Source organism: Cicer arietinum, chromosome 6 (genome assembly GCF_000331145.2).
Source record: "Cicer arietinum cultivar CDC Frontier isolate Library 1 chromosome 6, Cicar.CDCFrontier_v2.0, whole genome shotgun sequence".
NCBI lineage: Eukaryota > Viridiplantae > Streptophyta > Magnoliopsida > Fabales > Fabaceae > Cicer > Cicer arietinum.
In genome coordinates this window covers 2,555,857-2,625,691 of record NC_021165.2, presented here as the reverse complement: position 1 = coordinate 2,625,691, position 69,835 = coordinate 2,555,857, and the positions used below count along the sequence as shown (strand labels likewise).

General features: G+C 28.5%; 11 protein-coding genes and 1 long non-coding RNA gene across 16 annotated transcripts in view; 5 read left to right on the top strand and 7 right to left on the bottom strand.

Annotated features, from left to right (window-relative positions):
• The first annotated feature begins 3,413 nt into the window (after positions 1 to 3,413).
• LOC101502572 (pectinesterase) lies at positions 3,414 to 6,177 on the top strand. Its single transcript, XM_004503324.4, has 2 exons — positions 3,414 to 4,362; positions 5,218 to 6,177. Exons 1-2 carry the CDS (start codon positions 3,414 to 3,416, stop codon positions 5,907 to 5,909), a joined length of 1,641 nt encoding a protein of 546 aa, XP_004503381.1. The 3' UTR covers positions 5,910 to 6,177.
• Positions 6,178 to 12,248: 6,071 nt separating this feature from the next.
• Positions 12,249 to 12,786, bottom strand: LOC140920909 (uncharacterized). The gene is made up of 2 exons (XR_012163566.1): positions 12,647 to 12,786; positions 12,249 to 12,561 (listed from the first exon to the last, which is right to left on the bottom strand). It is a non-coding gene; the product is annotated as an uncharacterized lncRNA (long non-coding RNA).
• A 190-nt stretch (positions 12,787 to 12,976) lies between these two features.
• Positions 12,977 to 19,691, bottom strand: LOC101501824 (phosphoglucomutase, cytoplasmic). The gene is made up of 19 exons (XM_004503322.4): positions 19,555 to 19,691; positions 19,309 to 19,395; positions 18,760 to 18,841; positions 18,487 to 18,542; positions 17,819 to 17,932; positions 17,589 to 17,651; positions 16,624 to 16,743; positions 16,410 to 16,510; positions 16,089 to 16,148; positions 15,883 to 15,982; positions 15,625 to 15,782; positions 15,449 to 15,544; positions 15,117 to 15,180; positions 14,952 to 15,033; positions 14,682 to 14,854; positions 14,523 to 14,599; positions 13,721 to 13,853; positions 13,334 to 13,450; positions 12,977 to 13,248 (listed from the first exon to the last, which is right to left on the bottom strand). The coding sequence occupies exons 2-19, from the start codon at positions 19,387 to 19,389 to the stop codon at positions 13,177 to 13,179; spliced, it is 1,749 nt and encodes a 582-aa protein (XP_004503379.1). The 5' UTR covers positions 19,390 to 19,395; positions 19,555 to 19,691; the 3' UTR covers positions 12,977 to 13,176.
• Positions 19,692 to 24,715: 5,024 nt separating this feature from the next.
• Positions 24,716 to 29,451, bottom strand: LOC101501508 (LEAF RUST 10 DISEASE-RESISTANCE LOCUS RECEPTOR-LIKE PROTEIN KINASE-like 2.3). Its single transcript, XM_004503321.4, has 3 exons — positions 28,590 to 29,451; positions 26,240 to 26,275; positions 24,716 to 26,072 (listed from the first exon to the last, which is right to left on the bottom strand). The coding sequence occupies exons 1-3, from the start codon at positions 29,374 to 29,376 to the stop codon at positions 24,913 to 24,915; spliced, it is 1,983 nt and encodes a 660-aa protein (XP_004503378.1). The 5' UTR covers positions 29,377 to 29,451; the 3' UTR covers positions 24,716 to 24,912.
• A 3,855-nt stretch (positions 29,452 to 33,306) lies between these two features.
• Positions 33,307 to 36,043, bottom strand: LOC101500982 (protein SAR DEFICIENT 1-like). Of its 2 annotated transcripts, none has more exons than XM_004503319.4 (7): positions 35,852 to 36,043; positions 35,549 to 35,624; positions 34,830 to 35,388; positions 34,487 to 34,647; positions 34,220 to 34,408; positions 34,016 to 34,118; positions 33,307 to 33,935 (listed from the first exon to the last, which is right to left on the bottom strand). In XM_004503319.4, exons 1-7 carry the CDS (start codon positions 35,947 to 35,949, stop codon positions 33,652 to 33,654), a joined length of 1,470 nt encoding a protein of 489 aa, XP_004503376.1. In that variant the 5' UTR covers positions 35,950 to 36,043; the 3' UTR covers positions 33,307 to 33,651. The 2 variants fall into 2 exon arrangements, with proteins under 2 accessions (XP_004503376.1, XP_004503377.1); XM_004503320.4 differs by having other exon boundaries at positions 34,016 to 34,115; positions 35,852 to 36,040.
• An 8,795-nt stretch (positions 36,044 to 44,838) lies between these two features.
• On the top strand, positions 44,839 to 45,904 carry LOC101500667 (protein PLANT CADMIUM RESISTANCE 2-like). Its single transcript, XM_004503318.3, has 4 exons — positions 44,839 to 45,133; positions 45,200 to 45,271; positions 45,353 to 45,565; positions 45,643 to 45,904. Exons 1-4 carry the CDS (start codon positions 44,854 to 44,856, stop codon positions 45,726 to 45,728), a joined length of 651 nt encoding a protein of 216 aa, XP_004503375.1. The 5' UTR covers positions 44,839 to 44,853; the 3' UTR covers positions 45,729 to 45,904.
• Positions 45,905 to 50,349: 4,445 nt separating this feature from the next.
• LOC101500354 (protein PLANT CADMIUM RESISTANCE 11-like) lies at positions 50,350 to 51,515 on the top strand. The gene is made up of 4 exons (XM_004503317.4): positions 50,350 to 50,561; positions 50,671 to 50,742; positions 50,835 to 51,047; positions 51,180 to 51,515. Exons 1-4 carry the CDS (start codon positions 50,393 to 50,395, stop codon positions 51,260 to 51,262), a joined length of 537 nt encoding a protein of 178 aa, XP_004503374.1. The 5' UTR covers positions 50,350 to 50,392; the 3' UTR covers positions 51,263 to 51,515.
• Positions 51,516 to 51,938: 423 nt separating this feature from the next.
• Positions 51,939 to 53,428, top strand: LOC101500013 (uncharacterized). Its single transcript, XM_004503316.4, has 2 exons — positions 51,939 to 53,008; positions 53,172 to 53,428. Exons 1-2 carry the CDS (start codon positions 52,778 to 52,780, stop codon positions 53,325 to 53,327), a joined length of 387 nt encoding a protein of 128 aa, XP_004503373.1. The 5' UTR covers positions 51,939 to 52,777; the 3' UTR covers positions 53,328 to 53,428.
• A 625-nt stretch (positions 53,429 to 54,053) lies between these two features.
• Positions 54,054 to 55,365, top strand: LOC101499399 (F-box protein SKIP28). The gene is made up of 2 exons (XM_004503314.4): positions 54,054 to 54,483; positions 54,602 to 55,365. The coding sequence occupies exons 1-2, from the start codon at positions 54,148 to 54,150 to the stop codon at positions 55,190 to 55,192; spliced, it is 927 nt and encodes a 308-aa protein (XP_004503371.1). The 5' UTR covers positions 54,054 to 54,147; the 3' UTR covers positions 55,193 to 55,365.
• A 120-nt stretch (positions 55,366 to 55,485) lies between these two features.
• LOC101499703 (glucan endo-1,3-beta-glucosidase 3) lies at positions 55,486 to 58,712 on the bottom strand. The gene is made up of 4 exons (XM_004503315.4): positions 58,448 to 58,712; positions 56,431 to 57,684; positions 56,082 to 56,109; positions 55,486 to 55,919 (listed from the first exon to the last, which is right to left on the bottom strand). The coding sequence occupies exons 1-4, from the start codon at positions 58,515 to 58,517 to the stop codon at positions 55,766 to 55,768; spliced, it is 1,506 nt and encodes a 501-aa protein (XP_004503372.1). The 5' UTR covers positions 58,518 to 58,712; the 3' UTR covers positions 55,486 to 55,765.
• A 617-nt stretch (positions 58,713 to 59,329) lies between these two features.
• On the bottom strand, positions 59,330 to 62,779 carry LOC101498633 (protein TIFY 6B-like). 4 transcript variants are annotated; one of them, XM_004503313.4, is made up of 7 exons: positions 62,545 to 62,779; positions 61,842 to 62,044; positions 61,037 to 61,263; positions 60,849 to 60,936; positions 60,579 to 60,759; positions 60,201 to 60,258; positions 59,330 to 59,692 (listed from the first exon to the last, which is right to left on the bottom strand). In XM_004503313.4, exons 1-7 carry the CDS (start codon positions 62,630 to 62,632, stop codon positions 59,632 to 59,634), a joined length of 906 nt encoding a protein of 301 aa, XP_004503370.1. In that variant the 5' UTR covers positions 62,633 to 62,779; the 3' UTR covers positions 59,330 to 59,631. The 4 variants fall into 4 exon arrangements, with proteins under 4 accessions (XP_004503370.1, XP_012572065.1, XP_004503369.1 ...); XM_012716611.3 differs by having other exon boundaries at positions 60,447 to 60,759; positions 61,037 to 61,188; positions 62,545 to 62,778; XM_004503312.4 differs by having other exon boundaries at positions 60,447 to 60,759; positions 61,037 to 61,146; positions 62,545 to 62,777.
• Positions 62,780 to 67,390: 4,611 nt separating this feature from the next.
• Positions 67,391 to 69,835, bottom strand: part of LOC101498295 (plant UBX domain-containing protein 2) — a 3,602-nt gene continuing 1,157 nt past the window's right edge. The window contains exons 2-3 of the mRNA XM_004503310.4: positions 68,165 to 68,443; positions 67,391 to 67,773 (exon numbers count right to left, since the gene is read on the bottom strand). Coding sequence (XP_004503367.1) covers positions 67,534 to 67,773; positions 68,165 to 68,443 — 519 coding nt within the window. The 3' untranslated portion in view covers positions 67,391 to 67,533. The remainder of the gene's footprint in view (positions 67,774 to 68,164; positions 68,444 to 69,835) is intronic.

Here is a 69,835-nt window from a genome sequence, read left to right as displayed (position 1 = left end):
CCACTTTAATTGGATTACAACTTCTCATTATACCTTTTCCCACGGTAGTTGGAATAGTCTGTGTCTTATGACATAGACTATATCAACATTTTAATTTTAATTATAGCCATAATAATGGACTACACCAAGCGATTGACTCATAAGCAAAACTAAATTTATATATTTATTTTTCGAGTCAAAAATAAGTGAAATTATTTTCTTTCATCTTATAACTACTTATAACTGATAATTTATAATTTTTAGTTGATAATTATTAAACTAATTAAATATTTAGTAAAATTAGTAGTTTAATTAATTTAAAAATATAAATCACATAAAAAGATATTTCTAATTAAAAATAAATTTTGTTAATTAATATTTAAAATATTTTAAAAGTAGTAATTAGAATTTATCATTTAGACATTTTTTTATCTAATTTATTTACCTTAAAATAAAATAAATTATTTAATTTAAATTAAAATTATAATAAATAAATTAATTTAAATTTAAAATTATAATAAATAAATTATTTATTAATTTGATATATTTTGTATTTATTTAGCTTGTGTGTTTTGTTTAAATTATTAAATAAATTATTTACTTTAAATTATTATTTATCAAATTATTTTAAATTTTTTAAATTTATTAATTTTAATTAAATAAATAAATAATAAAAGGTAAAAAGGATATTAATTACAATAATAAATATATTGAAAGAGAAAAATAAGAAATTACTGTAATTAGCCTATAAAATTACACTATATAAATTATAAATTCATAAATAATACTATCAAACAGAAATTATGGTTTATAGATTTATTTCGTTTCTTAACCTTATAAAACAAAACTTATTTATCAACTACTTTTTTAATATTGTATCATGCGTAATGTAATATAATTCGCTTAGAAGGAATTATTTCGTTAGTTTTAGGAGATATGATCAGTAGAAATTGTGGCGATTATATAGGTTGACACGTGTGGAATATAATTTTATAGAAAAGGTTGACATATAGTTGATAAGAACAAACCCTTGGAGGGCCACGTGGTGTGATATAGATTATAGAATACAACTATACATGAACATGATGAAGCCTCACCAACCCATAATTGCCTTATTGAGGTGAGGAGAGTGTACGTGTGTGTAGCGTGTAGTATGTTCATGATCATGTACTTCTTTGATACCTAATATATATATATACACTTATTTGTTCAGGTTTTGATTTTTGATGAAAATAGCAAAATGCTACAACTATCACAATCAAGATCCCAATGCTTCACGAGCTATATCGTGTATACAAATGGAAGCTAGATATGATGCAGCTACTTAATATTAATGCATCAATACTTTTTTAAAAAAAAAATTGTTCGGTGGAATAGTCTCTTATTTACAATTGTATACTCTACCGTTTATTTTAAGGCTTATCTAAGATGGTCCTAACATTAACTACGTATTTAAGGGCTGGTCTTTGTTTTTTTTTTTTAAAACTTTTCTATTTTTCATTTTCAAGGTTGAAAGTAGTATTCATGGTTGTTTTGTAAAAAATTTCCATGTTATATCCAAATTTATGTTTTGTATCTTAAAATCACAATTAAAAAAGAAATAGAGATAATATTTTTTTTATAAACAAATATTAAAATTTTAGTAGTTATGTTAATTTTTCTGTTTGAATCCTAGAAATCTTTAACACTTTTGTGTTGTCTTATAAATCACCAATCCAGCTATCTACTAAAAATATTACTGTTGGATACGACATGACTAGATTTTCCAAGGATCATAACATGAATTAACTACGTGTATATATTTATATATATAAGGAACTGAGTGGAGTTAGTTATTCTCTTTTTTTTTTTTTTGGACGAATAGTGTGTAGAGTTGGTTAATTTACCAGAAATAATCAAGGTTTAGGGAATGGAAGTGGATATACAGCTCGAATATGAAGAAAAAAAAATACAACAAGGTCATCATAGCTTCATTTGAAAGAAATTAAATTTGTCTATTTTGTGTGAGAGAATCAAAATCAACTAGTGGGAGACAACGGTGCGGTGATAATATTATGCCATAATTTGTTTTTGAAAAATAATTTCATTAATCAACTAAATATTTCTATTCAATTATCGATATTATTAATGTAGTTGATTAATGTCTTTCAAAGTGGTATTGTTAAATAGTCTCCGTGTCCCACATTCATTGAGCGACAAATTTGACAATTTTATACTTAATTAGAAAATAAATTAAATAAATTATATTTTTATTATTAGATTACATTTATTAATTATCGATATATTTACTATTACTATTAAAAAAGTGAAAAAAATGTAAATTAAGAGTATATATATAATAATTATTTTTAGTCAAACAATAATGTAATGGTTAGACTCACAATTTTAAATATATATATAAAAAATTAAATTCAAATTCTATAACTTGTATATTAATCTCTCTACAGTTAATATATATAATATTAATTAAGGTATAATTGAAAAAATTTGATTACTATAATACCAAAAACTAAAAAATTAGTAACAATCATGTGGGACACATACATGGATATAAAGAATTAAAAGAACCATGCATGGACCCTTATTAGTAAATGTTTTTATTGCATGTGTCACTACTCCTACCTTAAGAAACATTATTAATTTTAATTTTTTACGAAAATCCTCTTAAACCTTAAGCGGCACGAAATTCTCAAAAAGGAAAAAAAAAGGAGGAATTTCACGTGGCAGAAAAACAATATGTACTAGATATTTTTTTATATAAATAAAAATTAAAAGTCAGAGTATAATACCTATATAAATTAGAGAAGACTTTTAAATTCATTTGATAATTATATATTTCTCTCTTTCAAATATACGAGTCTAATATATATCTTTTTAATTAAGTTTTTCTAGAAAATAACACGCACTAAGTTGTACTATAAATTAGTGGCTTAGCTTGACCGCTGCTTCAACTATATAAATTCTAGAAAACTATATATCGTTTTAATTTCAAAAAGGAATATAAAGTTTTCAGTTGACTATAATAAGAATATAAATTAGAAGGTTATTTTTCTTATTGTCTTTCATTTAAATTTTTATTTTTAAGAAGTCTCATATTTAATTTAAATTGACGAATATTTGAAAATGCTTAAATTGTATTTCACGTGAACTTTGTGCATGACTTACCAAATAACACGACCAAGAACTTTCGGAAATGTAATTAAAACCTTGCATAATATGTGTTTTCTCATCCTAAGCTTAATACCCACAAATTAGTATACCTTTATGGCCTACCAAGACAAATCTCTTGACCTATATATAGCACCATTCCTTTGCACTTAATTTCATCCAAAACCAAATATATTTCTAAGAAATCAATCCTCTATACTCATTCCTTAAGATAGCTAGCTCTTCCCATATTAAAAAAAAAAAAAATAGAAAAATATTTTAATACCATGAACAATATACCATTTTCTCATATGGACAAACTCTCAATCAACTTTTGCATTGCATACTTTCTTATTTTTTCTCTCTTGTTTGTGCATGGCAAAGAATTATCATGCAATCAAACACCATACCCTCATGTGTGTAACCATTACATTGGAACCACAACAACCAACACTTTATCAACCCTAGATTCTTCTTCTTTCCATGATATGGCCCTTAAGGTCACCATGGAGCAAGCCATTGAGGCCCACAAACTTGTGTCAACCATGGAATTAAATAATAATTTCAAAGACAAGAGAGCCAAGTCAGCATGGGAGGATTGTTTAGAGCTTTATGAGGATACAATTTATCAACTCAAACGCTCAATAAACTCAAACAATATAAATGACAAATTAACTTGGCAAAGTGCTTCCATTACCAACCATCAAACTTGCCAAAATGGTTTCATTGATTTTAACCTTCCCTCTCAACTAAACTACTTTCCATCCATGTTAAGTAACTTCTCTAAATTGCTTAGCAATTCCTTGTCCATTACTAACACCATAGCTTCCTCGTCCCACTCTTTGTCCTCGACCTCGACCTCGTCCTCGTCATCGTCATCGTCATCGACCAATAAACAAAATGGAGGGAGAAGGTTATTATCAGATGGATTTCCCAATTGGGTTTCATTTTCAGATAGAAAGCTTCTTCAAGAAACAATTGAAGCTGATATTGTTGTGGCACAAGATGGAAGTGGAAACTACAAAACAATATCGGAGGGTGTTGCTGCAGCTGCAAAACTAAGAGGAAAAGGAAGAGTTGTTGTTTATGTGAAAAGAGGTGTTTATAAAGAGAATGTTGATGTTAAAAAAACAGTGAAGAATTTAATGATTGTTGGAGATGGAATGGATTCAACAATTATTACTAGTAATCACAATGCTCAACATGGCTATACTACTTTTCGTTCAGCTACTTTTGGTAAGTTCTTCAATTTCATAATTACTCATACATAAAATTATTATAGTTCTTTTTTATTTGCATGGGAGAAATAATATGATCAATGCATGGAATGGTAATTGTAAAGTAATATAAAAACAAAGTTTGAATTAAATAAACATTATAAATATCACTTTGACTCCATTGGAGACAGGGACAGGCATAGTACTTATTTCTGTATACGGACCATATATCAGCGTACATCACAAACTTCTTTTCTCATATTCTTAATTTTCAACAATGAAATAATGATAAAAATAACTTTTGCACTCGATTAAATTCATTTTGCATATATATAAAAATATCTCAAAACATATCATTTTTTCAAATTAATAACTTTTTTCTTTTGGTCCCTAACAAAATAAAGTCTTTTTGGTCCCTATTTTTTAATAAAAATAATATATTTTTAATAATTAGTTTCCACTTTCATAATAAAGACTTTTTTGTTCAACTTTTTATATATTTGTAAGACCATTTCAAACAAAAAAATAAAAACACCACTAGATATTATAACAATTATTATAAAACTATAAATCATATATATAACCATCACATTTTTAACATCATTCTAGCTCACAAAACATAATGGCCGGCTGATATATTTTTACTTTATATTAAAATGAGTATCCATCCCTTCTCATCTTTCATATATATCTGTATTTAATTTGTCTGTAAAAGATATATATAATTTTATTTTTTTATATTTTTTTAAATAAAAACATCAAATTTTATATCTTCTATTATTGAAAAAGAATAATATAAATCAACAAATTATTGTCTAATTGAATAATAATTTTATATAATTTGAAAAATTCTAACCGAGAATAATAATTGTAGGTATTATGGGTGATGGTTTCATAGCAAAGGACATGACTTTTGAAAACACAGCCGGACCACAAAATCATCAAGCAGTGGCTCTACGTTCTGGCGCCGATTACTCTGTATTTTATCGTTGCGCCTTCAAAGGTTATCAAGACACATTATATGTCTACGCTCAACGTCAATTCTACCGTGATTGTAACATCTACGGAACCGTTGATTTCATCTTTGGTAACGCCGTTACAGTCCTTCAAAACTGCAACATCTTTGTTAGAAAACCAATGGGGAACCAACAGAACACTGTAACGGCACAAGCAAGAACAGATCCAAATGAAAATACCGGTATTATTATTCATAACTGTCGAATAACTGCTTCAAATGATTTAAAACCGGTTCAGAATTCAGTGAAAACATTTCTTGGAAGACCGTGGCAAAAATATTCAAGAACTGTTGTTATGAAAAGTAATCTTGATGGTTTGATTAATCCTAAAGGTTGGTCTGTATGGAATGGTGGTTTTGCTTTGAGTACACTTTATTATGGTGAGTATATGAATATTGGTGCCGGTGCTAATACCGGTGGACGAGTTCAATGGCCAGGGTTTCATCTTATTACTCAGTCTTCTGAGGCTGCAAAATTTTCTGTTTCTAATTTTTTGGCTGGTGGATCTTGGATTTCTAGTACTGGTGTGCCGTTTGATGCAGGTTTGTGAAAACTCAAGTAAATATTTTGTTGCATAAGATGCTTATAGTTTGTGTGTTCATTTCCGTGTATGTCAAAAGGGAGGGTAGAGAAAAAAACAAAATGTTATCTATATACATAGATAGATGAAGATAGATATATAAGCATATATATTGTTATTACTTTTAGTTTCGATAAGGTTGTATAATTAAATAGTGTTAAGTGTTTTTCTTTTGATTACTTAATTGTACTTTATATTTTCTTTTAGCAATAATATACTTATTCAACACTTTCTTTTATTTATATATCTCTTTTTTATCGATCGTCATTTTATTGCATTTGTTTACTAACTTTTTATATATATTTGGTTGCTTTTATAATTGCACAACTAATTCGACATTAGGTCCACTAATAAATGTTGTTCGTGAAAAATATCTAGCACCGGCAAGAAAAATGAAATTGATAACAACATATAATGAAATATATCAAAGTATATACCTTTATGAGCTAAATTCAAGTCTTCAAGTACTCTTATACATGAAAACATATTTAAAAAAGGAAGAACACTAGCTAAAAGGATACTACTTTTAGCTAGAGTCAAGTTTCTTGTATAAAGAGATAATTGCCATTATTTAGTGGGCTTAAGATAATTGACATTAATTTATATACTAAAAATCAATTTTCTAGATACATGAAAACAAGTTCAAAAGATAAGATATACAAGATGAAGCTCGTATAACTATGGTCGATTTAGATTCTTGTGAAGTATATTATAGTAGTAATTGATAAGATGAATTGATTGATCTAATGAAAATAACTGAAGAAGGGTTTAAATAATGTTTCATCCTAATATATATGCAGTTTCAAAATATTTAGAAAAGAGAGTTATCACATGAAAAATATGTTTGTGCATATATATAATCCTCTCTCCTCTTTAAATTATTATGTTAAAAATATAATTTAATTACTTTGAAAATAATCGGTTATTAGCTTTGGACTCGACACTAAAGATCATTAAAAATGTAAATGGGATGAAATAGTTTCTAACAGTTCATAAAGCAAATAAGAATATTTCTAGAAGTCAATTGAATAGGAAATCAAGAAATAAATTTTTTGCGGTTCTCAAGACGCTAAGGCTTTATCTTTCTTATTTTAATTACAAGGATTAGAGTAAAACAAAAATATGAAAATAAAGTATGATGGAAAAAAAAAAAAACAGCCGACAGTCTATACACATTTTCTTTACAATAGAATAATTGATATTGAATTAACTGAGATAACAAAATCATTTTCTTCACATTCTTTTACAATGTGGCGAATAACAGTGAGAATTTCAGTTGAGATAAATCCTTACACGTAGTTTCTCAAACATAAGTAACATGTGGAATTTGCACCCCAAACAAAAAAGAACTCGTGAAAAACAAAATCATGGATAAATACATGGTGGACTATAATCAGAAACTTGTATAAAAATAATAATTTTGATATTTAATAATTTAAAATTATTTATTACAAATTTTTTTAAAAAAAACAGAAATTGATTCATGTTTTCTACTGGAATAAAATTCACATTTTTACAACAAAAAATATCAATTATAAAATAATTTTTTTTCTCATTTTAAGTAGTTTTTATATATTTTTTAAATTATAACAATTAAATGAAAACAAAAAATAATTAAATATATATTATTTTTAAAAATAATTTATAAGAAACAGACTCTAAGTGGTCGCTTGTTAACCCTCTTTTTACTCATTTAAATTACTTAAGAAGCATCTGATAATTAAGTCTAAAATATTGAGAGAAAAACTAATTGAAGTGGACCGCTTATGATAATAAAAGCCAAAAATATTTTACAATTTTAATATTTATATATATATATATATATATATTTTATTTTTATACAATTATTTAACACTTTATTTTCTCTTCCACCAACCTCTTACATATTAGACATATAAAATAAGTTATAAGTTACTTACTTTAGATAGAAATTAGTTGATATATTTTTGTGTGAGGGGCTCATCGGTCCAATGTTTTGTTAATTGATATATTTTTTTTGAAAATTTTTTTATATTTATTTTTCTCAAAAAAATATCAGAATTTTTTTTAAAGAAAATCTAAAATATTTTTTTCTCAAAAAAGTTTATAGGTAAAATAAATAAAAAATTATTTTTCATGAAAAAATCAATTTTTTTTTTCAAATCAAAAAAATTTTAAGAAAAAAAAATTGTAAATATTTGTTTATTGAAAACGTGAGTGCATAGATCCACCTAAACCCATAAAATTTTAGAGACTTTTTAGTATTAGGGACTTCCTTTTTTTGGGTCTTTTAAACTATGAAGTTTTTTGTCATTCCAATATGTCGGTTGGGACTAATAATTAATAAATTTGTAAAATTGACAGTTTTATATCTACTATATTGTATCATTTTTGTGTGTGTGTAATTTGATATAAAAGTTATCTCCTATTTTTTACCTCTTATGTAATTTGATATAATTTTTTTTTATATTCTATTACCATCAATATATTTAACTATATCTATCTCAAAGTGTAGAATTAGTGTATAGATGTATACCAAATATTTTTTAATATTTTATGAATAAAAAAATCACTAATTATTAACTTGAATAATTATATGATTAAGATTTAAAATCATCAACTATGCTGGATTCCGTATTAGTAATTTTTTTTTTCAAGAATGGTCAAAACACGTTTAATTTGATCTTAAATGGAAGATGCGTGGATGTTTTTTCTTGTTGTTGTTCCGTAAGACATGGATTGATGTAAAATAAGTTGAATTGCATGGAATAATGATTATATCGATATAATTCAGCACCTCACATGTAAGATTAAAGGAGATGTAAAGGTAGAATAAACATGTCATTATCTAGTTGACAGGTAATTAATTAACAAGAATATTGATTAGTATGGAAATTAACTACTAACATGGTTTGGCTATACATATAAACACAATTAGATATTTGTCTTTTAGTTGATGTTAACATTTTAATTGTAATTTGTGATAGTTGCATGGAACCGATAAACACAATAGCGATTGATGTGAAACTACAGCTAGCTCAAGCTAAGTCAAGTGTGGAGATTTTTATTTATTTTTTTGTTGATAATTAAGCTAGCATCTCTTTTGTGATAATAGTAATATTTAATTTAGTTAATGGATTTAGTTAGTACGATAACTACGGTTATGAAAAACAAAGGAAAATGAAGGGTAGTAATCAGTGATAAGGAACAACCATGGCCCATTGGCCCCACCTTTTATCATTTCTGAGATATAGCTGTTTTTTAGTTGCTCTACCTAGCTAGCTAGTAATAAACCTTTTTTTTTAAACAGTGAAAGTTAGTAATTTATAATAACAAAAGTCCTATTTTACACCTTTTTGTAGAACCACTTTAGACAACTTTTGCAACCAATTTTTAAGTGGTTGATCCAATTTAAATAGTTAAACCTTGATTTGATACACTGGATGCTTGATGTTTCTATAACTACTTTGAGCATTATTTATGCTTGAGTAGTGCTATTAATCAATAAATTTATTATTTTAGTCTTTTATAAAAAAAAAACAAATTTTAAATAATTGAAAAAATTAATTTTTCATATATAATTAATATGGTTAACACAATTTTATGTGTTCAATTACATATAAATATAAATTTGAATATCTGACATATATGATTAATGGAATCTAAATTCATAGTTAATGAAGTTACGTCGACATCAATGATCAATAAATTTGACACATATTGTAATCATTAATCATCCACTAAATTTAATTAACTATATACTGCTTCTGATTTTTAATATAAACAAAAAAATTAGACTGTCTAAAATATAAATAATTTTCAACAATCTTTACTATATTAAATTTTTTTTTATAATACTCTTAATTTAATTTAAATTTTTCCACTCCTATTTGTGATGCCATAATTAATGCATTTATGTTTTCAAAGTATTCTAAGGATAATTTTAAAATTTTATTTATTTATTTTCCAAACCTAATAAAAATTGGTTGATTCCTTAGATCCTCTTTGAAACAGTTTTAATTTTTTAGTTATTGAAATTATTTTATAAATCAAATTTAAAAATTCATTTCAAGAAATAAAAACAAAGAGTATATGTTTGATAATGTTATTTTTAAAAATTGTTTTAGAGATGGAAAAATGATCAAATTTGTTTGGTACATGTTATATTTTAAAATATTATTAGAAAGTGAAAAATAAAAAATTGTTTCATACATATTTCCTTTTTCAATATCATTCTCTTTTAATATCTTATATCTTAGATTAAATAAAATTTGAAATGTTTTAAAATATAAAATTCATTATATTAAATAAAAATGTAAATCAATTAAGTGAAAAAAAATCTGAATTATTGTGACTTGAGCTAATGAGTTAAATCAAGTTGTTTGTGAGTTTAGATTGAGTTGATTTCAAGCTATAAAATAGTTTTCATATCCAACTTTAGTTGAGTTTCAAACTAAATCAATTTTTATTGAGTCGAGCTGAGTTAAACTCAACTCAATTCAACTTATTTTAAATCTTAATTGTATGGGTATGAATTATAAAAAAGACAATAGTAATATTTTATCCAATAGAATAAATATCAGATGACATATTATTCATGAGTTTATAAATACTAATTTACATCTCTACACATCAGGTATGTTTTATTATATTTATAATCACCAAAAAAAATTATCAAAAGAAATTACAATAATTTTTTTACATTATTTATGAATATTGAACAAAATAATAATACGAGTTTTTTATATTCTCAAGTTGTACAATATTACAGAATTATTATTAATGAAAATTTATCAATTTTTCGTGTTTTTAGTCAGCAAAACTAAAATTTAAAATAAAAAAATAAAACCTCGCTCATCTATTTTACTTTGTTAGTTTTAGAAACCAATAGATACAAAATAATTTTAAAAAACACTTCTGTAAAAATTGATTAGCAATGTTTTTTAATTTTAATTTTTAAAAATTAAAAAACAATTTTTGTTAAAGGAATCAAGCATACCCTTAATATGTGTTTCTTTTTCTTAAATATTGTAATCAACCATTTAAAAAATTGACACAAAAGTTACTCTTCAAATAAACTGTATTTTTATTTTAACTCGCTTTTTATATCATATAATCTTATATTACATGTATGTTTCACTCTTTTCCTACTCTTTTTATCTCTGCCAAAGAGAATACATTGTATGCCACTAAAAAGGTACAAAAAATATTATTTGGAAAAGTCTTTAGATAAATTAAGATAAAAAATATTAAAATTTTATAAAATGTATTTTAGGATAAATTTTGAAAATATAAAAACTATTTAAAACTTGGTTGATTGCATCCAAGAGTCATGGAGTCTTTTTGTATTTCTTGTTAATTTTATATGTTCGCATGTACAAACTATATGTCAAATAATGACATATTAACAAAGCTAATTCCATAAAAAAAAATACAAAATTTAAAAAAGAAATAAAGAGGAAAAAGTAATACTATTCTAACTATAAAAGTTATTTGCTACATTGTAAATGTTTTGAGCTTTTGTGGATATCTAGGATAGACGGTTATCGTATTGATACATTTTGTCTGTCAATTATTATCGATGTATATACCTCCATCCCGAAATATGACACATTGTCAAAATTACGAGTTAAGAAAGTCAGTAATAGTATAAATTTTTTAATGATTAATACTATTTGTCTAAGTTTACTCTTCATAATATTTATTCCTTACTTATTGATTAAAAAAATAGAACTATTTTTTATTATAAAATAATTAATACACTAAAATTTTCGATAAAAATCCTATAAAAAAGGACAAGATTTGTCTTTATAAAATTTTTATATTGAATGACGGATAATAAAAAGTTGAAGAAAAAGGCCCTATACACCTTATACAACTCTAAATTGACCAACCCAAACACCTATTGGAGATTTTTGTAAACATTGAGGGTGAGAGAAAAAGTTAAAAAAGTTAGCTTTATCAATTTAAGACATTCTTTCCACTGTTAGGGGGGTAACACGTTTTCATTCATTACCATAGACGAATACTATAAGTGAATTTTTAAGCTCTACCTCCTTTTTAGAAGTGATGTTGATAATTAGTCTTTTTTTTCCAAAGTTCATGATACAGTGGTAGCACAGCACCTAATGATAGATCATGGTAGCGCCTTCGAAAATGAATTTATATTTGAGACGACTGATATATCCAAAAATAAAGTACATTATGTGCAAGGAAACAGCCGGTCCTAGCCTTCATTTCTTTTTTAGCTGGTGGAAAATCCATCTTCCTCCAAAACATGGCAGAAAAGTCAAACCATGGAGGAGAGAAAATGAAAGAATTTAGAAAAGATTAGCCAACAAATGAGGAAATATTTATGTTAAGAACAAGTATAATCAGCACACGGCAGTTTCAAATTATTTAGCATAACAAAATTTAGTTAAAGTAACACAAATTCCACTCAAGTGCCCATACTACTAGAAAAGGGCTGAAAACAACCAACAGTACAGGTTGGCTACTCATAAAAGTAACATTGGAATGGAAATGTTGACAGACAATAAGAAATGACTGCTTGGTGCAATGAGGTATGCATTTATGTGATGACCGTTGGAGCAGATCGACCGGTGAATTCCTCCATCTTTGAAAGTTTCAAAGCAACCTCCACCTATAATTAAGATATATTTCAACCAGTCAGGATGACTACAAGCTTGGCAGTGAAATTTATATTTAAACTATTGTAAGCATCTTACAAGAGGAGCAAGTGCTTCATGTGAAAGTCTCCCAATCTTTGATGGATCTTTCTCATATTGCTCAATGTATAGTCGAATAGTAGCACCTTCTGATCCAGTTCCAGAGAGACGGAAGATCTAGGGAAGTAAAGTGAAGGTGAGAAAATAAAATAGTTAGCAGATCTTGTAATAAGAATGAGGTATGGAGGAAAAAGTGAATGTATCAATGGAAAGAAAAGTCCGCATTAAATCCACTTGAAAAAGGTGAACTGATATTAACAATTATTTCAAGACAATGCTAAATTCAAATCTTTACAACAAATGAGGAAATATTTATGTTAAGAACAAGTATAATCAGCACACGGCAGTTTCAAATTATTTAGCATAACAAAATTTAGTTAAAGTAACACAAATTCCACTCAAGTGCCCATACTACTAGAAAAGGGCTGAAAACAACCAACAGTACAGGTTGGCTACTCATAAAAGTAACATTGGAATGGAAATGTTGACAGACAATAAGAAATGACTGCTTGGTGCAATGAGGTATGCATTTATGTGATGACCGTTGGAGCAGATCGACCGGTGAATTCCTCCATCTTTGAAAGTTTCAAAGCAACCTCCACCTATAATTAAGATATATTTCAACCAGTCAGGATGACTACAAGCTTGGCAGTGAAATTTATATTTAAACTATTGTAAGCATCTTACAAGAGGAGCAAGTGCTTCATGTGAAAGTCTCCCAATCTTTGATGGATCTTTCTCATATTGCTCAATGTATAGTCGAATAGTAGCACCTTCTGATCCAGTTCCAGAGAGACGGAAGATCTAGGGAAGTAAAGTGAAGGTGAGAAAATAAAATAGTTAGCAGATCTTGTAATAAGAATGAGGTATGGAGGAAAAAGTGAATGTATCAATGGAAAGAAAAGTCCGCATTAAATCCACTTGAAAAAGGTGAACTGATATTAACAATTATTTCAAGACAATGCTAAATTCAAATCTTTAAGTCCACCTGCATTTTCCATCCCAACAAGCTAGTAACAAGTAGTCAGTAAGCTTTTCATCAATAAAAATAATAATAATAATCAGTAAACTTACCAATCGTGATCCATCCTCAAACAAATATCGGATCCCTTGATGTGATGAAATGGAACCATCCACAGGATCATTGTATTCAAACTCATCAGCATTGACAACATTTGAAACATCTGACCTTACCCCCTTAATAATCCTACAAAGACAGCAAATAAAATTTATTAAATTCATGAGGAAACCATATATACTCTCCTATTTATTCCTAGGACGCATACTCATATATTAACTCATACAGATTTGTCATACCAAGTCCATCAACTAATTAATTTTGGATGTAGTTCTAAATAATTACCAATGTCTATTTTCAAACTGGCCCCACAATGACAAACAAACCATCGTCAAAAGCAGCTGATATGGCCACCTGGGCGCTTAGGTTAGACAGAAAAGAGGCTCGACACTGGAGGTAATCTGAAGCACGATGACACATTAAAAGTGCAGGTGCAGCAACAAAGCTCAAAAAGACTTCTGGAATTGTCCATCAAGGACATCGCCATTGGTATGTTTATTCAGGAAGTGCTAGTTACCTAGGTTATTTGGATAATGAGTTCCATGTTTCCTTATAGGTAAACACTCCTGGAGCAGTCTGCTTGTATGTTGCCAAGGATTTTATTCTATGATTGCTTGCGTTTTTAGTTCATGGGTTAGAAGTTTTTTTTTCTGTGTAAAGCTCTTATTTAATGCCTTATATTTAAAGGTTACAAGCTAGTCTAGGTCAGACTCGAAAAGCTTTTACTTCATCAGAAGGAAATGTATATTGCAAGCAATCTCAAAATTAAAATAGGCTTAAGTAATAATATTAACATACTGATTAGCTTCTGATAGTGAGGACTGCAGTTTGACCAAATATGCCATTAGTTCCTTTGCTGCACCTGCATCGACATTCTTCAAGGGGGGAACGTGATCAGGTTAACTGGTTTTCAGAAGATATTGTACTAAAGTAGGATAAAATGTAATTCTATCATACTTCATAGTCATATCGAGTATAATAGTGGCGCCCATAAGTAGCCCAGTGCTGGCGAACAATGTCTTCAACTGTTACAAGCTTGTCTTCAAGTTTATCTTTATTTTTATATGCAAGTATAGATAGCCAAGCCAAAACTGCCCAGATTCCATCCTTCTCACGAATGTGGTCGGATCCTATCCACAAACACAATAACAATCACAAGATAATAAGAAGTCTGAGTAAGGTTAAAAGTTGTAGTTTGCTCTTCCCAATGCAGTAGCAAACACATACCAGTCCCAAAACTTTCTTCACCGCAAACTGAACACATTCCAGCATCCATTAAATTACCAAAGAACTTCCAACCCGTGGGGACCTGGCTTTTATTAATAAATTAAATAACTGTCTAAAAGCAATTAGTGGCCATTTTCACACTTCAAGACATTAGAAATAGTATACCTCAAAAAATTTCAAATTCAAATGCTTGGCTACAACATCCAGGGCAGCAGAGGTCGGCATGCTCCTACAAAAATTTACAGCTAAAGTTGGTATATACTTGTAAAAAAAGTGCCAACAGGTCAAGTTTCAAAAGATCAAATTGCTAGGAAATAAGCTCAAGAACCAATAACACATAAATAACTCTGGGCCAGTGGGACAATATATACCAATAGTTATAACTATGTCTTTGTATTAAAAATTCAATGGAATTCCTTTTTATTTCATTGTCCTACTAAAAACACATAATTACCCCTTTTGCATCAACTATCTAAATAATTACAGTTGATTGTTACCTGGCAACTCCCTTTAAGCCAGCAGAAAAGTACGGTATTGCTTCAACAGCATTTGCAGCAATAATGGCCACAGAATCTGAAGGAGTGACAAAAAACCTAACAAACAAGAGGTAAGTATAAATCAAAGCAAAAAATAGAAAATATTTACACTTATCACAAGTTAAGGGCTTCACTACCTTTTACCAAGTATCATGTTACGATCTGCATCACCATCAGCAGCAGCACCAAACTCTGGGGGATCGTTTTGTGATTCTGATTTTCCCAATCCCATACGAGCAACCAACTCTTTTGCATATGTCAAATTGGGGTCTGGGTGTCCCCCTCCAAAGTCTTCCTGTATCCAAGAAAGTGATCCACAAATCAAAAGTTGGCATTGCTATATAACTCAGACTACTTAAAGCTTATTGTTGGCATAATCCATAAGAATATAAGACCTTTGGTATACAGTTCAGCAAAGAGCTTTCTTGTGCTCCAAGCTCATCCACAAAAATACGCTTTGCATAAGCTCCAGCAACTCCATGTAAGGCATCATAACTTCAATAAAGTTGCAAAAATATACCATTATGTTTTGGGAAGAAGAATAGAGCAAAAAATAAGAATATTCTATATCACAATTTAAAACAGCATTCACAAAAGATACCAGAATGTGAATTTCGGAGATGTCAGCAGTTTCCTGATAGATTCAAAGTCAAAAATTGACCTGCAAAATTTCAAACAGAGGGAGAATTGAGTCGGTAGAAGCACATGTGTAGATAGAACGTTTGACTATCTTATGAAAAAAAATCATAACTTCAAGAGAAACTGCTTCAAAAGTGACTCCAAACTGAATACTCGAATGAAAAAGGCGATAATATTTATTAAAACAAACTTTTGCAGCATGACCAATTTAAGAATATCTCCAAAAAGCTCTTTTGTATAAATGAAGAATGGAAGACAATGTCAATTCTATAAAATATCTCACTTCATCAACTTTATATAATCGCTTGCTGAATCAAAAACCTCAACGTCAAATGGTCCTTCAGGCCCTGTAAAGTTTGTGACACCTACTGAGGTGATATCCACCTGGAAAAACAAATTGATGATTGGGAAAAAGGTTTAGGTAGATGAATTACAGAGCAATTTTAATTAGATAAATAAAGATAACGGAAAATCTGTAGCCAGATTTTGAGCAGTACATTGGGAAGATCTGGAGTAATGAAGTACTCCTTGATCGTTGTTGTATATTCATATATTTTGTTAGTAATTCCCTCTGGTGCAGGTCCACCATTTTCCATGTTGTATTTAATCCCAAAATCCTGCATAATGGAAACCAATCGACAGTAACAATCGTTTAGAGTTGGTTTTCTATGCAACAAGGTCTCACTATAATATCATACAAGAAAATTGCATCTGAGTCAAGTAATTGATTCTATTTATTTAACCTAGCCTAACATCCATCTACTCAACACAATCACCTTTGAAAATTTTCATCTTATTATGTTATGCGAAGCAGAGCCTCAACACAAAGATTGAAGTTGGAGCCAAATGATTTAGAGGTCATGACTTTGAGACATGGAGTTAGCCTCTCTTGCAAATGCAAAAGTAAGGCTACTTACATTAGATCCACAATGAGTCCGATCATTTCCTAAATCCATCATGGCTGGAGCTCTATAACACTAAATGCACCTTTCATTAACTTTATGTTATGTCTTATTGATATACAAGAAACTGCTATTTCCTATGTTCAGCTTCAGCATCGTTTTATTATCCAAAACTGAAATGTGATTCACCACAGCATAAAGAACACAGATCATACTAAACAAACAGTTATCTTCTAAGACCCCCCCACTAGCTACCTTAAGACATTTTGAAAGTTTATGGGGAATTTGAAAAGAGTAAATAGGTCTTATCACTTGTCATCACATCATCCAAGATAAAAACGAAGGAAGAATACAAATGTTTTATCATGTAATTCCACGATCCATGTGAAGTACATTCAAGAAATGTAAGCCAATCTCATATATTTGAAGTGGCTAAGCTACAGGCTAAATGTCAGGCAACTCGGTTCAAACTTTAGAAATAGAATGTAAGAGATTCACCCACTAAATCCCTATACCAGTTATCACCATAATAATCATTAATAAGGTATGGAAGTACTCACCTCATTAGGACCACCAGGGTTGTGACTTGCTGTCAGTATAAATGCTCCTGTTGCCTTGGATCCCTGTAAATAACATTTTTTATCACTATCTTTCTCTAATTCAGGAGAAAAATTGTTATCTTCCCTTGTAAGGCTAAACCATGGACTATCTTGGACAAAAAAAAAAAAAAACTCTATTCAAAGAGAGAAGGAAGAATGAGGATTAGTAAATTACATAAGACATGACTTACGTCAACCCCAACTCTTTCACGTATAACAGCAGATACTGCAGGAGTTGAAAGCAACCCGTTTTGACCAATCCAAATACGTCTTACTCCATTTGCTGCTGCCATTTTAGTTATAATCTACAGATTCATAAAATCATTAACGATCTACTAAATTTACACATGAGATGTACAGCAAGATACATATATCCCCTCATAGAAAAAAGTCACAAGTAAAGAGATGCATAAATTAATGGTGTAGTAAGCTAAAGAAACAAGTTTCTTTTTCAGGAGCACAAAACTTTGATGCTGGAAAGTAGAATTTTGGTTTCCATCTTTGTATTATTATAATCTTTAATTAGTACTTTTTCGTTTAATTGAACATTATAGTCATTTTCAAGAACCAAAATTTATATCCAAAAGACCACAAGAGGTGCAATCAGATTAGTCAAAATGCCTGCCTGGTTAATGAATTGGAAAGTATTAATCAAGTTAAATCCAAGAAGCTCGATTTCAAAGCGACAACATCAAACAAATCTACCTAGGCATGCATCAAAGCAATGCAAATGAGAAGTTTTGCACATAGAAGATGGTATCGATTTACAAGGATTGAATAGCATAATTGAGAAATCAGATACTTTAGACGCCAAGAAGACTACATTAAAAAGCTAGAACAGCATATAAGCTAAAAGTACCTGAATAGCTTGTTCCGAATAATAACGGCCATCGCCGGAAACCACTAGTGTTGCACCTACAAAGATGAAAGGTACAGTTCTCAAAACCCCACAAATGCAGAATGGCAGTATAATTGAAACAAAAAAAGGAAGTTGGTTTCCAAAAAAACATTTTGGATTTATCTTGACAAACAAGATATGGTGAATGCTGATATTTTTCTGTTAGGACAAAAAAGGTGTATTCATTTCATTGTTATGACTTTGAGGCAGAACAAAACATGAATGAACACCAACCTCTAACTTTTTCCTCAGTTAGTGCATTGAATGATGCCTGAACAAAGTTTTCAAGGTAATGAGGTTGCACAAATACTTTCACCTGAAAAGATCCATCCAATCCATTATTAGATTCTACAAGAAATAAGAAATGACAGAGAAGCAACAACCCAATCCTATCGATACTGATTTTGCAACATGCATTCGATTTAGATTCAAATTCAAATTACAATGTGGTTCCAAATGAAAATCATAAAGCAAATCGGTGATCAATTAGTCATTCATTTCTCAAAAATGAATATGAAATTTGATGTGAACATGAGAACTCTGCACATATACATATACTCTAGCTTAGTTCTGATCTAATCACAACTCAATGAAATCATCATAAAAAGCATAAAAATCAGATGCAGGTCTGAATCGAAAAAACAGATCGAATTAATAAGATCTAATTCCAAGATACGATCTAGTAACATAATCATGAACAAAAAAAAATCCAAGAATAATAAAAAAGAAATGAAAATGAAGGAAGAGTGTGGAAGAAGGAAATGAAAAGAGAAATGCGGTAACCTTTTTGCGGAGACCAGAAGTTCCAGGCTTCTGTCCATCGAAGGGAGTGGTTTCAATGCGTGAAACATTGAAGAGTACCATCGCAACCTGATGAAGAAGAAGTTTCAGAGAGAGAGAGAGAGAGAGATGAGAGAGATGAGGTAGTTATTATTTATAGGGAGAAGAAAAAGAGAGAGAGAGAGAGAGAGAGAGAGAGAGAGGGGGGGGGCGAGGGGAACGATGAGAGAAAGAAGGAGGAGTGTGTACCTTGTGTTGAGTTGAGCTTCCAGAAGAAAAAGATAATCAAAATTTATTTACTTTGAGATTATGTTTGTGCGACGAAGAGGAATTTAAAGCAATTGTCTTTGCTGGTTTCGGAATTTTGTAGTATCGCTTTATTTTATTTAAACCACGGATTGCAATATCATTAATTAATTATATATAAAAAATGAGAGTTAATTAATTAGTTAATTAAATTCGACACGTAAAATACAAGGAACCGTAGTGCAGATTTGAATATGTAACTCAATGTATTAATGTCTCGTCAATTTTTATCATTTGAACTGTAATTATGAGATCATGAATTGCTTTTACTTTACGAACTTCTTGCATCATTTTCTGTTATCTATAAATCAACATTAATGAATTCTAAAACTTTTTATATTTTTATGATAATTTGGTAGATTATCATTGGAAATAAATATAAATAAATTTTTGTTAGTGTTTAATAAATTTTAAAATCTTTATTATATTAAATTGAAGCATTATTCTTTCACTTTAAATTTTTTAAAAATATTTAGTTGATTATTCTTATTAGAAACTCCTTTGTGGATAATATTTGTCCATATTTATGAGGTAATTGACTCATCTCAAACACTTATTAATATTTACTCGTAAAAATGTATATTGTTTTAAATCATAATGTGAAAATTTATACTACATTTGTCTCTAATTATAAATATTTTTTGGAAAAAAGTTTGTCAGTAGATGTAAGTACTATTTCATTTTATTAGATGCATTTTATTTTTCTCAAATATATCTTTTATTAATACTATTAATTTATCTTGAAATATAAAAAGTTGAATTTAACACATTCAAATACAACAATTATTTTAAAAATATTAACACATAAAATAAACAATTTAACAACCCTATCAACTTTTCTTAACAAGAGTAAAAAATAAAAGCAATAGGTACTTATAATTAAGAATTGAGGTAATATATTTTGGTATAAATACAAAAGATTTAATTATAATTTTGATCCATCTATTTAAATTAATTTGCAAAATTGATCCACTATTTTAAAATGCAACAGTTTTTGTCACTTTCTCAAAAAAATTAATTAAAAAATGATGATGTAACATGTTTCTAATGACATAACATATGATAAGATAATGTTGAATGTTTAATACTCATTAAATTGCAATAAAATATTCTAAAACCTTCACTTTTAATTTATTAAATTATCAATTTTTGTAATTTAATTAATAATATATAAATAATTAAGATAGTCACATAATTCAATATTATGAGATTGTGTGTTACGACATGTAAAATCATCAATTTTTTTAGTTAAAAAATATGATAGAGGGATCGATTCAAATTTTAAAATAAAGGTAACCAGTTATAAGATTTGGTGAAAATTGACGAGTCAAAAATGCAATTAAGTCTATTAAAAAAAATTGAATCTAAAGAAATAATCGTGTTAATTTATTCATGACTAAAAAACAAATTATATTCATTCATTAAAATTGATAGAATATATCGATACAATACAAATTCAACTTCGCCAAAATAAAAAAGAGTTTAGTATATTTTTATATGACAATAATTAATTATAATTGCTAAATCAAAATGAGTTTAGCATGAGATTTTATACGACAACAATTAATTATATTTGCTAAAATAGTGTCACTTGGTAATACATCCACTTTTGTAAATATAAAAAATATTTTATTTTTTAGAAAAATAATAATGCAATGTCGGTGTAAATTAATTATAAATCAACAATTAATAGAAGTTATCATCTCATCACATAATTGTAACTTATATCAGAAAATAACAACTTAACAAATTATTTATGTTGAATGTGAATGTAGAATTTGTTCTATTAATAGTGGATACATATTAAACTATTACTTTTAAAGGAAATAGGTACGTACATCAATAAATATGAGTTAATTAACTAATTAATTCTAGATGTGGAATATTCTCACTCATGTTTTTTTTTATTGCATTTATTCTATAATCAACGTTCCAATAGATTTAGGAATTGTAAAAAGATAGAAGGTCTAATGTGAAATAAGAATACTCTAGCTACAATATGAGCTACCATATTTGTTTGTTTTTATTACAACAGTCGAATTATAATTAGTGCAAATATAAAACAATTCTCTATGAAGTAAAATTGAATAATCGAACTCATTATTGTAATTGTTAATCTTATCAATAAGAGTAATAAAAGAGGGACTGACATATTCAAACAGTATATTATTGAATTCATAGTCGTGAGTTAAAATAACTAAAAATATAATATGTTAAGATGTCTCTTTATAAGATCTATTAACTTTATTGTTTTTTAATTGTTGCTTTAAGATTATTTGTATTTATCAATAAAATTAATAAATTTTATCATTTAAATTAAATTAGCTGTCTTATTCTTACAATATCTTAATTAATTATTATCTTATTCTATACATTTTTCTATACAATAAATAAATATATTATTGATATAATAACAAACTTAAAAAACGATAGCTTCATAAAAACTTTTTTTCTAAATAATGATGACAATTAAATAAGAATAGATTGGGAAATAGAATTTCTATCTCCTTATTTTTTCTCAGCCACAACTATTTATAAATTTACTTTGAGCATTCAATCTCTTACAGGGGTGCAGATTCTGTTCGATGAAATTTTCATTATACCAGTAAAAATCTCACCATTCAATTTGTCTTGAATATTTTGACCTCATGCATGTATGATAAGTAAGTGGTTGAGATTCTAGTGCAAAAAACTTCCACCGCATAGGATCCGATCCCTCTTATCGTGACTTTGCTTCTCTCTCAAGTGAGCACGTGACGTGCCCACGTACCACATCCGTTCATTTGGTAATATTCCAACATCAGAAAGGTTTATTCCATTTTATAGTGATGTACCAAACTACATTAATAAAGCCCTTTCCCCTTCTACCATAAAAAGCCCTTTTCCCCAACTTACGATGCTGATCCAAATATATATATTTAATAATATTATTAATAGTACATTATTTAATATACATTTCAATCTGTTTTTTTATATTGATTAAAATTTATATAAGTTTTACTAGATTTATATATAATCTACATGATTTTAGGATCCATATAATTTTAACTAATACAAAAAAAAAGGAGTTAAAAAATATACGTAAAATATTATATTGCTAACCTTTCTCATAATTTAATCACCATACCAGAACATTAGGCAATCAAAGGAATAGTTATATAATTATGTATTGTAAAAGAGGAAATAGCTATTTGTTTTCTTTTGGTTGAATGTTTTTGTCAGATTTTTTTAATAATATAAAGGTTAAATTGTAGTTCACTTTTATACATAAATGTATATGTTATAAAATTAAAAGAAGTAGTAAGTTTCATAAACATATTTTTCTTTATAGAATTATATAATAATTAATTACAAAAAGATAAATAATTAAATTGCGACTAACTTTTTAGAGTGTGATATTCGTACATTTATCTTGTATGTCGAGTTATAAAATTTTAATTATTTTTTAAATGAGATATTATGTAGCGTTGCTTTGAACACTTATAAATTAAGAGTAAATTGTTATATCAAAATATGAAACTTTAATTAATATTAACGCAATACAAGAATAATAAAATTTAAATTGTCTTAAGAATTAATCATAAATAATTTATAATATTTTACTGATGAAGATGATAAAAAATAACTAGCTAACAAAAAATGTAAATTCAAATATATTATAGACCTGTTTATTTAAGATTTATTTGAAAATGATTTTATAGTATTTTTATCATTTTGTTATATTATTTTTAAAAAAGAATTTAAAAATAAAACTTCAAATATCAAACTTGTTTAAATATTTTATCTTAAAATATAATTTTAAATATTTCATATATTTTCTATTTTCTACAGCTCTTTTTGGATAATAAAATTTCAAAAAATATTAAACTGAAAAACTATTTTAAGAAACTTTTCATAAAAATCAATTTTAAAAAATACATATTTTTTTAAAAAATATGTGATTCTTATAATGTTAAAATTTCTAATACCAAATATCTAAATGATTATTACTTTTTTCAATTGATAACGAATGAATCTAAAAAATAATTCTACTATTTTTAAAAAAAAAATTCATAAAATTCATTTTTAAAATAAAAAATCAAAATCACTTTTTTAAATATTAAACAAATGAACATTATAAATAGTATAATAATCAATAAAATTTAACCTAAAATAATATAGTTAGTGTTACCAATAGAATTTATAAAATATATTTTTAAGCACAAATCTTGAGAATATATTATTTTAAAATAGTGTACAACTATCATATTTAACCGAGACTATATAATAAGAAATTAAAAAAATTATTTAAAATACCAAAAATTAAGAATATAAATATTTATGAATTAAATACATAAGAATATTATGAGTATAAATAAAATTATAATTTTATTCTAAAATAGAATGTCAAATTAACTCATAAAAAATAAATTTAAAATCAAATCTTTAACGACACATTAATAATGAGAGTTGGGTATTTAAAGTGTCACAAAATTATTAAGGAAATTTTTCGACAATTTTAGGAAAAAAAATGATAATATATAAAATTACAAATAAATACATATAAATTAATAACAATATTTAGAGAAGTCCAAAAATTCCAAAAGATATACAAAAATAATCAGGAAATTAAATAGTTAAGAAAAACTGAATTTGGACATATGAACAGTGTCGCGCGCCTCCACGCGTTCAGAACCGCGTGTGGGATACGCGCTATATCATCTTCTTCACCCGGATATGCAGAACCGGGTCGCGATAACCCGCAAGATTCATTCTCGCAGAATAGCTCACGAAACTAGACAAAACTCAAGACTAATGATCACAAAACGATGATTAAGAGAAGCCCTTTGGAATATTTCGAAATCGTTAATTGGATTGAGAGGTTTTTCAGATCGAAATTATAAGAAACCGTGGCCAATAAAGTCTTGATTCGAAGAATATAGAACGATGAAAACTTACAATTTTCAAGTATGTTCATCGTAAAGTACAACGGAACACAACCTCTAAAAATATTCGGAAACAAAAAAAAAAAAGATAACTCAAATCGTGGTTTCTAGTTTACGACGTTTCGTGCTTTCAAATATTATACGAATTAATATAGAGGCAGAGAAGCTTAAGCTTAGTATATAACAAAAAGTAATCAATCATAATTGATATACTTATATAACAAAGCATATTATATAACAAAAAGTAATCAATGATACACAAACATACATAAACTGATTGATATAATAATATGTGTACGTATGTATGCAACTATATGAATGAAATGTTCAAGCAATAAATATTACATTTGATGTCTTGAAATAACACAAACCAACATTAATTAGACACTTCACTATCCAATGATCTTGATGTAGTAGAAAATTCTGGTATTGATCTTGGAGGAGAATACATAACAGGTTTTGGTGGCATTTCCAAAGATTCCAAGCCACCTTCCAACATATCAATCACTTTACTAATCGTTGGTCTATGAGATGGAATTGTTTGAATACACCACAAACCAACCATAGTTAATCTCTTAGCTGTCTCATTTTCTTCTGTTGTCATTATTCCATCCACTTCCAAATCACTTCCTTCCTCAAGCTTCTTATAAACTACCAAATGCGGAAAATATAAGTCGCTCGAGCGACTACCTTCTACAATGTTAACGTTTTTCTTTCGTCCTCCAACCATTTCTAACAGCATCATTCCATAACTATAAACATCAGATTTATGTGAAACGCCTCCGAAACTTTTGTTGAAAACTTCAGGAGCTACGTACCCAACTGTCCCTCTAGCATTCGACATTGAAATAATACTCTCGTCTCTTGTGCTTAGCATAGCAAGCCCAAAATCGGATATTTTTGGACGATAATTTTCGTCCAAAAGAATGTTGTGTGGTTTTATGTCGAAATGTAGAATCCTAGTGTTGCATCCTTTATGCAAGTACTCGAGTCCTCGAGCTATTCCTATTGCAATTTGTTGTAAATTCTCCCAGCTCAACGATGAGGTATTAGTTTTCATCGTTTCAGATTCTTTGTTGTGATTGTAAATGTACTTTTCGAGGGAACCATTTGACATAAACTCATATATGAGAGCTTTTTTGGTTCCGTCAAGACAAAATCCGAGAAGAGTGACAACATTAACGTGCGATGTTTTGCATATACTTGCAACTTCATTGATGAATTCTTCTCCATTTCCTTTTGATTCATTAAGTACTTTTACTGCAACAGAACAACCATTGAGTAATTTTCCTTTGTATACAGAACCATAACCACCTTCTCCGAGTTTAACTTTGAAAGATTCAGTCATTTTCTTTATATCAGAGAAATTATATCTTTTTAGATTAAGAGGACCTTGACTTTCAAGGAAGGCTTCTATGTGTTGATTGTTCCTTGTTATTTTGCTGAATTGTGTTAATATAATCTTCCATATTTTAGCTTTGTTTCGACATATTATTACAGCAATTAGAGGTAGTAACATTCCAGTAGCTACGAAACCTGTCAGGAGAATATTAACATTAATGGATTATATAATACTTGCAAATCATTTTAGAATGCTTTAGATTCTTCTACTAATATAATCTTAATAGGAGATAAATTTAAATGTATTATATTGTTATACATGTTTTAATAAGGAAGTAATATATTTCAGAAAAAAAATGTACCTAAAACCAGCTTCAACACTTTGCTCTTCTTTCCACCTGAAATGAAAAACTATATTAGTGTTTGTTTGATATGGTTTACAACTTTATATTATATTATTTATGTCATTAATAGGTGAGAAATATAAAAAAATTCAATTGAATAATATTGATACTAGATAATTAATTAGTTGCAAAAACTTAGTCAATTAGAGTCTGAGGAAACTTTTTAAGTTGAGTTTTTAAATTGGCTTCGGATGTACATATTATTTATTTAATAATTTTTTAATTATATGCTTTAATAATCACAGTTCACTCTAACTCAACACTTCAAAAAATTTACTACATATGTCTCACCATTAACTTTATATTGTTATATTTTAACAATATTTATTTATTTTAATATAATTTATTGAATTAAATCCACAAAAATGAAGAGATAATATGTTTTTATAATCACCCTCCCATATAAAGCTCTAATATTTTTGACTCTACAATCGATATCATTGTAGTATGTAAATATTCTTAGATAAAAAAACTAATTAATACAAAATAACTAACTAATTATTATAATTAATTAATCAGCCAACTAAAATATTATAAGTATGAATTTGTTTGGTATGAGAAAAATGAATATATATCTGACTTGGCATCTAGAACCTATATAGAGGCGGAAAAAAAAAGTGAGTGATTTAGAATTCGAAATTTTTTAGAGTGGGTAGGAGATCTAGACCTCAGTTTGTCAAATGAAAAAATGATTCACTTTTTAAATCATATTGTTTTTTATATCAATTTATATTTGAGAAATAATATTTTAATACACAAATTTGACAATAAACTTTGACAATAATTTAGATGAAGATTTAAATATATAATTAATTATAGTTCATAGATAATTAATAAATATATAATAATATAATTACATTTCAATAATAATCTATTCAATTTAATTAATAAAAAATTAACGTTATTAATCATAATTTTTAGAAGCTCAAATATAAATCATATTTAAAATGGTATTCATACAATAGTTAATAAGTTGTAATATATTATCACATTAGCCATAAAAAATTGGGTTAACCAACTATAAATTATCATGAAATTTTGTTATTTGATTTTTGTGTCTAACATATGACAGCTAGTTAGTTACATATAGACATGTCTACAACAGCCATCATATATATATATATATATGTTGTGTTCAAATTTCTTTCCATGTGGGATACCATTAAATTACGGATGAAGGTAATGAAAGGTCAAACGTTGCGGAAAAAAGTGTCAATTATAGTCAAGTAATGTGTGCTCTTTAGTGTCAATTATGTATCTATGTTGATGCTTCTCTACGAATTATTATTCACAACTACCCATACTTTTCATTTTTAATTTTAAAGAAGAGAATAGAAGGATTGGTAGGTGAACGTCCAAGTCAAGTCATTATGTTAAAAAAACAAAAAGTGTATTATGTGTTACAATTTAATTGGTTTTTATAACAATCACTGCCACCAATACCCCTTTCTTTAGGTTTCTAGTCTATCTCACGACACACATGGTGCATTTATTTAATCCCTAGAGTTTAGACACTAGTCTATTAAAGTCAATATTAACAGTACTAAATCACTCAATTATTATATTTAAGATATTGCTTGAAGAATGATTTTTCTTTCTTTCTGGAACAATATTTGATACACGGGTTTCTTTCAAATTTTAATATTAGTTTACAAACTTAGATATACTATGCAACATCCAATTCATAAATGGGATCTATATTATTACCCCAAATGGTTATGTTACTAGTCTTATAGCAAATAAATACTCAATGAAAAAGAGTACTAATATTTTTTATTTTATTTTATAAAATGTTCCTTTTGTCTCAACTTATCTGATTCTAAGAAAAATGCATCTAAATATTTAAAATTCGATGAAGACATAAATAAAATTTTATTAATGATATTTTTTAAAAAGTAGTCCTATAATTTGTGTTGAGACACTAAAAGAGTTATATATAAGAGTTTCAGAAATAAATCCTTAAATATAATACAAATTTTTTCACCTCATCCTAATAAATAAACTAACTACTAATATTAACCTATAAAAAAATGTTTGATCATTTATTGTTGGAGCGACATTCAAACTAAAATTCTCTACCACCATCCAAAAAATGCTTTTAATGAATAGAAGTGATGAATTCGAATTAAGGTTGTTGTGTTTGAAGTAATGTTTATCTTAGTATTTATCAAATTGCACACTGAGGTAAACAAACATACACAAACCAATCAAACAAGGTTAATTATTTAACAAACTAGCAAGATACTTTGGCATTCACACACTTAAACAACAATACAAGAACTAGAGAAGAAAGGAAAAAAAGACATACTTTTATGAGCAGGACACATTGCAGCATGAGTTCCACTTCCAGCAGGACAATAACAAGAAAACTGAGCAGAATCATTCTGATTAGTTCCACATGTTCCTCCAGATTCTCTACACACTGTACACTTAGAAGACCACCCTACACCTTCATCATACTTCACATCAAACCCTTCATCCAAGGCTTTGTTCAGAGCACCAATTCCACCCTCACTGTCCCAAACAACATCCTTAGAAACTTGAACTTCAACACTAACACCACAACCCTGCATCTTAGTTTCATTATTAATCAAATAAAAAGCATGTCTATTGGTACCATTTTTTACACAAGTAAATTTTTGTATGTTTCCAACTATTGAACTATTCTCAATTGGGCAATCGTAGAATATAGTAACATTTTGAACGGTTGGAAGAAAAGTAAAGGGACTTCCATTCAAAGAAGTGTTGGTGAAATTTGAAGAACAAAAATCATAAACAAGATCTGTTCTAACCATTTTCATGGTAGAAGATGTTTGGTTAATGTTTAGTATATTGAATTTTTGTGAACCGATTTGAATAGAGGTAGTGTTTTGACTATGCATACAAGTGAGTTTGAATTCATTGTTTCCACAAAAATTTGGTCGGTTTGTTCCCCAAAAAGGAAAAGACACGTTTGTGAGTGTTCCACATGTGAAATAGGATTGGCTACAAATAGAGAAGGTATCATTTTTTTGTGAGTTGGATTGTGGCAAAGTTGTTGAGAAAAAGATTATGGAGAATATTATGGATGCAATGAAGGGGAAATGGATAGACATTATTGAATGGAAGTGATTTTGAGATGAAAAAGAAAAGAGAGAAGGTATTTAAGGAGAGAACAAAAGAAAAGTGCACAACATTACAAAATTAAAGCGTGGAAAAATTACTAGTTGTTTAGTGGCGCCACAGTTGGTAATATCTAGTCTTGAGAGGGACTAATAAACATTATAATAATGATCACTTTTTATTTTTTAAATATACATTCATTTACCTTATCATAAAAATAATAGAATCCCATAAAAAAATTAACACACAATAATACGGTTTTTTTATCAAAAAATTAATAATAAGTTTTTTTTTTTTTTTGTATATATAGAGTCAATGAAGTTTGAACCCATTTTATTTTTTTTAATATTACTCAAATCCCTCCCCCACTAGACTAATCCTAGTTGCTTGTTTAAGTTTACCTTGCTATATTTATTTTTGGTTGATTCACAATATTGGCTCCTTTATTTCTAAATTTTAAAATATCCAAAATTTTGTTCAATCACAGATATTTTTTACTGATATTTGTGTTGAATAATAAGCTAATTATTGCATGATATTTGATGATGTAAAAAGATAAAATAATAAGATATAATCCATTTATGGATTGGCACATTACTTACTTTTCAACTTGATCCATTACCAAAAATAAGTCTTGAATTTGATGGTAGGAAAAAACTGGAACTTTAACAAAATTGGAAACTATATTTCCTAAGCCAAAAATTAGAATTCAGATTGTCTATGGTTAATCTCACACATTGAAATAGTATATGATTGGAGCGCGTTTTTTAAAAATGATGAAAGATATAAAATAAATTGTCAGAAATAAAATTAAAATACTTGTACAGCAAATCAACGCACAGAAAAGACCAAATATATTAATATTATATATTATTTATAGCAACATGTTAAAAGAAGAACAAAGAAAAAAAAGTCTACCTCAAACATAAGATTGAATTAAAAAGCATAAGTGGGTTGTTTTTGGTGCACAACATATTTGAAAGGTTTGGGAAAAAACAAAAACATTAGAAAGTATTTAGAAAAACGAGGAAAGAGAGAGGAAATATATGAGGCGTGAGAAAGATGAAGGAAATTCGTGCAAAAATAGCAGCCCCACGAATAATAACAAATAAGTTTTCGCGCAATGTGAAAGGTAACTGTCAAAGTGGAAAGACAATATACTCTCTATTATTGGATTCTATTTGCATATATTTTGTTGAGAAAAATATTTTTTTGTTATTTAATCAATATTTTTACTTAGAATTTAGTAAAATTAAACTATAAATTAACAGTTAGTTGATAAACTTATAACTAAAAAATTAGTTAATTAAAATAAAAGTGTGTGATAAATTCAATTTTTGTAATTGTTAACTAATTTATATATTATTTAAATGTATAGAAACCATTTTTAAAAAATGTATTTGATTTTTCCGTCCATCTCTTCTTCTTCTTCTTCTTTTTTTTTTTTTGTTATTTTTCTTTTTAATTTAAGAGTGATACTGATAAATTAAGTTACAAGATGAAGACAGAAGAATAAATATAATAATATATGTCTTAATCAATTTGTCTAATGTAAAGATTTTTGCAATGTTTGAGAGATTTTCTCAAGGAATATAAAAAATGAAAGGAAGAATGTTTAGCTATGCAGAACTAATAGTTAATACTGTAATAGGCAGCGAGAGTTCAAGAGAGAGAGAGGGTGGTTGGTGACTTAGTGGCAGGTGAGTGGAACGGTTATTATGTTTTACATAGGAATAAAATATAATTGTTATAAACGGAGAAAATATAACAATAAGTTAATTCAATGAACTTCTAACTTATTTCACTAAACTATAAACTAGTTTATTGTCATTACAAACAGTGACATAATTTAAATAAGTTTTGTGATATTTAATTAAGGTAATCTATATATTTTTAAAGTAAAAGTACAGTTATAATTCTTTAATTGTAACTCAATTTTTGTTTAGGTATTTTTATTTTACTCCTTTGATCTTTTATATCATATTTTATTTGTATCGGTGGTATTTTATCTTAGTTTTGACAACAATTAATTTAATTGAAAGTTTCTGATCATTTGAAATTTTATCAAACGTTAAAATAATATGTCTCTCTTACTCGTCATTTAAAAAAATGTTCATCAAATCTTATAAATGTATATATATTTTGATTTTCTCTACAATAATTTAAACTCACGTATAACCTTAAAAATAAATTAATAAAAATTTATTCACATAATTAATGTCTTTAATTTCCTTCAGATACAAAGTAGCTTAGACAATCAACTTGTTGTAATGTTTCAATTAGATCTTATATTTGATGATAGTAATTTGAGATAATTTTCAAACTTAAAGTTTAATGATCATGCAAACAAATGTAATTTAAAGAATCGATTCAAAAAAAGATAAACTTAAAAAACCTAAATAAAAATCAAGTTAAACATAAAATGACTAAATATATATTTTTACATATTTTAAATACATCATAAAATTTAGTATTATTGGATCAAGAATTATGACAATCTATAAAAAGTTTCATGGTGTTAATTTTTTTCTTTCTAATTTTAATAAATTGTTCTTTATTGTGATATTAGTATATTAATAAAATAATAGTTTTACTAATAAATACTGAAGTGTTTAAGGTTCAATATATTAAATAAAAAAAAATATGTAAAATGTAAATACCTAAAAATATAATAATTTAAAAGAATATAAAGTAGGTTTGACACAGAGTGCATAGCGCATTGATAAGGAAGTCAAGAAATATACTAATTCCATTATAAACATACCATTTCTAACTACGGAGAAATCTAAACAAAATTTATCCAAAATTCTATATTCAGATTTTGAGAATAAATCGGAAGATTCCACTGAGTTGGGTTTTTGTAGGAAAACTTTTGAATGGGAATTTGCCATTGTTCCATGCCCCTTCTAACATTTCAACCATAATCAATATTTTCTTATCGATTCAAATGTTCTTTGGACAAGACTCGTATCATCATGCTGTATTAAAATTTTCTTCTCTTCAAAATGCTTGTAAATCCAATGAGGAAAATTGTTCCTCACTTCATTGATAAATTATTCCTCTCTCTGAGGATGTGTATATTTTTATAGCCGGGGAGGTCCATTATTTCTGATAAAGGCTTATCTTGATAAATTTATTTGGTTCAGTCAAAAAAAATAACTGTTTGGTTTATTGAATTTTTGTTATTACCATTCACATGACAATAGTTTGTATTTTCATGTTGTGCCCTTTTAAGTTTGATCTACACTAAAATTAATTAATATTGAGATTTATATACGAAAAAATATGATATATAAAAAAATATGATATATAATATAAATGTAAATTAATTTTACGATGACATCCAATAGTGTTAATGTATTTTGCCACATGACAGTGTTTCATTTCACTTTTATGATAAAATATAAAATAATTAATACTTTCCATTGAATATAACTGTAAAATTATTTATATGTATTGATTGTTGTTTGATATCCATTAAACTCTTAGATCTATATCTAAGACAAATTCTCCAATGGGTGATCCAACCCGGAATGAGGCTTCATCTACCTAATCCTTAAACAAATTTATTTTCTTATAAAAAAATTGGTTTCATTTTGAGAGGATAAACCATTTAATCTCTTAGGTTTTTTCATTTGATGGTCTAATCAATTTGATTTTAAAATTAAATTTGAAATCTAATTTGTTTGATTTACAATTTTAATTATTGTATAACATATAGTGATTAGTATTATCTGATAATATATTTTCTTTTAAGTTGGAAACCGAAAGAAAACGATATACTTTGCATTTCTAAAATAATAATCAGATCAAATATATATTTTTTTGTACCACTAAATCAAACCATTTGAAGTTAAACTATGCAATCTTTTGACCAAATTTCGTTTGTTGTTCCTAATAATAATAAAAGGAAATATGTGATATTTGCTGTTTTGTAAATGCTTCTTCTTTAGTTGAAATAGAATTGCTGAAATTATGATAAACATAGCAACACTGACCCAATAAAGGTAGGTTTGCAACTTTTGCAGGAGAGGAGGAGCTAGGCCCATCTTTCACACACCCTTGAAATGGGTCTAACGACTCACTAAACCTATCCAAAAACACGAGCCCAACATTCTCCAAGACAAAACTAGACAATGTTTTGTTATGGCCCAACACTTGACACTAAGCCTAATTTGATTCTCCAACTGCTACCTTTTTTTTTATCTATACAGCTGAAAGTCAAATCAGTTGACTAAAAAAAAAAGAAAGTCAAATTACAAATTTTCCTAACGCCATCTTGAGACTCCATCATCAATCATTGGTCCTGAACTTGAGGGCGTTAAATCACCACCGTCTGATTGTGAATCTGAGAAGCTATATGGTATACCATTCACAAATGGTGATGTGGCAAATGGGGACCACTCAATGCACCCAGTTTGTGCATTATTATTACTATGATTTGCTACATAGTTACCAGTCCCTATACATTTATCACCAAAATAATCATTTTGATCGTATCTTATAACAGATGGTAGTTGATTGTTGTTTGGAAATTGGTCCAAGGTTTCACCTGTAGAGTCACATTCAATAAATAAATCAATTTACTTTGGTAAAAATTAATTTTGCATAGTAATATAGAACATAACATACCTTGAGTTAACAGAGCAACGTTATCACTGAAAACTTGGTCAATTTCTTCCAAGTCATCCCATCTAACATATGCTTCTGTCACCAATTTCTCTATGTAACTCTGCTAATTAATGAGGAAAAAAAAAGTATAGGTTAAAATGAATGCCTAATAAAATATAGAAAGTAGAGAAGTTTAATGATTATAAAATAGTAATGAAAATGTACCCTGTTGGATAGGTCTCGATTAAGAAGGGGTTGGCCGTTGATAAAAGCTTTAACCATTTGGCAGATTGCATTTAGATATATGGTAAAATGAGGCCCACGGTACACATAAAGTTTGTCTCCCATTATACAAGTCTTTGCATGCTTAATTGTCACATCCCACATTTTCTCTGACATCCCAAGGCCTAAAATCTGATAACAAAATAATTGTTAACCACTTAAACTGGATTTAAGTAACATTAATTAGGATAATTGGATTTGGATATGTACCTTTCTTAGCCTATGAGGGTCAACAACAGATAATTTGAGAAATTCTTGCACTGTGGTAATTCCCTCTTTCGTCAATTTTTTGTGGAAAGCTCCATCTTTCCCAATCTTCTCTAGTCTCCACACTTCATCCTTTAGCATTGGTGGGTGGTGTTTCTTGTACACTTCATTTGTATCCAATTTTTTAATTTATAATTAGCAAACAACACTAATTTAAGAAAATAAATTCATTGAATGTAATATATGTGTCAGTGTTTAACATTCTAACGTGTCAGACACAATTTTCATCTGAAGTGTTTGATGCTTTATACTTAAATTGATAAAATAGAAAGAAAAAAAAACTCACATTCGCCACGGTGATCCTTAACGATAAAAGGTTCAGTGATGCCTTCACGAATTCTTACATTGAGATTAGTCCCATGAGCAATTCTAACAGCAACTCTAAACTTTCTACTACGAATCCAGCTAGAATTATCAGTGAATTCAATATCCCCAATTGGTGCAATCCCATCTCTCATAGTAATATTCAATTCTCCAGTAAGCAATGGTCTCTTCCCTGTTCTCTCTTTCACAATATTGCTATTAAATTCTTCACTACTCCATGATGATTCCTTTTCACTAGGAGGAAAATCTCCATCAAGAACAACAATTTCTATCTTTATAGGTTGAGGTAAACTTGTTGGTACTATTTCACCATTGCTTTTGTCAACAAGAATCACATGAATTGGATTTCCATCTATGTCTAGTATTCTACTACCTGTGAATATTGGAAGTGAAAGTTTCTTTCTAAACATGAATTCAAAACTTGATGCTTGTTCCATTGCTTGTAGTCTTAATGAAGGTGATCTTGTTATTGTTCTTGTTGGACAACATCGTCTCATTGCTCTCTCCACCTCTTCATTCACCTTTATCATATTTAGTAACAAACATTTTCGTCACAAAATTAATTCATTCAAAGATTTAATTTGTATATACTCACACTTATACATAAAAATTTCAATGCGAATATTTAATTGAGGTATGGTTGACATTAATTTCATTTCTAATTTATGGTGAATTACTTACCACTCTTCTAAGTAAAGGTTCCAAGCCAGAGAAAAGGTTTTGCATGTTTTTTACCATAACCACTTCTCCTATTACCCTGTTAACAACAACATTGGTTTAACACATTAGAATTGAGACTACATTTATATATAGTAGATGATATAATATATTATGCAACATTTAATTCATGGAATTAATTAACAACATTATAAGCAAAGAAATTAGTGAATTACTTTTTTTTTTCTTTCATTTTTATATTTCATCTTGAATGGAGTAATTAAAAGAATAAAACAAATTTGATCGGTTTAAGGATAACAAACATACGAAGCAAAAGAAGGTCTTGTCGTAGAACTTCTCATCCGTTTGTCATTTGGTTTGTGTTTGTCTTGATCAGAATCATCGAAAGATCGTTTAGCAGCCATATTTGGGAAGGATTTGGAAGCAGTTTAGAAATTGGTGTAAAAGGTTGTGGTGAATAAAATGAATGAGAGGCAGAAGAAGACGATTTGAGGTATTTTTATATGGTAAAAGAAGAAGGTTCTTGGAATGTTGAAGGAAAGAACGAAGCAATAGAAGTAGAATACGTTTCATATACTATATGATATATGATGTAAAGACTTGGACATCAACAACCATCCTAAGTCAACTTAAATATTTTTCGTTTTTTCCATGGAAAAGGTAACTAGGACCCATAACATAAATTTCATTTCAAATACCCCCTTCATATTATTCATTCAATCAAAATCACTAACTATAAAATAAAATATAATAACAATTTTGCATTATAATATTGATTACTTTACTGCGTATATGGGGAAAAATATATTAGAGCAATAATTTTTTAGAGCACATAATTGATTACAGTTTACAAAATAACAACTTTAATCTTGGAATTTTATGTCAAAAAAACTTCAATATCTTCCAAAATAGTTGGGTTTCTTTAGTCAAAATTAAATATTATTATATTTTATCAGTACAATTTTAATTACTTTGTTTTAAATTCTTTTTGTTAAAATTAATAATGTGTGCATTACTCTCGAGTCATTATATTTTATTATGCAATTATGGAAATGAGTAATAATACTCAATAGTTAATAAAAACAATTTTGTAAAATTATTTCACATATGATAAGTTAGAATTGATCACATCTAATAGACCAAAAATAAAATAAAATTCATCACATCACATCTATATATAAAATGATGTACATTTGTAACACTAGTACACAAAATACAAATTAATTATATTACCTACTTTTTTATATATATGTATAAATGATAATAATTTTTATCAAATTTTGTGATATGAAGAAATAAAATCACACTAGCAAGTACCAACAATAAATGACACATCAAAGTCGGTACATAATTAAATTTTTAAGCATATAATCATCCATTCTATGTTTAATTATAACGCATGAAAGGATGTTTGTTAAAAAATGTACACTTCAAAATTATCTCGACTTCTAGTAGATAATAGCTTAAGGGGAAAAAAGTCACATTTTATAATCAGTTAGTTTAAAAAAACAATAATAATATGTTAGTCAAACTACATGTTTCTTGGAAGGATCAAATACGTGTTATGACTCGAGCTAACTTGTACTAATAGTACTACTTCTTATTCTTATGAGATTTTTTAAGCCGCAAACTGATTGTTATAAGATTTTTTTTTTTAATAGTCTTGGCCTAAGTACAATCATCACATTTGTTATGTTTGAATCATTAATTCAAGGTCACATCTTGTTTGTAAGCCATTCAAATCAGGCCATATCTATCACAAAATCTGCTTTTCATACGTCAAAATTGGATTTTATAGAGCCTACTCTTAAATTAGCACTAGTGTTTTTGCACTTCTCCCTTTAAAATAAAATAAAAAGAATATATAAAAAGATAATGTATTTAATTTAAATTTTAAATTATATACATCAACTTTTTATATTTTATTTTGAGAAGAGTATATATATAAAACTAAAGTCCACCAAATAAAAAATACACTTAATATATTTAAGGTAAGATCACAATCCATAAATTTTTTGAAATAAAGATGAAAATTAGAATGGACAAAGATGTTATCTCTAAACTTGATGATTTTAACACTTAGTGACAAAATCAAAGATATATTATGTTTATTCTATTTCTAAACTTTACAGATATTTTAACTTTTTTAATCGTAATTGTGTCATTAATGTTATTTGATTAGTGATGAGAACAAAAGAATCTAATTTTATATTAATAAAAATTAATTTTAATTAAAAGTAAGTCAAATTTAAAATAATTTATCTTTAAATACATTTATATAAAAATAAATTAAATAATAAATTTAAATATATAATTTATGTCTAGAGTAAAAAATAACTACAAATCCTATAAATTTTAGAAACAATTAATTCTACTAAAAATTAGCAAACCATATCAAAATCAAGTGAACCCAAATTAATTTAGACTTTTCTAAAATGTAAGAAAACATAATCATGAACATAATGATTTACTCCATGTATGGGCCAAGAAATGTAAGCACAATGACTATTGGTTAGTGTGACAATGAGTGAGTGATGAGAAGGAAAAGTGCGAAAGCGAGTCGCCATTGTGATTGCATTGATCTAATTATGATATTTGGATTTGGTGATAGGAAGTTTGGCATCTCTTTCCTATTTCTAATTTCTAATTTCTTATTTCCATTTCAGTGTCTTGTGTTGTGTTGTGTTGTGTGTGGGTAAACTTTAAATCCACGTGGCACTTGCACAAGCACATAACCGGCCATATATGTTCAAACATACACACGCGTATGGACCCACTTGTCCTTTTTTTTCATTCAAATAAAATTAAGATTATTTAAAACAAAAGTTAAAAAGAAATACAAATTGCATATATAAGTGAATAATTTTAGATTTGTTGAATCAACTTATTTACCTGAATAATTATCACCAACTGGATTGTGTCAACTTATTATAGATTTGTTGAATCAACTTATTTACCTGAATAATACAAAATGATTTATATTATATATTTCATATAAAGCACGCACTTAATTTTCTTCAATAAAATAAATAAATATTTTTATAAGATTAATTGTAATTGTACAAGGAAATGACTATAATATTTAAAAATTATATATAAACAAAATATTGCATATTTTAAATATTTTTCAAAATATGACACCATGGAGCATACGTACTCTTAGGTGAATATAATCTAGCACTTCAAAAAAATCAATGTAGCAAATCTGCAATTTTGGTTGAAAGTGGTTCACTAAAACAACTTAATATCATTAAAGTCGAAACTAGGTAACTTACTTTCATTATGTTTATGCTAATATATATATATATATATATATATATATATATATTTTTATTTAATGACAATACACTTTAAGAGAGATAAAAAAAAATCGTATTATTTTGTGTGTGAGTATGAAATTCTCTTTTGATATATAATTTTATCAATTTTTTTTATGGGTAAAGTTCTTTCAAATTTAAATAGAGACAATCTATTACATCTATCTAACTACATTGGACGGTAAAAATATAAATTTAAAAAATATCAAAGAACATTGGATGTTACAATCATAATTGTTCAGTTTTCGTACAATTGATTAATATCATTTTTTTATTAACTTATTAAATAATATTTTAATTGTTTAAATATTTGTAGGATGGATCTACAGGTAACTGGAGGTTAGTTGTTAGAGTTAAATCAATTATTGTTGGATATTGGCCAAAAGAATTATTCACTCACTTAAGATTCTTTGATTAGATTTAGAGGTCAAACATATACTCCATCTAATATGAAAATATATGCTTCATCTAATGTGGATAGTCCTTCAATAAATAGCGGGGTATTGCCTAAAGAAAATGCATAAACTCAGGTTTCATGGCAAGAGTTCAAATTATAGATTCCAGTTATAACCAAAATGTAATAAAACCTGAAAATATGAAGTTGTTTACATATATTAATTCGAATTATTGTAGTTTGTGGTATCATGGTTATGAATGACCTTATTGATTGCAATATTTTCTTTATGGTGGAAAATGGGGTATATGATTGTCCTGTTAATTATATTTAATAAAACTTTGAATCATCTTTGATATAGATTAATGATGGATATAATGGCATATGAAGTTGAAATTCAAAGCGAAATTGGTACTGCTCAAATAACTTATGAAGAAAAATACAAACAAATTGTAATTGCTAAAATTTGAAATACATTTTCAATTTTTTTTTTATTTAAATATATTTTTTGTCTTTACAAATATGTTTTGTTTTGATTTTAATTCGTGTAAATTTTTTGTTTGATTTATATATTTGCAAATTTTAATAAGTTTTAAAAAAATCTTTTATAAATTTTTTTTACTAAAAAAATTGTGACATGACTAATTTTGGATGAAGTGTCACATGGTTATTTGACAATTGTTGTTGACTAGACAATATTTAATATTTAAAATTTATTTTATTAACGCATTTAATTATTTAATTAAAAACTTAAAACTAATTAATTAATTAATAAATCAATTAAATAATAAAAATTCAATAATTTTCAAAACTCCAAATTTTTTAATAAAAATTCAACAACTTTCAAATTCAACTCTAATTTCTTGATCTTCAAATTATAAATTATAATTCAAATCCTAAAATTTTAATATCTCCTTTTTCTTACACTGCACCTAATTTTTTTGAGATGATCCGACTCGGACTCAAATCACGTTAAGTGTTGAACAATCTAGATATACTAATCAGGACATTGTTGTTGCTGAGAATTTTCAAGGGAGTAGCATCTGCACTCGCCTCATCAGATACATGTGTGCAGTCATCACTCACAATTTTCTTTGTGTTACTTATGACAATTACAGTGCTCATTTTGTGGTCAAGAATGTCAGAATTCATCCTATTCTCTTTTCTTTCTTGCTTTGCGATCCCTTCAAAACATACATATTAAATATTGATACACAATATTAATTATATGTCTAATACAATAATGTGTTTCCAATCAAATAAATTTCAAAACAACTCAATACAATTAATTGTTATTATATTTAAATATGAGTAGTTAAATTATATATTGATTAAAAATGAGCTAAATATTAAATATATAAAAGTGGTGACTCATATATTTAATGTCTTTTAGTTTGAGTAGAGATATAATGTCAAACTCTCTTGTACTTCTAGAACCTTTAACTCATTATTGTTATTTCGTTCTTGTACTCTAACATAAAAAATAGTGAAATTTCAATTGTTCAACAATGAATTTGGTTCCTATATTGGCCAATTAATGAGTTTCAAAATGATATATTGAAACAAATGACTAATACTCAAATTTTGAAACTTAGAGTTAGTATTGTATGAATTGAAAAAAATAAAATTGAAAAAAATGAAGTCCTACATATTAAAGATATTGTATACTAGTTGTATTTATGAGAAAGATCTATGATTTTAATATGTATTCTGATATCCAATTTTTTTTAAAAGAGGAGAGAACACACTCAAACTGGTCATTACATGCGTGTGTTGCTACCGTCAGGGGCGGGGCGTATGCGTGCGTTTTTTTTCTCCAAGATTGCACTTAATTCACCTTCAGATTTCGAAATAGTCGTAGTAATTGTGACGATAATCTGCCTCCCACAATTTTGAGCGTGAAACGTCCTAAAAAATAAACTATATGAAATATTAATTACCATAGCCAATCGGAGAAGAAAATATAGAAGAAGAGATTAATGGCATAACAACTACTCAAATCCAATAGATAGTTTAAATTGAGGGATCATCAGTGGTAGATATGTTGAAACTTGTAACTTGACGGAGCTGCAAGTGCTGTGGTGGTGCGCATTAAGAATTTAAGATACTCAAACATAATTCATCAACGTGATTCTAATTCTAAATTGTTCTTAAAAAGCAATTCTGGTTGAGCTGGGAAACATGCAGATATGGAAAACAAAACCATTTGAAGTGTGATTCAATTTATGGCACCATTAATCTAATTTATTTTGTAGAGGTTCAAGACAAATAGTACTATGTAGTAAACTTACACGTTTGGTTCCCCTGCAACCAATCATATTTTTACATTTAATTTGCATATGAATTTAAAAAGAGAAATTTACCATGCACCCTCTCACTTTAACTTCCCACCCACCATTTTTATAGAAATACAATTTTACCCTTTTAATTAAACAAAATTTTAAAATATTCGAAAGTTTTGAAAAATTCGAAATGACAATTTTTAGAATTTTCAATATATTTAAAACTTCCGAAATAGAAAACTCTAAATTTTTTGATCTTTTTCGAAATAATAATTACATTTCGAAAATTTCGAAAGTTTCCAAATCTGAAAATTTTCGAAATTTTTCTATTTTGAAAGTTTTGAATTGTTCGAAAGTTTCGAAAATTCTGAAATTTTCTCTATTTCAGAAGTTTTGAAACTTTCAAATTAATCAAAAGTTTTGAAATTTTTGATCAATTCTGGAAAAATATATTTCAAAAGTTTTAGATTTATCAAAAGTTTCGAAAATATCAAAATATTCTGAAAAATTACGTTTCGAAACTTTCGTGTTTATCAAAAGTTTCGAAAATATCAAAAAAGTTCACTTTTTTATATTTCGAAAGTTTGAAAATTTGGAAGTTTCGAAAAATAGAGTAATTAATGGAGTGGTTAATTTTTTTAATGGACAAAATGATATTTTCATTTAAAATAGGAAGTAAAAAGTTAAAGTGAGGGGGTGCATGGTACATTTCTCATTTACAAATCAGATCATCTCATTTCAGATATCCAGTCCAAGTCCAATAATATAGAAGGCCCAACTTGTATTAACTAAAGCCCATTTCCTTCAATCCCATATAGCCTCCTCATAAATAAATGCAAGAATTAATATAGTGACACAGCGACTAAAACCACCAACTATGCAAAATATTGTCCCTTGTTGACAACAATTGCTGCATGTTTAATTCGACGGTACAAATGATATTCGACGGTACAAATGATACGACACCATAGTTAAAACAAATTAAGAATTAAATTAAAAACTTTAATCAAAAAGTATATTTTTTAGACATATATAATTTTGATTGTTTTAGGGTTTAATTATTTATTTATTTATTTTAAGTTTTTATTTTTAAAACAATAATTTAATGCTATGAAAAATAAACATAATTAAACTTAATCCATATATATGGAAAAAAATATGCAATTTTAAAAATAGAGAAATTATATTTTTGAATTTAAAAATAATGAGAGTAAAAGCCCGAATAAGAAAATTTGAGAGAACAAATAACAAAGTACATTTAAACCAAAATTTTAAAACTAATAGTTCATTAAATGGTACAACTTTTTTATTTATTTTTAATTTAGTACAAAGTAGGGTAATTAATAATTGATGCATGAAATCACACACTCACAAGTTGTTCCTCTATCGACAATCTCAACTACCCTTCCAAAGTTAAAACAAAGGCAGCCTACAAAGTGATAATAAAAAATGAAAATGAAATTAGCTCATGAAAATAGATATATATTAGTAGCATAATATTATTTGTGACAAAGAATTGAAAATAGTACTTGAATGAGATGATACTTTTATTTTTAATTTAATTAGTTAGCGATTTTGAGTTCAGCTTTTGAAATGCAACGGTGTTGTCGCCTTAATTTATTTGAGTATGTGGTGTGTGAAGTAAGTAAAACGGCGACCTCACTATATAAATGGAAAGGAAGGAGAACCCAAAGAATAATAATTAAGCATAGGATCATGTGATTGATTAATTACCGATCATAATGGTTACATGAAATACACGTGTTTACTCATCGTTCAATTGATAAATGACACGAAATACCATAAACGAGTATGAAAAAGCGTCCATTTTCACTCATTTGAAAGTTGAAAATGTTGCTTTAAGCTTTGTTTGAAAGAAGGATGGTGTTTGCCACTTTGGTGCTGCACTTTCAATAAACTTTTATCATCAAAATTTTTAAGATTATACTAAATCAAAAAAATTAAAAAATTAAAATTATTTATAAGATTTAATAGATATTTTAGAAAAACATTGATATGAGAAATCTATATGTATATATTGTTGTAATGGGATTAAATAAAAAACACTTGGCAATGGGGCAATAGTAAAGTTTTTAATAATCATATGTTTTTAATGAAATTAATTATTGATGAAAGTGAGATAAATGATTAAAATGCTAATTAAGTTAACTGAAAAGTACCAAAATATTAATTTTTGCCAAAAATTGAAATCAAAATCACATTCTACCAGGTTTGTAAAAACATGTTGACTTGTGTAGTGGTGCAGAGTGAATGCACAAATTTGAGTCGTTAATAATACCCTTATGCCAAGCTTTTGAATGTTCGGGAACGAGTGTCTGAAATAGTATCATTTTTTAGATGATGGCAATAACATTCACCATTTCGTTTAATAATTATTATTTTATTTTATTAATGAGTTTTGTTTTAGTTTTCTACGGTTACATCACTTTTGGGGGCTCCACCCAGCTTGACGATATCTACATGCTCTTGATTTCTGACTACAAACTTCAAAATCATATAAATCTATAACAAACATATTTAATTTATTCAAACCAATCTTTATAATATTAAAAATTATGGTTGAGTCTAAAACAGAGAAAAATAATTAAAAAAAAATAAATTTAAAATAATTATTTGATAAATTATTATAATTAGAATATAATGCACTTTTATATAGTGCAATTAATGTAACTAACCTAACAACTTATATGTAACTATAAATAATTTTAACTACCTCTAATAGTAAACATCAAATCAAAAAGTCTTTTACTTATTTTTTATTTTTGTTCGTTCCGCATGCCATTACTAAGTCAACCAACCTTTTAATTAATTAATCTCGTTCATTCAAAAAAATAATTACCAAATTCTTTTGATAATTTTTTTTTTTGAGAAAAATAAATATAAAAAAATTTAAGAAAAATGTTTGGATTTATTTTTTGGTACACCAAAATAAAAAATGTTTAACACTGTTACATCTCGTTAAAAACGTCGAAAACTCGTTATGCAATTATAATATATTTTAATGAGAAATAAGGAGTGTGTAAGAGTGGCATGATGTGGGTGCAAAGTAACCACACCACTCACTTATTGAAAGAAACAATTTTGTTTTGTTAAATAAAGGAAGTAACGAATAAGTTGCACAAGTACACGCGCTTATACAGGCTCCAAATATTGATTTGTGCAAAAAAAAAAAAAAACATTTGTTGCAAAAGCATTGACTTGACTTGTGGCATTAATTATTAATTAATTTAATTTGAACCATTCTAGACTCAAATGCTCCACACTTATAAATTGGACCCCAATTCATTAATTCTCATGTTCACAAAACAACAGAAACAGAAACACAAACAGAAAGATCCTTATCGAAAAGAAGTGATTTTTTGTATAATGTATCGAGGAGAGGAATTAGAAAAGTCAGCATACAAGCAGGCACCTGCAGGGACGGCGGCAACAGGTTTTCCGGTGAGCTACGACGGAACAACATCAACGTACTCGGGTCAGTCATCGGAGTACCAGACACATCCTCCTCCACCACCTAAGCTACTAGTTGAATGGTCGACCGGTCTTTGCGATTGCTGCTCCAACCCGGGAAAATGTAATATCTAACTATACATATTAATTTTGACATAAACTCTAATTTATTTATTTATTTATATTTCAGGTTGCATAACATTTTGGTGTCCATGTATTACTTTTGGCCAAGTTGCTGAAATCGTTGACAAGGGATCCACATGTAAGACAACACAACACACCCAATTAATTAATTTATCAATATTGTATAGTATTATTAATTGTAGAATATTTAATTTTGCAGCATGTGGTGCTAGTGGTGCTTTGTATACATTGATTTGTTGTGTTATTGGATGTGCTTCTTTGTATTCTTGCTTCTACCGCTCAAAGATGAGACAACAATATGGTTTGAAAGGAAATGATTGTACGGATTGTTTGATTCATTTCTTTTGCGAGACATGTGCTTTGTGTCAAGAATATCGTGAGCTTCACAATCAAGGATTTAACATGCTCATTGGTATTCTATCTATCTATCTATGTGTTAATTAAATAATTAATATTAATTATTATAATTATTTTCATTGAATTGTTTAGGATGGCATGGAAATGTTGAGCAACGGACTCGAGGAATAGCCATGGCTACAACACCTCCAACCTTTGAATCGGGCATGAGCCGTTGAAATTCACTGCATGTCTTCATAATCTTCATTCAAATAATCCATTTTTAAATGTTGCTATATATGTAATTGTTGTATTCTCGACATATGTATGCGACTTGTACTCTACATTTGCAAATGTTATTATACACTCAAATGTGAACCTCATAGCACTTGCTTAATATAATCCATTTCGTTGACATTTGTAATTTCGAGTGAATATTCATAAAAGTAAACATCAAATTGGACATCCCCTATGGATGAGAAAGGTTGCTTTAATGAAGATCGGAAAGAAGAACGAGGAAGTTTAATTGTGAGAAAAACTAACATACTTAGTTTTTTTATAAAAAAAGATAGTAGTAGTTAGTTAGTTAATTTGATGAGTTAAACTCATCAGCTTCACTTACCTATTTAGATTTATTTTTTAGGAACTAAAAATTATAGTTTCTACTAAGAGATCAAAGTAAATTTAGTATTTTATTCTCAAAAATCAAAATAGATCTTCACTTAAAAATAGAAAACACACAAACTTAAATATGACACTAAAAACTCATAAACATTACAAAATATCTACAAATACATATATCTTCATCGAATAATTTAACACTTTTAGAGAAGAGGTTTGTCTCTATTTAGGTGGTGTTATCATTAATATTTTTAACTATTTACTGCAGAGAGAATTTGGTGTTGTAAAATAGTAAATAGTCAAGAGTATATATCATAAGAAAATGAAAAAATAATTTTACAAAAAACTATTTATAGAATCTATTAGTTTTCAATAATTTTTTATTGACTTAGTTATTTTTTTCTGTTTAGTCCTTTTTCTCGAAAAAGTCCAATAAACTTAAAATTTTATTGCTAATCTAATGATGTTGGATTACATTGAATTTTTCAAGACTAATTTTGAGAGTTTTTTTTTCTTCTATGGATCAACTTGCCTAAAAACCAATATATTGAATTTGTTTATATTTTTTAGTTGTAAATAAGTCCTTAAATATTTTCAAAATTTGTGGATTGGTACCTCAACTTATTTTCAATTATGAATTTGGCCCAACTTTTTTCAAATTCTCATTTTGACATATTTTTAATTTTTTCCGGAAAAAAATCAATATCTATTCATTTAAATTAGAAAAATGCATCGATATAATACAAGCTAAATCTAAAATACACATACTTCCGGATCTGTAACGTTTATGATTAAAATCATTTATTGAAATTTATAATTAAACTACACAAACATCGCACAAAGAAAGAAATACCAAAATGCATCACACCAAGATGACAAATAAAATAACGCCGCAATCACACAAAGAAATCACATAAAAATACCCCCAAAAAAGTAATTTTGTGTGAAAATCATTTATTTAGATAAAATGGGTGTAGTACCCCAATTTTGTCCAAGTTGATAAAAAAAAAAAGGAAATATATATTAAAAAAGAAAATAAAAATAATTACAATAAAGAGACTCATTATGTCTCGTCAATTTACAATGTCAAATCAAAATTACAAAAATTAAGCCAAATTAAATTACAATAAAATTTAAATCAAACCAAATTAAGCCAGCCTGCTTTGGCTCTGCTTTGTTGTTGCCCTTATTGTTGCCTTTGTGTTTCTGATGCAATGTCATAATCGAGGCACTAACCTTTGCTTTGTAAATAATTAGAAAAACAGAAAAAAAAAAAAAAAAAAAAAAAAAAAAAAAAAAAAAAAAAAAAAAAAAAACATTTTTTTTTAAGTCAACCTTTGTACACATTACACAGAGCAAAAAGATAAACTTTGGAGTTTAAGAAAAAAACTAAGACAAATTAAAGCTGCAAATAAAAGAACGCAACAAATGAACAGATAAAAACAAACATAAGCTAAAATCATGAAGGCATCAAAGGTGTAGAAAAAACGTAGATGATGAGCAAAGGAAACGAAATATCAAACTAGAAACTGGAAACAAAGACACATACAAGAAAACAACTAAATAAAAAAAAATAACTATAAATACAACTCCATTTTATTTTCAAAGAGGAGAAAAAATTGGATACTAAAAAAAAACACCGTAAAAGAAGAAGGAAAAAAAAATAGTAGTAGCAAAGGAAAAAACCAAACTTAAGTTACTACCGTAACTATCTTCAACTATCAGTTGTACACCGTCGCCACTTTTTTTCTTCGCTGCCATACTCAGATCAGCCTTTATCAAGTTTGTTTTGTTCTCTATCTCTTTAATATAAGGCTTCATTGCTTTCGCGCTTAAGAATATTCCTTCTATTTGTTGTTTGCTTGCTGAAATTTCTGATCTTACTTTTAAAAATGATATTTTTTATTTTCTTTAAATATGAAATTATTGTTAAATGGTGGGAAAATGAAGGATATGTATTTTGAAAAATAAGAAGTACTTAACTTCAAAGATTATGAAATGGTGTTAATACTCTTTATCTTTTTAAAATTAATTTATCATATCAATTCCCCTGTATTGTATGTATATTTTCTATTAGGACTTTGACCACTTATGACATTTTTCAATATATTACGGCTTGGCTTCTAAGGCACCAGATCCTATAAAGCAATTTTAATAGCTCTGACGCACCTATCACATAGTATATATATATATATATATGTGTGTGTGTGGGTGTTTCAGCTTCTCTTTTTTTTTCAATTTGTGCAAAGTAGCTTTAATCTTCTTTTCCAATTTTTGTAGAGTAGGCAAACACGTTACACATAATAGGTTTCATTTTTTTTTCAAGTACATCTTGCATTTTTATTTTGTTAAATTATTAAATCTATAAAATTCTATTTGCTAAAAAATAAAGTCAAAGGAAATGTTTGTTTCAAATTATGTGTTGACATAAATTATTACATTATGATGATACTAAAATTCATTCTTATTTTTATTTTACTTTATTTTGTTAAATTAATAAATTAATTTAAAAATTTATTTAAAAATTTATTTATTAAATTTGATTAAATTAGATGTGACATCTTTTTTAATTTTTGAGTTATTAAGACACAAGTTGTACTACTTGTTAGTTTAAAAACTCAATTTTAAAATTGAAACTAATATAAAATATTTTTTAAATGATTAATTAGATGAGATATTTTTTTAATCATTAAATTTTTAAAACATAAATTGTACAATTTGATAGTCTTGAAAACTTGTATTTTAAAATAATTATTTAAATCAAACAAACTCAATTTTTAGCCAAAATAACTTCTTTTTATTATCAATAACAAAACAAATTTTCTTAAAAAAAACAATCAACACATCCGTATTTTTTTTATCAAGAACCACGTAGCTTTGATTTCTCTATCACACTAGGAGATAAGTAGAAGCAATATCACATTTTGTCGACCACATTAATAAAAATTTCTTTTTTGTCATTTATTTCTTAAATACATTTATTCTAAAATCATATTAAAAAATTAATAATAATTGTTATTCATATTTAATAATAATAAGAAATAAATATATTTAAATTAATATTAATTTTGCACAATTAATTATAAGTAACCGTATTTTAAGACATAAGGTTTTTTTTTCTGCACAACGACGGCTACAGAAAGACCTACTTTTATTTTGATATTATGTTTTCCCCTAAAACATTTCAAATTTATAAGAATTATCAAACTATAAATACATTCTTATATTAATTATATAATTGAAAGACAGTCTAACTGAATTAAAAGAGATAATGAGACAGTAAAAAAGAAACAAGAAAGGACTGCAGAATGGATTTTGGGTTTGATTCATTCAAATTCAGTTCAACTGCCGGATTTCACAAAGCCATAGCTAACTTATTATTATATAATAGACAAAATATCTTATAGTCCATTAAATTATACAAAAATATCATATTAATGTTGTAAATTTCTTTTAACAAGTTATTATTTTATGTTTATAAATATTAGGATGTTAAACTATTTTAGTTATAACTTTATTTTAATCATTTATAGTAAGAGATTTTTAAAATTTTACTATGAATTTTATTATCGATCATATAAATAACACCATAATAAATTTTCATGTGGTTTTATGATTTGCATTAAGAGAATATTGTGTTTAATTCAAAAACTCTTACATATATCTCACTCGAATTCTCTCTTACTTAATTATTTTTCTAAAAAATAATATAGTGTTTATGTTATTAGGATTAATGCAATTAGAACACTTAAAAATTAAACATTTTTTATTAAAAAAATTAGAAGAATTTAAAATTTCAATTTTGGTAGTTTGAAATTAAAATCATACATACAAATATTCATATACCTAAAAAGATGAATATAACCAAAAAAAAATAAAATTAAATAACTAACTTATTAAATAATGACTGATATGCAATTTCTGTGTAACATAAAGGATTTTCTCTATATAATATAAAATTTAGAATCGGTACATAGACGGTAATGCTCAAAACAAGCCACCTTGTCATGTTGGGTAACTATTTGATTTGTTTATTGATTATTATAATTGTTAATGTAAGTTAATTGATAAATAAATAGAAGCAGACTAGACTAGTCTCCACAAAGATGCACACGGAAATGACAAATCAATCTCAATACGGCACATTGACATTGTCACATCTCATACTATCATTGAACAATTCATTCATTTCAACCCTCCTCAATTTTTACCCTTATATATATATACACTAGTAGCACATTGTTTGAACATAACATAATTAACTCCACCCTCATATGACATTATGATGAATCCTCCAACTTCACAATCACATTATGTACAACAACCGTACAATCAGCCCCCCCCAGCCACCGGTTTTCCGGTGAACCATCATGGCTATAACAACCACCACCTTAAAGCCCACCAAGATTGGTCCACCGGTCTCTTTGATTGCTTCTCCGACATCCAAAGCTGTACTAGTCCATCTCTCTAATTACCACTTATTTTTTATAAAAAATATTAGAGTACAAATATATTGTTAAATTAAATTTCATTTTTAATTTTTAATTTTTAATTTTTTAGGTTGCATAACATGTTGGTGTCCATGCATCACCTTTGGGCGAATTGCTGAGATTGTTGACAAGGGAACAACTTGTAAGACAATTGAATTTAGTCTAAAAATATTTGAAATAATAGAATGAATATTTGAGAATATATATATGCTAATATATATGAATGAATTGCAGCATGTGGTGTAAGCGGGGGCCTATACACATTGATATGTTGTTTCACAGGATGTGGTTGTTTATACTCATGCATATACCGTTCTAAGATGAGACACGAATACATGTTGAAGGACACTCCTTGTTGTGATTGCTTAGTTCATTATTGCTGTGAATCATGCGCATTATGTCAAGAATATCGCGAGCTTCAAAACCGTGGATTTAACATGCCCATTGGTATATAATATTTATATATACAATTCTTTTTGGTCATACAAAACCACTTTTAACTATTTTATTATTTTTATATATAACATTGTCAACTTTAATCTTTGAAATTTTCAACTTTAATTATTTGAAATTGTTTAGGGTGGCATGGAAATGTTGCGCAAGGGAGCCGGGGAATAGCCATGACACCGACAGCTCCGGCAGTTGAACACATGATTCGTTGAATTCAACTTCCATATGTACCCATTAATATTATATGTCTCATAACCTTAATTTTTTTTTTCTTTTTTTCATTCGAAATCATTGTGATTATTTGAATAAATGTTTTTAGCTTTGTGCTGGTTATGGAATTAATAATTTTTTGTATGATCTATTCGACTGGACTGAACTACTTCAGTTGATATTTTAAGACTTTGAAAATATTTAGATATTACTATTTATTTAGTTTCATTATAAATATTTTATTTGGGTTGTGTACATTTTTTTAAATAAATGATTAATTGAACTTATTTCAAAGATACAATAAGTTTTATTTGTTAATATACACGTATTAAGAGTAGTTAATAGAGTAATTAGATGAATTAAGATATAATAATAAATAATGATATATTAAATAAAATAAGTAATTAATATCTTATTGATAGTAATATAAAGAGACAAATAATATAAAACAAGTAAATATAAAATGAGATATGTTTAATATTTTGGTTTTAATCCTCTAATTTTTAGGTGAATGAGTCTTACTAATATATAATTTAATTGAGAGACAACTAAAATCTAATCCAAATAATTTTTTTTTAATCATTTAAGCTCAATCATTTAATGAGATATTTAATATAGATCTAGAGAGTGTCAAATATCTAATCTAAGAAAATATTTTCTTTAATATATAACAGAAATTATAAATGATTTAGTTTGATATAAAGTTGTCCATTAATTAACTTAAGTGGCACATATGATATGTTAAAAATTGCTAGAATAAATTATTCCCCAAAACTTCTAATTTAAATTAAGGTTGATCATTATTACAGCACTAAATAAATTCATGATCAATTTTACTGGGTTGAATCACAAATTCATTGATTATTGTATGAATCCTAACACAAAGTAAGTGTTTTGGAGAAGAAGACAGACACATCAACTCAATAAAAAAGGATATTAAATGAAAAATATATTTAAACCGTATAAGTTGTTATAACGAACTGCAAATGCTTTGTGGCAATCTGGGCAGCATGGACCAAATGGTACAAAGTAAATAATGTTAGGATACTTCTACTTTGACTTTGACCAAGACCACAACAACACCAATCATGTTCCCTCTTACCAGCTTTTCTTCATTTTTTGCTAGTAGAATAAAAAAAAGCATAAATGAAAATGATTCATATTGCTGTATAAAGTAAAGACAACGACTACCCTTCGTTAATCCTTTCCTACTCTAAACGTACATTTTTGCATAATTAAGAAAAATAAATAAAAAATGCATGCATAAAAAGAAACAAGTAAACTAAAAAAGCAATAAGAAATGTAAGTACTACTCAGTAGTCGTTATAGTTATTCAGTCTTTTGTTTTGGTCCCTTTCCCTTTCCGTAGGCAATGGACTACAAAAGATGTTTGCCATTGCTTTAAAGCATATCTATTATTAATTAATGTTAATGTTATCACAAACATGAAAAGTGGTTCCTTTAATATGTGATTGAGTTATTAGAACTTAAAGATACAAAACAGAACATTAACATATATGGAAGGTGCAGAGAAGGAACTAGAGAGAAGAAGCAAGTTTCTGAAAAGCTTAATAAAGAACAAGAAAACAATTGAACAACAAGAACAACACTTCCACAACATAAAGGTCAGAGCTTGTGACATGCCTCTAAATTTGCAGAACCGTGCATTTCATTGTGCACGTCATCTCTTGAATTCTATGCCATCAAACAAGCTTGATAGTAAACGTCTTGCTCTCACACTTAAGAAGGTTAGTTACTCCTTCTTTTTCTTTTTCTTTATCAAGATGTGGCAAACCTGTTATTCTTTCTCACTTTAGGATATTTTTCTTTTTGGTTGTCACTGGGAAATTAACTTTGTTGATGATGAATGAGTGATGACATGACAGAAATATATATATGTTGATATTACAGGAATTTGACACTTCCTATGGTCCAGCATGGCACTGCATTGTTGGAACTAGCTTTGGTTCCTATGTAACTCATTCAGTTGGAGGTTTCTTGTATTTTTCCATTGACAAAGTTTATATCCTTCTCTTCAAGACTACTGTTCAACCATTAGACCATTGAATTCAATGAGTGTCATTTGTTATACCAAGTCACTGTTGACAAAGTTTTTAATTGTTTTTTATGAAGCATGGTGAAATCAATATAATAAAGAAAATTAACAAGTTAAAGATGCCTTCAACAAAATCCATCATCCCCTTTCCTCTGTCTTCACTTCTAACTATTGTATTTCTTCTTGTTTTGTTGCTTATCATTGGTGGAGCTCAAACTCTAAATAACGTTGTTCTTCACTTGCAATGCAAAGATTGTTACATACAATCAAAATCAATTTTGACTTGTCCATTTGTTAAAAGTCACAATACTCAATGGTTTACATGGACTAACTAAAGTAAACAATTCTACTAAAGGATTTTCCAATGACTTACGAAAAATTAACAATTCTTATATATGAGTTACATGAAAGATAGATTATCAATAATTATTGTATCGAGACTAAATCTAACACTCTTCACAACTTTCTATATTGAGGATTTAGATTTCTTTTCTCGACAAATCTCACGCATTCAGCAGATCGATGACTATTAAATTGTTCAAATTTCAATTCAATATTTTAAATTTTAAATTTTAAATTTAAAAAATAAAAATAAAAATCTGTTTACTCAATTTTGATCCAACAAGTAAATTTGTGATTGCACCAAATGGAAATGACTATATTGACGTGTCACACAGTGTGTCTCTCGTTAACTCATATCATCACAGCACATATATCTCCAAAAGAATATTGGTGGTAAAAGAACCTGCCACGTGTACGGAGGCAAAAGCTTCAATAAATTAGAGTGTTGATTTTTGAACACCTTTACAAAAATCAACTCTCCATGAAATTATGATGAACATAATCACAGAAGCAAAAGCAGAACAAGATTCTTCTTCTTATCCTCACGATGCCATGTTTCTTGTCTTACCTTACCTTTCACTGTACGAGGTTTTAACTATGTCTCGTGTTTGCACATCCCTAAGGGATGCTGTCAACAATGATGTATTACTGTGGCTTCATGTTATTGTTGAAAGGCCTCTCAATTCAAGACTCACTGATGAGACTCTATTTCAAATCACTTCCAAGGGAAATGGCAGGATTCAAACACTCGCTCTAATCAACTGCATGCACATTACTGACCAGGGATTACAAACGGTTGTGGAACAAAACCCTTTCATTCATGAGGTAAAATAATTATTCATGTTTAAAATACAAAATTGAGTGTTTTTAGGTACTTAGAACATATTGAATCATAGTAGGATTTAGAGGCTCTGTCTAATCTCTGGTTGAATTGGATGTGTAGCTTCATATACCAGCATGCACTAACATAACTCCTGAAGGAGTTCTAAGAGTTGTGAAAACACTGTGCCAAAGAAGTAATTGCTTAACCACCTTGAGTATAAACGGCATCTACAACCTACAACAGGAGCATCTTCTCATGCTTGCCTCAAACCTCAGAGAGAACCTTCCATTAGCGGATCGTCAATCACAGCAGCAGCAGCAGCAACCTACATACTATCATGAACGCGGCAGTGTTTCAGCGTTCAAGCGCCGAGAAAACCGGACGATTATTGATTTGGAGGTATGTCCTAAGTGCTTTGAGGTGAGGATGGTATATGACTGTCCAAAAGGGGACTGCAGGGGGTGCATATTTTGTATTCCAAGATGTGAAAACTGCGGTCGTTGTATTATTGAATCCGAAGAAGTGGAAGAGGGTGCTTGTGGAGATACCTTGTGCCTTGATTGTTGGTTACAGATTCCTAAGTGCAATTTCTGTAACAAACCATATTGTAAGCAGCACATAGATTGGTGGTGCACTTCTTCAGACTCTTCATTGCTCTGCAGAGTTTGTGATGATAATTCTCATGGATATACATACACTGATGTTCTATAATGTAAACTAGTTTTAATAATTTGTATGATGTTTATAGCTAAAAAAATAATTGTTCATCATAGTATTTGCATTCATGAATTTAAGTGTCTATTGGATAAGTCCAAACTACTGACTTATAGCCTATAAACTTATTTGGTGAAAGTATTATTGTTTGAGAAGGTCCTTTTATGTCATATGTTTTTAGTGTTTTTTCACTAGTTTTTTTTGAGCTGCTAATCGAATGCAGCAGTCACACTTTGTGGACCATATCAAGGTTATCATGCTAGAGTCAGTTAGAGACGAAACAACTACAATTCATAGAATTCAAAACATGTATAATTACACAAAAAAGGTCTCAATAAGGTTACATCAACGATGTCAAATAATTACTTTGGTTTGTTTATACAAAAAATCAATGGACAACTCAAGTTACAATTGCCAATATACATTTTAATCAACCTTGCCACCCTATAAATTCTCTACAGAGGAACAAAGATTAGGTATGCTGCAATGCAATTTCCTAAAGGAAGTTTGAGGGTCATCATATCTCCTTAAATTATATAGTCATATTAAGAAAATGAGATGTGCCTAATTTTACATGACAACTGCACTCAACAGTAAAACAATTAGAATCATAGAGTTTGTGAAATATCCACCATTGTAGTTGTGTTGTGACAAGCAGCCTGAACTTGTTGAATTTGATGGCGCAAGCGACGTGCCGTTTATTCTTGTTCTATTTTTACCATGACTATAGTTTACCAGAAATATACACAAACAGAAAAAGAGAAATGATTAGACAGAACAGACATTGCTATGATGTCAAGAAAATGAGAACAAGAAGACTAAAGCTCATACATAATCAAAAAAGAAATGTCAACTAGCACAACAACAAAAGCTTTAGATATCATACCTTCCAGGAAATACGCAAGAACCATGACCTGTAAAAATTATGGTAGTAGCAAATATCAGTTATATAAAAAATGCTAAGCAATTTTTTATAGAAATTTGATAATGCAAGACATTCTTCGAAGTGTAACAAATTTAAGTTGATAGAAAATGTTCACAATTGCTCAGCTATTTGTTAATGAGAATCAAACAGAAAATTAGAGACCAAAATCTTGGAGTTAAAGAAAAATGAAATAAATGAAATAGGTATTATTAAAGTCAAATATTACTGTTGGGAAAAGCAAAATCACAAAGTTGCTCCAGACCACCATATTTTATATATAGATTAAGATTTATGAGTGTGGAAGCCATACTTGGGTCTGTGGTAGTGATAACGGCAACGCCTTTGAAATCACAAGTTCCAGGAGATTTAGCCATCTTCTGGTAATATGCATTAAAAGCGTAGGCAGCATGCGCGACTACATTATCTGGTTCATAACATGGTTGACCCTGCAACAATGGTGAACAATCAACCTTCCCTGGTCCACAAGCCCAATCAAGTGCTGCCTGTAGCATCTTAGTATCAGCATTACTCTTTGTGACACAAAATGTTTGATTTGTTGTATCATTCGCAAAAATAACGCCAGCGCCGGCCAAGTGTAAGGTATACACCGGTTCTCCATCAGCATAAAATAGCCCCCAGTTCTTTTCCGAGACTTCACCTGATCTTAAATCTTCATTATAAAGCTCGTAAATAAATGTACTAACAGCAATTCCAGGGTGTTTAGGAGTTCCTGTATTGTTAAGTACATGTCTGATCAAGTTACTATTGTAAGTGTTAGCATTGTCAATGGTCGCATCAGACTCCGACGAGTCACCTTTAGAGGGCCATCCTGACTCGGTCACAACGATAGGGATATTGGTGAAGTTCAAATCGGACATTGCGAAATAAGCAGCATCAACAACTGCATCGAAAACATTAGTATAATGCAGGAGAGTGTTGGAATCAACAGCTTCCTTGTTTGGAGGAAGGGGGCGGAATAAAGCATAATCGAGTGGAATTACACCGTTGGATTGCTGGTAATCATAGTATGGATATACATTGAACATAAGATATGAACCTGTCGATTGCAAAAAATTAAGCAAAGGAACCATGACAGGATTCCAAGTACGATTGAAAAACGCTTGGGAAGGTGGGAAAGAATCGAGGATGATAGAAGAAGAGTGAGGAGTAGAAACTTTAATTTGTCCGTCTAGATTTGCAGCCACAAGAGCGGAGTGAATGAATTTCATGGCAGAGACTAGAATGGGTGCTGCATTTGAGAGGGTGGTTAGGACCTCGGATCCAACAGCTATAGAGGTGATGTTAGTAGCAGGGACGTGAGCTATAACGTTTCGAGAAACCCAGTTTGCAGCAGTGGCGTTGGACTGACCGATGCCAAGTATTTGGTCATTTGGAACAGAAATAGTAACACGAATTCCCGTGTTGGCGAGTGCTAGAAGCAAAGCTCGGTCAGCATCGAAGAGTCTGACATGTTGGATACTTTGAGCTTTAAGAAGGGCCACAGTTTCTGTTGGAGTTGGCATATCAGATAAATCTGTACCAATGTTGACACCAATGAATGCATCTGTAGAAAGAAAAGAAAAGACGATCGTTTTAACAAGACAGAATCGAAATACTAACGATCATGAGACTGTAAATGAGAGATAAAAGGAAGAATGAAACTTCAGCAACCATCCACAAGAGATTTGAAAGGAGAAATAAATTTTATCATTTTTTTATCCTGCCATTTGCACAACCCATTTTGGACCCTAAAATTATCTATAAATCTATCACAGAACCACATTGAGGACAGTGTTTCCTATTATAATTAATAACAATTATGTCACCACCAGTTAGTCTGTAGGATTACCATGTATCCAGCATATTAAATATGAGGAATTTTGAGAAAAATAGAGTTTATGAAAAGGAGAATGGAGAATAATAATTCAAATATATGATGACAATCTAGGTCTATAATTTTATCATTTGTAACTTATGCACCTGTCTTGTGAAAGCATTAATTAGCCTGCTACAAAAAATAGCAGTAGTGTTCAACTTCACAATATGGTTACAGTTTTACATAAATATATAGTAAGTCACTAATATCATAACCTTAACAGACCCAATTGACAATAATTTTTCAATTTTGTTCACTTTTGGCTTTCTCAAAATTCTCCTTATAATTATTTGGCTTCAAAATAATTCCACTATCTTTTTCTTTTTTTGCACTCTTTTTCCACCAATAAGTAAAACATTTTCTCACAGAAAATCAAACCCTCCATGAAGGAATAGAGATGGAGATGGTTGAAATTGAAATCACAAAACAATAAAGAAAGGAAGAAACTTACCTTCAGCAGCAGAAATAGAGAATGGTAGCATGAAAATCAAAAGAAGAAGCATAATCAGCATCAGAGCCATGAATTGAAAAACCACTGTATCAGCTGCAGTAACATAGAATTAGAAAGAGCACTGCATCCACTCTGAGTGAATTTGAAAGAAACCCAGAAGAAGGAGAGAAAGAAGGGGGTGAAAATTTTCCAGAGAGTGCGAGAGTGTGAGCAAAAAGCAACACAAAGGTTGCTCCTTTTGAGACCCTTTGGAGAGAGAGAGAGAGAATATGTATAGGAAATGTCGCGATCTGACGTGGCAGGTTAATGTTGTTGTCGTGGTCAAACAAACGTCAAAGAGTTAATTAAGATTTTGTAACTGAGTTGGCTGGCACCTACTTCCTTAAACCTGTCATATTTAGTTCTTTCTCTAATTGGCAACTTGCAAAATTTGTCTCATTATCTATCCAACTCAAAAGCTAGTTTCAGATTTTATGTAATAATTTATAGGTATATGTTAAAGATTTCATAAACAGTAATTATATCTTGAAATTTTTTCACAATTAATTTAACTTAGCTTATGAATAAATAAGTTTAAGTGTTCATTATATAAATAACTTAAATTCAAGCTATATATAGCTCCACTTAAAATTAAGAACAAATATTTGTTAAATTAAGATTGACTTCGAAGTAAGGATAAAAGATGTTGAAATATGAGGTTGAACATTATGTAAAAATTATGTCATTTTGACAATTCGCAGTCGTCGTTGTTGCCTTAATAACTCGCATTATTCTTTATCTTTTATAGTGTTGACGTAATAGCACCAAATACTTTCACAACCAATATATCATCTTACCTAAATAAAGGTGCCGCAATGTTGTTTTCAAATGGCAAATTAGAAATAGAAAAAGAAAAGAGTGGTCCAACACTATGTGTAGTCCAACTTCCATGTAACACAAAAGCCCTACAACACAAAAATTATGAATATGTGTACTAATCGGGTCTGGTACTTGAGAATGTCAACACAAGTACATATGCTTACATTTTTAGGTTTCAACTTACAACAACATTTTTCTTTTACATAATTTCCTAACAACATTTTTCTTTTACATAGTTTCCTAAACGTAGGTAGGGACTACTACGATATCCTTGCTTGGCTGAGAGTATTAGTTGCAGTACCTGCAAAAAAGTTACCACCGATGTATTATGCGGCAGCACACTCTTCAGATTTTTTGTTGAAGTTATACGGTGCTGCATTCATCACCCTGCAAGCATAAAGAGTGGCCTCATAAGTAATTTCATCCAAGCTTGATGATACTAGTTGCAAGATTACTGTAATAACTGACCCTTATAGGACAATTAGTTTGAATTTGAATTTTGAATCCATCCAATTTAGAGGCTAGATTTTTTTTATTTGTAAACCAATGTATCCCTCACGCGCAACTACGGAGACTAAAGCACCTCCCAAAATATGTTTTTCCATAATACCGGCCAAAGTTTTGAACCCTCGACCAAATAGTTAAGGAACTCGAACATCTACCACTTGTGGCACACCGTGTTGACAAGTGAGAAAAGAAAATTGATTATGTGTGGACACTAGATATATAAAATTAGTGTGCAAGGTGAAGTTACACAAGACTGAATAGCTTAAATTCAAGGCAGAGGAAAACACTGTTAGTCCCAATAGGGAAGTCCATTCCGCTCAACCCGTTTTAACAGTCAAGGAATGATAACTATGTTTTCCTTCTGTCGAGAAAAAACATCAAAACTAACCTTTCCTTGCGCTTTTCTAAAAATCGAGCCAAGGATGCTTTTCGAGCCTGAGGTACAGCTGCATAAAAGATAGCTTCTGAAATTATTAAATAGAAACATTTGTAATGATTAAATACATTAATAACTCTAGTCTGCAGATGAATTTTTTTCTCTTCAATATGTAAATTGTAGAAAAATATTCCCAAACAAGATATCAATAAACAAAAAATCCAACTTCTAGGGCAATAAATGTTATCGCCATCATACCAGACGCCAACATTGTGGCAGCATTGACTACTTTTGGGAGTTCCAGATTGCTAACAAGAGTGGCGAGAACACCAGTTGTTTTAACTGCGAGAAATTCATCGTTACTAGTTGAGCCGCAGCCTGATTGTGTACCTGCATGCGATGAAATAGATATAGGACTCGGATGACCAGAGGAGGGTGGTGTATTTGCATGTTGACTCACAGGCACACCATCACCAGCTGCCAACTTCGAGCCAGGTGCCGCAACTTTTGTCTGTGCTATGTTAGAAGCCATTGATAAGCCATTTCCAGCCAACAACATGATAGCTTGTGCCTGAAGAAAGAGTAAAATATGAATATTCCGCTTTTTACCTTGCACTTATGGATAGGGGCAAAGGAAATGTGATAAACAAAGAGAGATACCTTCTCGGCAGAGATATCATCGAAGACATTGACAGTACCCGCATAGAAGATGGTAAGTCGGGAAGAAGGCCCAGTCGGTTTCACATTGCTATTTCAAAATAAAACCAATTATTAGATAATTAAAATACAAACAAGTTTGCGCATTGCACGCCTACAAGTCAATCATAAAATTAGAGTTAGTAAATCACCATGATTCAGTTATTCCAGCAACAGCACCAACAGTGGGAAGAGATGATTGAGGCAATGTAACAGGTATTCCCCCGAGTAGTGGCAGCGTCACATTATAACCATTCATATTCTGACCAGTGGTTACGAAATGATTATTCGAAACTGAAAACATCTTCACATCATGTTGTATAGGATATGGAGTAAGTGAAAAATGAAAGCCACCTTGCCCATCATGATTTAAACATTTCTAAATAGTAATAAAAAACAATCAATAGAAGGAAGGGGAAAAAAACATCAGCTGAAATGTATTGAATGTAAGATCTTGTGGATTAAGTGAAGAGTTTTGCAGTACAACGACGTGCTAGGTTCATGTACCACAGGCTGGGTAATAAAACTATAGCCAGAAGCAGGTTTTTATAATTTATTTTAAAGGAAAAATGGTTGTCCTCGTTGTTTGGATTGACTTATTTGAGATTACCTACTCACTTAAGTACTTATGAGTCTGGAGAACTTATAGAAATAACTTATGACATGTTGTTCATAACCTGTTTTCAGCTTATTTACACAAACTTTTCAAGATAGATTATGAAAACAGTTTGATTTTATTTTATATTTTAGTATAGAAATAATTCATACATAAGTACTTATATGATAAGCGTTGATTCTATAACCACTTAGTAAAGCCGTTTATCCAAACAGATTTAAAATTAGAATACCAATCAGATTAGAACACACAGGAAATATCCAAATTGTTAAATGTTCATTAGCAAATAATACTTAACTTAAATTTAAATCCTAAACAGCACTGAAAAGGTAGCATCAAACCTGATGTTCAGCAGCAGAGCGTTTATGACTAGAGTCAAATGCAGTAGGACTTAGAACAGACATAAAACCAGCAGCAGATGTTATAGGATCAGATAAGATCTTAGTCTTATTATCATCTTGAGAAACCTTGAAAGACATCAAATGTGTCGGATTAGAGACTTTGTTGTAGAAGGGCCATTGAGCAGCTGAACCCTTCATGAAGCCTACACATAACCACAAAGTGGCCAACAACACAAGCCAGAACAAGTTAAAGAGTGTGTTTGATGAGACATTTCATTAAGGTAAAGTAATTTTGTAAGTCACTAATTTATTTATTAATTTTAATATTTTAATCTGATTGTAAGTATGAAGGAGAAACCCCAAATCAACAAAATTGGCAACAAGTTCTCCCTCGGATTGCAAACTTAACACACACATACATGCTAATTTAATTAAACACATCTATATCAAAATTTATTTAGTTCCACCAATAAAATTCAACACACCTGAATCCCTAATAAATAAGCGGTAACAAAACCAATGCAATATCATCAAAAGAAAAACTTACATATAAAAAAGCAAAAACAAAAAAAAATTCAGAAACAAAAATAAACCATTAAAATGGTAAAAATATGAACTTGCATGGAACCTAGAAAGATAAAACTGAACACAGCTATAAAAATAGAAAGAAGAAAAACAACAGAAACAAAAATTCAAAACTAACTCGAGTTTTTGCATCCAACATCATTGATTTCCTCTTTGACAAAAGAGAGTGGTTCTTTTGAGTTCAAACCCATGAAATCTCTCTCCATTTGAGAGAAGAAGAGAAAGAAAAAGAAGAATTCAATGGAAAAGGTTCCTTGTTCACAAAAACGTGAACAGAAGAGAGAAACAAAAAACCAAAGGAAAAGGAAGAGAGTGTCTGTTTCACACAAGTTTTGTGAGATCTTGACCGTTAAATTTTATTTATGAAGAAAAGAAAAGAGGAAGCATGGAAGGTGGTTGATTTACAGGTAAACCGGTAAAGTGACGGGATGGTCCGGTTAAAAGAGCACGTGCGTAATCCTTTTTTAATTAATTCACGATAACCTATGAGTTTGTCGGTGTTGTGACTTGTGACAAGACAATGCCATTTTATTCGTGTATCATTTTTATATATTTTAGCACGTGTGTAACACACGTGACAGCTTCACCTCCTAACACCATACTTACTACTCCTACGGCTTTATTTCTCTTCATTCAAATATAAACAGAATTAGTTTTATACTTTTTAATCAAATATAAACAGCAACTATTGTTGTTTATATATTACTTAATATAATTTTTTTAATTTTTTTTTTCAATTTTTAATTTATTAATTATGAAAAAGAATTGCAATGGAATAAATTTTTTTATTAATATTATAAAGTAAATGTGGTCAATTATTTTTTTTAATATGTAATTTAATTTAATTTTTATTTTAATGTAGGTCAGTCTCATAGTTTTTTTTTTTTTATAAATCTGAGACTGATCTATTTAAATTAATAGACTTAAAAAAAATATATAAATTTAACTTTTTTTATTAAACAAGTTAAACTAGGTTATATCAGACCAAACAATAATTAGGTCAGATCATAGACTCTGATAGATGACCTAACATATTACCATCCATATGTACAGTAGTATTAGAGCATGGGATAACATAACGTTATTATTCTTAAAAGATATTGCATTGAGATGTCCGTCATGTATCTCTTTTTTACTCGTAGAGTAGCATATACGAGAAATTATATATTTTTTTTTGTCAATACTCAATAAAGTGAATAGATCTCAAAAATGTTCAAGTGTGAAACGATTAAATGTTCGGGTAGAGTTTCTATCATGTGGAGTTGGATTATGACTTTATAGTCCATTAAATTTTAAAATGTTTGATATTTTCTCCACGTATTTATGTTGTAGATAAATTTTGAGGAAATAGTCAATGAAAAACTTATATAACAATTGAGTAAGTGGTATTAAAATCTATTGTTGAGTGAAAATTCATCTAAAAGAGTCTTATAAAAATTTGATTACATTTGTAATATAAGTTTTGATATGGATAAAAAAATTTAAATAATAAAATTGACATATATTTAAATTTGTAGCATTATATATATATATAATATTTATTTTTTAAAAGTATAAATATCATTATAATCGTTGTTTGCGGATCTTATATTTTAAAAACACAAAATAATTTTATTATTTTCGATGTTACTAAAAATATTCCAACCCATAGTGCAATTTTTATGCAATTTGTACGACCCGAGGATGAGATGTTTTTTTTTAAAATAACAAAGATGAGATGTTAAGTGAAAATTCGCTAAGACAGTGTCGTGTAATCAACTCAATTGTCCCGTAAGCATTAAACGTGTTAGGTTATCAAAATTAAGTCTCTAATGCATAGCTAAGAAAAAAGTCGTACAATTTTGAAAACTATGAGGCTAAAATTGTGAGACAAAAATTCTGTTTAGCCAAAATATAACTAACGCATATTATAAAATGATAAATGCACGTGATCCATTAAATAATTTTTTAAAGTTAATCCTCTGCCTCCAAACAGAAAGAAATTTTGATAATTTAAAGTTTGGACGTAAATTAAATAAAAAAAAAACATAATCAAAATTTAAGATTTAAATTCGATTATTGATTGACTCAATTTAATTGAATTTGTTACACTTCAATTCATTTATTTGATCATTAATTAAAGAGATATGAATAAAAATAATAAATGAATATTTACATAAAAAAATATTATTTTCTTTGTCTCACAATCAATGTCATTTTAACAATAAAAATAATTATTTTAAAATAAATATTATTAACAATTTTTAATATAATTTTTTTATATTATCTTTTAATGATTACAATTTACATATCTTTTAAAATATTATTATATTTTACATTAATAATAGTAAAAAATCTACCAACAGTTAAGATAAATAATTTGATAAAATAAATTATATCTTTTTTCTAATTATTATAAAATAACATTTATTTGTGAAACAAAGAGATATTTTTATTTAATAAATATTAATATAATGTTAAATATTTAACCATTTTCTTGCAATATAAGAGAAGATGACAATGACAATCACATGGAAAAGAAAACCATGTGCGAAGGCTTGGGGTCCACTCCCATCACTCTCCTATCCAAAATTGACTATGTCTTAATAGTAGTACTAGTATATTCGATTAGGAGAATTATTTTTTGGACATTACATGAATACTTTAAGAGAGAAAAAAATTAAAATAACTATATGATTTTTTAGTGATGCGAAAGAAAAATAAATAGAGAAAAAATATGGTGATGAATTTCCAACTATTTCAACTATTAGAATAACTGAAACTCTCATTAAATAAATTGTGGAGCATAGCATGGGCTATCTTAGATTCTTAATGAAATTGAGCTGTATCACATAGTGTTTGTTTTCTTCTTCAAAAAAGCATATAGTGTTTGTTCTAAACATGTATTGACTTATTTTTCTGTTTAAAAATAGTTAGAGTCAAACATTAAAAATTAAGCAAATTGCACTATAAATTAAAAAAATGGTTAAAATAAACCTCATAAATGAACAAACATGTACAGTACTACCTCTATTCTAAAAATATAAATAAAACTAATTAAAAAAATTAATATATTTGAATTAAAATCTTCCGGATATTCAAGTAGAAAGAAAAATATGTATAAAATCATGTTTTATCTGAATATATCTTAGTTTAATTGGAATACATTAACCAACAGGGTTCTATCTGAATTGTGCAAGTTTGTCATGGTCATAGAGTCATAGCCTCGTGCCCAGACATATTTGAGATACACCAAAATGTCACTGTATACGTCACAATTACATTACTATTGTGGTTTTGAAATAAGCACATTTTTTCTTCTCTGTTTTAGGGAATGAGGGGGTTTCACATGGGAAGCAAGCGTCACTTTTTAGGTGTGTACTAATTCTTTTGGATCCAATGATTTAAGGGATTCTCCATGCCAAATCACTTGTGCATGAATCATTATCCTTTTGGCATAAGGATCACCAAAGTATTTCTCTTCGTTTTTTTATTAAAAAATTAAAAGGCACACCATTCCATAACGCAAGATATTTATAATGAAATTTACTTATAATATATAAATGGCAGTATTTTAAACTTAAACTCAACTTAAAGTAGATGTAAGTAAAATGTTCAACTATATGTGTCAACTGCAATTATTGTTATTTTGGGTATTCTTAAATGGTAAGGAAAAGTAACAGGTCAATTAATTTCGAGAATAATAAAAGATAAATAAAAATTGGACTATTGGCATGAGGACCATGCAAATAGTAATAGGAAGATTTGTCTTCAAGACTTTACTTTTGATCTTAAAATCTTTTCAGATAAATCCAGCCATGTGCATCACATGCATTCACTTCATTCTTCATGCTGCTACACTAGAAAAAGGACACTCACTCCAATCGTTTGCTTTTGGACTTCATAACTTTTTCCTCTAAAGTCCTTGTCAGTTAGACTTACAAAAAACTGTTTACTATGTACTGTTCCTTCCTAAATATATTCTTCTTACTTATAAGCATCAATTGAAAAAATATATATCCTTAAATATATATATTTTTTTCAAATTATTATATGCATTTATTATTTAAGAATATTTTATTATACTAATATTCATTTATTTTGGAAGATGAAAAACTAAATTGAATACTTTCATTTTGCAAAAGGTATTTAAGAGTATTTAAGTTCATAAATTATTCAAAGTGATAATAGTAAGGAATATATGTATATGGGTTTTAATTTCAATGATTTGGTGCAATAGTAAAAAGATATACATTAGATGTGCCGTAAATCGGTAGTGTTCATTTATTTCTAAAGTGTTTTCTATCTTGATTGTTACATCTTTCCTCTATCCTAAATTTTATTTAAAATAAATAAATAAAATAAACATGTATATGGATTTTGATTGGTTTGTTAGCCGGTGCAAAAAAAAAAAAGAAAAGAAATAGAAACAGAGCAAAAGCAAAGGTTTTAGAGGAATGTCTGTCTCACTGAAAGTTGGAAGTACATCATACTCCTATTTTAGGTTCTGAGAATACACTAAGATGAATAAAAGGAATAAAGAAAACACTGCTTTTGGTTGGAAATGGGTCAGAACTGAGTCCACAAGGCAAATGCTCTACAAAATTTGACACATTGATTCTAAGATCACACAACCTGTTACTGGCTACTTGTTTGTTTATCATAAAATAAAAAAGGCTTCAAAATATTGTTCACTGTATATATATGAAAATGAATAGAACAATCTTGAGGGTTTTTGAAACAAGATCAGATTGTCCGGATATAGGCCCTTTGAATTAAGATCGGATGATCCATATTTTAATTGCATATTTTGATTTTTATAAAAGTACGAAATACCAACCTTAAAAACCGGACTATTCAACGTACTAACTGCATGAATGTGGTAGATTGTTGGAGCGGCAAATTCAAATTCCAATCCCAACTCATGATTGTAGGTCGGAATTACATGCTTTTTATCATAGTGATTTATTTGTTTAAGATATATCTGAGTATAATATTGTTTGTCACAAAATTATGAATGATAATGAATATAACAATTGCATCTATATCCCCATCAATAAAGGGGGAAAAAGTTAATTGTGAAAAATAAGGAAACAAATCAAAATAGTTCATACACAGAAGCAAATGCTTAACCATTTACAAGTGGTTCACTGATTTCAAGCAATTCATTTTTGAGACCTGTGAAAACAACAGAATCTGTTTCTAGAGGCTTGAACTTGATTAGAGCAGAAGGTACCAGGTCTTCTTCCTCTATTGTTTTGACCTTTTGCCCTGCTTTCGGGAAACATGGGATCACACGCCGTTGGACGACTATTGGATGCATTAGCTCAAATTCCAAACCTTGTTCTTTTAACGCAGAGCTCACAAACTGCATGCAAAATTAAATCAGTGCTGAGTTGCTGATTCGGAATAAACAGTACAACAATAAGACTTAGGATATAAATAACAAACTAATGCTCCAATCCATACAAAATTTTAAACCAGCCATTTGGTTATGATGAAAAGTTTGCAATTTGTATGTCAAGAAGATAAGTGATGTCAAGAAACTGGTATAATATTACTAATTCGTTTTGGAAGATGAAAAATCAGAGTTAGACGCATTTATGTACAAAAGGGTATTTCAATAACATCTATACAGAAAATGAACACATTAAAAACACTACTTACTTTTCTTAATAAATGTGAAAATGACAAAGGATTTATAAAAAGAGACGGAGGTAGTAGAACTTAAAACTAAATGGCAAAGGAGGATCACGAACCTCATAGAGAGCAGTAGTTGGTTCCCATGGAGCAAATACACCTTGAAGTACAACTCCATCTGGAAACTGAATCCTAATAATAGTTCTTGTGTATCTCCTCCTTGCAGCTTTAGCTTGCTTTTCTTTAAGTGACTTGGGGATTAAAAGCTGAGACTCTTCAATCCTTTTTCTCCTTAGTTCAGCGTCTCTTCTCGCCTCGTCAACTGAAAGTTTGTAGAAGGAATCTGGTAGCTCAATTTTAGCTGCAACACTTTCAGTGACAGCAAAGAAGACTTTCACCTGTAAGAGGTTTTTTATCAGAAAAGATAGACATATTCAATATAATTCTAAAGAATTAATTGGCTTCAATGTTGTTAAATAGTAGCAATATAGTGCAGCGGAATTTGAAGAAAAAAAAATGTTCTTGTGCTGCAATATGCTATTTAACACAAAATGTTGTTAAATAGTGGTAATAATGGCACTATATCACAGTTGCATAGCGGAATTTGAACAAACCACTATATCCCACAATTTGCGATTGACAACACTTGTTGGTTTCTCATTATGGAAAGTACTGAAGTGCCAAACTAATAAGAAAGCTGATGACATGCATGCTCTGTAGCATAAAAACACCAGAGCATCAAACCGAAATACTCAGAAAAAGGAGATTTCATCGAAGAAACGATCTTTCACATAGTCATATGGTTATTGTCACAAACTACTTCTGCAGCTGATCTATATATGTTATCCATTAAGAAAGTATACCCTTGTTTGAAAATAGTTTTTTTTGTCTTTTCTACTTTTATGCAAGATTCTTTTTTTACTGTAATAGGATAAGTTTCTCTTGGTGTAAATATACTTGGGTACCATGAAAATAGCTTCTTCAACTTAGTAACTTTGCTTAAACCTTTTCTGCTAGTGAAACTAGCAAGAAGTTCTTAATAGGATTCTGGATGTTTGTTTTCTGCTGTCATTGTCTTCTACTAACCTTACTCCTAAATTTAAAACATCAACAATCAAGCCGTATTCCACTACGTAGGGTCGGCTACGTAGATCAAATGACGCCATAGTGTTTTGTCATCTTTCTATCCAACTCATTAGACCTAAAATCCTAAATTTAAACCAACATAAGCGCTAGTTATCAACTCTTACAAAAGTGTCACGAAGTCTATCAACAATTTTCAGTACATCTCCAACCCAACACGATTACTGCCTAAAAGAAACCACAGTTTACTTTTTCCTTTGGCTTATACACCCAAATTTAAGCCAAATATTCTAACCTTAGTATCAAACTGTGCAAAAGTGTGACCAAGTCCATCACAAATATTCAGTATGTGAATGCAAAAGAACTAGCAATAAACTTTTTTATTTTTACTTCTACCTCTAAAAGACAAAATAAAGGATATAAGAACATTGCATGCTCTGTATCATTTTCATTGCTCTGCTGTTCATGTGGTAGACGTCTTTTATGTCCATTATTTTGTTATCCATTCCATGCTACTGAAATTAAAACCACACAATGGCATTCTAGATTTTCAACAATTTAATTACTACTTCTTTACAAGTAGTCTTTTCCAGCTAGAAAATGAATTGGAAAAACACATTAGTTTCCTATAAGAGCAAAAACACATAGTGCAATACTTGCATGCAACATGAACTTTATTTTCTCCATATCACCCTATCAGAAGTATT

Excerpts from the sequence above, each read along its gene's own strand:
- LOC101502572 (XM_004503324.4), top strand. The coding sequence starts at position 3,414 with ATGAACAATATACCATTTTCTCATATGGACAAACTCTCAATCAACTTT. Across the intron at positions 4,363-5,217 it reads TTTTCGTTCAGCTACTTTTG|GTATTATGGGTGATGGTTTC; the intron begins GTAAGTTCTTCA and ends TAATAATTGTAG.
- LOC101501824 (XM_004503322.4), bottom strand. The coding sequence starts at position 19,389 with ATGGTACTCTTCAATGTTTCACGCATTGAAACCACTCCCTTCGATGGA. Across the intron at positions 16,744-17,588 it reads ACCCTGGTGGTCCTAATGAG|GATTTTGGGATTAAATACAA; the intron begins GTGAGTACTTCC and ends TCCATTATGCAG. Across the intron at positions 15,783-15,882 it reads TGCTGAACTGTATACCAAAG|GAAGACTTTGGAGGGGGACA; the intron begins GTCTTATATTCT and ends TCTTGGATACAG.
- LOC101501508 (XM_004503321.4), bottom strand. The coding sequence starts at position 29,376 with ATGTCTATCCATTTCCCCTTCATTGCATCCATAATATTCTCCATAATC. Across the intron at positions 26,276-28,589 it reads AATGTGTCCTGCTCATAAAA|GTGGAAAGAAGAGCAAAGTG; the intron begins GTATGTCTTTTT and ends TTTTCATTTCAG. Across the intron at positions 26,073-26,239 it reads AGTGTTGAAGCTGGTTTTAG|GTTTCGTAGCTACTGGAATG; the intron begins GTACATTTTTTT and ends TTCTCCTGACAG.
- LOC101500982 (XM_004503319.4), bottom strand. The coding sequence starts at position 35,949 with ATGGCTGCTAAACGATCTTTCGATGATTCTGATCAAGACAAACACAAA. Across the intron at positions 35,389-35,548 it reads AACCTTTACTTAGAAGAGTG|GTGAATGAAGAGGTGGAGAG; the intron begins GTAAGTAATTCA and ends AATATGATAAAG. Across the intron at positions 34,409-34,486 it reads ACCCTCATAGGCTAAGAAAG|ATTTTAGGCCTTGGGATGTC; the intron begins GTACATATCCAA and ends TTTTGTTATCAG.
- LOC101500667 (XM_004503318.3), top strand. The coding sequence starts at position 44,854 with ATGTTCACAAAACAACAGAAACAGAAACACAAACAGAAAGATCCTTAT. Across the intron at positions 45,272-45,352 it reads CGTTGACAAGGGATCCACAT|CATGTGGTGCTAGTGGTGCT; the intron begins GTAAGACAACAC and ends TTAATTTTGCAG. Across the intron at positions 45,566-45,642 it reads AGGATTTAACATGCTCATTG|GATGGCATGGAAATGTTGAG; the intron begins GTATTCTATCTA and ends TGAATTGTTTAG.
- LOC101500354 (XM_004503317.4), top strand. The coding sequence starts at position 50,393 with ATGATGAATCCTCCAACTTCACAATCACATTATGTACAACAACCGTAC. Across the intron at positions 50,562-50,670 it reads CTTCTCCGACATCCAAAGCT|GTTGCATAACATGTTGGTGT; the intron begins GTACTAGTCCAT and ends TTAATTTTTTAG. Across the intron at positions 51,048-51,179 it reads TGGATTTAACATGCCCATTG|GGTGGCATGGAAATGTTGCG; the intron begins GTATATAATATT and ends GAAATTGTTTAG.
- LOC101500013 (XM_004503316.4), top strand. The coding sequence starts at position 52,778 with ATGGAAGGTGCAGAGAAGGAACTAGAGAGAAGAAGCAAGTTTCTGAAA. Across the intron at positions 53,009-53,171 it reads TTGCTCTCACACTTAAGAAG|GAATTTGACACTTCCTATGG; the intron begins GTTAGTTACTCC and ends TTGATATTACAG.
- LOC101499399 (XM_004503314.4), top strand. The coding sequence starts at position 54,148 with ATGATGAACATAATCACAGAAGCAAAAGCAGAACAAGATTCTTCTTCT. Across the intron at positions 54,484-54,601 it reads AAAACCCTTTCATTCATGAG|CTTCATATACCAGCATGCAC; the intron begins GTAAAATAATTA and ends TTGGATGTGTAG.
- LOC101499703 (XM_004503315.4), bottom strand. The coding sequence starts at position 58,517 with ATGGCTCTGATGCTGATTATGCTTCTTCTTTTGATTTTCATGCTACCA. Across the intron at positions 57,685-58,447 it reads CTCTATTTCTGCTGCTGAAG|ATGCATTCATTGGTGTCAAC; the intron begins GTAAGTTTCTTC and ends TTCTTTCTACAG. Across the intron at positions 56,110-56,430 it reads TATCACTACCACAGACCCAA|GTCATGGTTCTTGCGTATTT; the intron begins GTATGGCTTCCA and ends TAATTTTTACAG.
- LOC101498633 (XM_004503311.3), bottom strand. The coding sequence starts at position 62,632 with ATGGAGAGAGATTTCATGGGTTTGAACTCAAAAGAACCACTCTCTTTT. Across the intron at positions 61,264-61,841 it reads GCTCTGCTGCTGAACATCAG|AAATGTTTAAATCATGATGG; the intron begins GTTTGATGCTAC and ends ATTACTATTTAG. Across the intron at positions 60,259-60,446 it reads TGCCACAATGTTGGCGTCTG|CTGTACCTCAGGCTCGAAAA; the intron begins GTATGATGGCGA and ends TCTTTTATGCAG.